This window comes from Rhinoraja longicauda, chromosome 26 (assembly GCF_053455715.1).
Source record: "Rhinoraja longicauda isolate Sanriku21f chromosome 26, sRhiLon1.1, whole genome shotgun sequence".
In the NCBI taxonomy this organism is placed as follows: Eukaryota; Metazoa; Chordata; class Chondrichthyes; order Rajiformes; family Arhynchobatidae; genus Rhinoraja; species Rhinoraja longicauda.
Window position 1 is genome coordinate 28,392,754 of NC_135978.1, and position 72,089 is coordinate 28,464,842.

General features: G+C 47.8%; 1 protein-coding gene across 1 annotated transcript; it reads right to left on the reverse strand.

The window, feature by feature from the left end:
- Window positions 1-17,670: 17,670 nt before the first annotated feature.
- Window positions 17,671-38,629, reverse strand: lyrm9 (LYR motif containing 9). Its single transcript, XM_078422324.1, has 4 exons — window positions 38,589-38,629; window positions 32,098-32,264; window positions 22,379-22,471; window positions 17,671-18,005 (listed from the first exon to the last, which is right to left on the reverse strand). Exons 2-4 carry the CDS (start codon window positions 32,230-32,232, stop codon window positions 17,979-17,981), a joined length of 255 nt encoding a protein of 84 aa, XP_078278450.1. The 5' UTR covers window positions 32,233-32,264; window positions 38,589-38,629; the 3' UTR covers window positions 17,671-17,978.
- Window positions 38,630-72,089: the final 33,460 nt, after the last annotated feature.

Genomic DNA, 72,089 nt, shown 5'->3' on the forward strand with positions numbered 1-72,089 from the left:
CACACACTAACACTATCCTACACCCACTAGGGACAGTTTTTTACATTTGCCCAGCCAATTAACCTACATACCTGCACGTCTTTGGAGTGTGGGAGGAAACCGAAGATCTCGGAGGAAACCCACGCAGGTCACGGGGAGAACGTACAAACTCCGTACAGGCGGCGCCCGTAGTCAGGATCGAACCTGAGTCTCCGGCGCTGCATTCGCTGTAAGGCAGCAACTCTACCGCAGTTCTCGCCTGCTCAGCCTCTTGCTGTAACTCAGGGCCTCCAGTCCAAGCAACATCCTCGTAAATCTTTTCTGCACCCATTCCAGCTTGACAACATCTTTCGGAAAACATGGTGCCCAGGAATGAACACAGTAATCTAAATGCGGCCTCACCGACGTCTTATACAACTGCACGTTAGAGGCAGGAAACATGTTCCCAATGTTGGGGGAGTCCAGAACAAGGGACCACAGTTTAAGAATAAGGGGTAGGCCATTTAGAACAGAGATGAGGAAAAACCTTTTCAGTCAGACAGTTGTGAATCTGTGGAATTCTCTGCCTCAGAAGGCAGTGAAGGCCAATTCTCTGAATGCATTCAAGAGAGAGCTAGATAGAGCTCTTTAAGCATAGTGGAGTCAGGGGGTATGGGGAGAAGGCAGGAACGGGGTATTGATTGAGAATGATCAGCCATGATCACATTGAATGGCGGTGCTGGTTCGAAGGGCCGAATGGCCTCCTCCTGCACCTATTGTCTATTGTCTATTGACATGACCTCCCAACTGCTATGTAGGAAAATAACTGCAGATGCTGGTACAAATTGAAGGTATCACAAAAAGCTGGAGTAACTCAGCGGGTCAGACAGCATCTCAGAAAAGAAGGAATGGGTGAGGTTTCGGATCGAGATCCTTCTTCAGACTGCTCGTCGAAGAGAGGAGGAGAACTTCTTCAAGGTAGACATACCTTGAGGAAAAATCGCAGTGGAGCGGCAAGTTGTGTAGGAAAATAACTGCAGATGCTGGTACAAACCGAAGGTATCACAAAATGCTGGGGTAACTCAGCGGGTCAGGCAGCATCTCAGGAGAGAAGGAATGGGTGACGTTTTGGGTCGAGACCCTTCTTCAGACTGAAGAAGGGTCTCGACCTGAAATGTCACCCATTCCTTCTCCCCTGAGGTGCTGCCTGACCCGCAGAGTTACTCCAGCTTTTTGTGATACCTTCCAACTTCTATACTATATACATGGGACGGATTATGTTATTGTGTCCCAATTCTCTCTATAACCTCATTCTCTCCAGTGTCAAAACATGTTTAGTGAATAACAGGAATCAGAAGGAGATTTAAGCTTTCTCACGGTAATTTTTGGTCATTTATCTCAAGATCTTAAGCAATATTGTGCTGCATCAATGTGAAAGTGAAATGAACAGACATGATCACATGAAAAGTACACAGATATTAAGAGGAATTAACACTAATGAACGTGGGCAGTAGTTTGAGTCGATGAGCATCACTCCATCCGCTTCACCACACACCCACACATGACATCTCACAACATATTGACACACACCAACTTTAGTTTTTAGTTTTAGTTTTAGGGATACAGCACAGAAACAGGCCCTTCAGCCGACTGAGTCCGTGCTGACCATTCGATCCCCTGCACATTAACACTATTCTACACACACTAGAAACAATTTACATTTATACCAAGCCAATTAACCTACAAACCTGTACGTCTTTGGAGTGTGGGAAGAAACCGAAGATCTCGGAGAAAACCCACGCAGGTCACGGGGAGAACGTACAAACTCCGTACAGACAGCACCCGTAGTCAGGATCGAACCCGGGTCACTGGCGCTGTAAGGCAGCAACTCTACCGCTGTGCCACCGTGCTGCCCAGACTGGTATCAACCGCCAAATGATAAATGATAAGCATTCAAGATTCAAGATTCAAGATAGCTTTATTTGTCATCCAATATTGGACGAAATTCAGTCACCCACAGTCCAACAATAAAAGCATTAAATAGGCATTAAAATTACACAACCCCAAAAACACACAAAAAAAGAAACATCCATCAAAGAAACATCCATCACAGTGAGTCTCCTCCAGTCCTCTCCTCACTGTGATGGAAGGCCACAATGTCTTTTTCCTTCTCCTGCCGTCTTCTCCCGCGGCCAGGTTGTTGTGGTTGGAGGCCGCGTCGGACGGTCCGCAGCGGCCCGAGCCTAAGGCGAGTCCCAGCCGCTCCCGCAGCCTCCGAAGACGGCCGGCTCCGCCGATGATAAGTCCGATCCGGGGCGGGTGAACACGCTGCTGCTGCCGCTGTTGCTGCACGTCGGGGCGGTCATGGCTCCCGACATTGAAGCCCCCGCCCATCAGAGAAAAATCCCGCGGCATATTTTAGGCCGCGCCGGACGGTGAAATGTCCGCGGCCCAAGCCCCGCGATCTGGGGCGGGCGAACCCGCTGCCGCTGCCGGAGCTCCCGATGTCGGCATCCACGCGGCCCGAGCCTAAGGCGAGTCGCAGCCGCTCCCGCAGCCTCCGAAGACGGCCGGCTCCGCTGATGGTAAGTCCGGTCCGCGGGCTCTGAGAACCGGAGCCCTGGAGGCCGCCAGCTCCAGGAGTTGGGCCGATGGTAGGCCGCAGCAGGAACGGAGACAAGGCCCAGAACACAAAGGTCGGGTCTCCGTTCGGAAGGGACACCTATTTACAATTTTACAGTTCCCCCCTCCCCCCCACATACACACATAGTACACAAACACAAAAACACGACATCACAACTACAATTAAGACAAAAAAACAACAAAAACACAAAGACAAATGGACCGCAGGTAAGCCGCAGCTGCTATGGCAGCGCCGCCATTTTGCAACCCAGCACAGGATCTTTACAAAAAATATACTGATCCAACTAGTGTTTTAGTTACAGAAACCAAGGTTCATTAAAACACTCAAATTGAGAGAGAGAGAAGAAAAAAAATCACTCTGGAAAAATTTGACATTTACCTGTAAATCATAATATTATCATGGCACTAATAGACAATAGACAATAGGTGCAGGAGGAGGCCATTCGGCCCTTCGAGCCAGCACCGCCATTCAATGTGATCATGGCTGATCATTCTCAATCAGTACCCCGTTCTTGCCTTCTCCCCATAACACCTGGGGCAGAGCAATCTGATTCGGCTCATTGTCTGTTCCTTCTGCATGTCCCTGCAGATTGTTTCTCCAAAAGCTGAAGGGATTTGTGCGGCAATAGTGGCACAGTGGTCGAGCCACTGCCTCACAGTGCGAGACCCCGCTTCCATCCTGACCTCGAGTGCTGTCTGCGTGGAGTTTGCATGTTCTCCCCGTGGGTTTCCTCCAGGCACCCCAGTTTCCTCACACATCCCAAAGACGTGCGGGTCAATTTGCCTCTGTAAATTGCCCTTAGCATGTAGGGAGTGGATGAGACAGTGGGACAAGAGAAGGAGTGTGAACGGGTGATCGATGGTCAGCGTGGACTTAGTGGGACCGAAGGGCGAGTTTCCATGCTCTATCTCTGAACTAATGTTGTAGAGGTTCAACATAACCTTTGGACTGTATCTACGAATACCAAGACCCCATATACTTTATTATCTATATGCTTGCCTCTTGCCAATTTTAAAGATTTATGAACAAATGCACTCAGATCTTTCTGCTCCTGCACAAGAATGTAAACAGCTCCGTTGAGTTTACACTGCCACGCAACATTCGTATTCACACTTCATCTATATTAAATTTCATTTTTTGACCTGTCTGCCCCCTCAACCTCTTGCAGTCTATTACCATTCTCCCCATGTTAAATGCCATTCAAAAAAACCAACCTGCTCACGTGAAGCACGACATGTAACCTCTCCATCAGTGCTGGCCTGATAAATGTTCCACCCAGCGTCAAAAAGCAGCCAACGCACAATCAATTGTGGCTCGGGGAAACCAGGCTGATTTATAGTAACAACCCAGTAACTGCAGGGAGACAAAATGGCGCAGCGGTAGAGTTGCTGCATTACAGTGCCAGAGACCTGGGTTCGATTCTGACCTCGGCAGCCGTCTGTGCAGAGTTTGCAGGTCTCCCTGTGACCGTGTGGGTTTCCTCCGGCCGCTGCGGTTTCCTCCCACATCCCAAAGACGTGCGGGTTTGTAGGTTAATTTGCCTTTGTAAATTGCCTTTTACAATTATCTTATATGTTTCAATAAGATCCCCCCTCATCCTTCTAAATTCCAGTGTATACAAGCCCAATCGCTCCAGCCTTTCAACATACAACAGTCCCGCCATTCCGGGAATTAACCTAGTGAACCTACGCTGCACGCCCTCAATAGGCGTTGAACGGGTGTGAACGGGTGATTGCTGGTCAGCAAGGACACTGTGGGCCAAAGGGCCTTTTTCCATGCTGTATTGTTAAACTTGAACCCAAGCCATGTAGATACAAGGAGCTGCAGAAGCTGGTTCAGAAAAGAAGAGTAACTCAACGGGGCAAGCAGCATCGCTGGACTGTAGCAGGGTCCCGAGATGCTGCCTGACCCATTGAGTTACTCCAGCACTTTGTGTCTTCTTTTGCAGACCCAAGCCATCATCTAGCTGAACCAAGAAGGTTTTAAATTAGGAGCTCAGCAATTCCAACACCATCCCACCCTCCGGCATTCAGACTAACCAAGAGTTGGATCAGGGTCTTTGCTGCCTCTTTAAATGTATCCTCCTCTGTCCACAGGGAGAGTGGGTGTGAGTCTTTACACTTTGTTTTTGAACTTTAGAGATACAGCGTGGAAATAGGCCCTTCAACCCACCGAGTCCGCGCCGTTCAGCGATCGCCCATGCACGCCAGGGACAATTTACAATTTTTACTGAAGCCAATTAACCTACAAACCTGTACGTCTTTGGAGTGTGGGAGGAAACCAGGGCACCCAGAGAAAACCCACACGGTCAAAGGGAGAATGCACAAACTCCATACAGACAGCGTCTGTAGTGGGGATTGAACCCGGGTCTCTGGCGCTGTGAGGCAGCAACTCTACCGCTGCGCCACCATGCCATCCCCTGAGTTCTCGGCTCCAAATTGAGAAGGTTTCTGTCCCCAAACCAGATAGATTGGTTGTCATCGTGATACAGTGGCCAACATGATGTTGGGGACAAACACCCATCATACAGTGCCCTCCATAATGTTTGGGATAAAGACCCATCATTTATTTATTTGCCTCTGTGCTCCACAATTTGAGATTTGTAATAGAAAAAATCCCACGTGGTCAAAGTGCACATTGTCAGATTTTATTAAAGGCCATTTTCATACATTTTGGTTTCACCATGTAGAAATAACAGCAGTGTTTATACATAGTCCCCCCCATTTCAGGGCACCATAATGTTTCGGACACAGCAATGTCATGTAAATGAAAGTAGTCATGTTTAGTATTTTGTTGCATATCCTTTGCATGCAATGACTGCTTGAAGTCTGCGATTCATGGACATCACCAGTTGCTGGGTGTCTTCTCCGGTGATGCTCTGCCAGGCCTGTATTGCAGCCATCTTTGACTTATGCTTGTTTTGGGGGCTAGTCCCCTTCAGTTTTCTCTTCAGCATATAAAAGGCATGCTCAATTGGGTTCAGATCGGGTGATTGACTTGGCCACTCAAGAATTGACCATTTTTTAACTTTGAAAAACTCCTTTGTTTAGCAGTATGTTTGGGATCATTGTCTTGCTGTAGAATGAACTGCCGGCACAATGAGTTTTGAGGCAATTGTTTGAACTTGAGCAGATGGATGTATCTATACACTTCAGAATTCATTTTGCTACCACCATCAGCAATTGTATCATCAATGACGATAAGTGAGCCAGTACCTTCAGCAGCCATACATGCCCAGGCCTTAACATCCCTAGCACTGTGTTTCACAGATGAGGTGGTCTGCTTTGGATCTTGGGCAGTTCCTTCTCTCCTCCATACTTTGCTCTTGCCATCACTCTGATATAAGTTAATCTTCGTCTCATCTGTCTCATCTTTTCCCAGAACTGTGGTTGCTCTTTTAAGTACTTCTTGGCAAACTATAACCTGGCCATCCTATTTTTACAGCTAACCAGTGGTTTGTATCTTGCAGTGTAGCCTTTGTATTTCTGTTCATGAAGTCTTTTGCAGACAGTGGTCATTGACAAATCCACACCTGACTCCTGAAGAGCGTTTCTGATCTGTCGGACAGTGGTTTGGGGATTTTTCTTTATTATAGAGGGAATTCTTCTGTCATCAGCTGTGGAGGTCTTCCTTGGCCTGCCAGTCCCTTTGCGATTGGTAAGCTCACTTTCTCCTTGGTAAGCTCTCTTTCTTCTTAATGATGTTCCAAACAGCTGATTTTGGTAAGCCTAAGGTTTGGCTGATGTTTTATTCTTGTTTCTCAGTCTCATAATGGCTTCTTTGACTTTCATTGGCACAACTTTGGTCCTCATGTTGATAAACAGCAATAATAGTTTCCAAAGGCGATGGAAAGACTGGAGGAAAGACTAGGTGCTGAGAGCTCTCTTATACCTGCATTAAGGACGCAATTAAACACACCTGAGCAATTACAAACATCTGCAAAGCCATGTGTCCCAAACATTATGGTGCCCTGAAATGGGGGGGGGACTATGTATAAACACTGCTGTAATTTCTACATGGTGAAACCAAAATGTATAAAAATGGCCTTTAATAAAATCTGACAATGTGCACTTTAACCACATGTGATTTTTTTTCTATTACAAATCTCAAATTGTGGAGTACAGAGGCAAATAAATAAATGATGGGTCTTTGGCCCAAACATAATGGAGGGCACTGTATATGTGTGTGCTAGCCACATACAGAGAAGACCACTGTAAGTAGCAGTGTTGCACCGTCCCATTATAGCTGTGTGAAATGCCACACGAGCCTTTCAAATGCATACCTGTGGAATCACATTGTCGCTTTTAACAGTTACAGGTAATGAGAGACAATACTTTAATTGGCACCCATTGGCAAGAAGAGATACGATCACGTTACAAAAGCATCGCATAGCAGAACAATTATTTCATTTTTAAGTAAACCATCCGTGGGTAAGGTGAGACACTGTCCATTTGAATAGTCACACAAATTGCCAGTTAATGAAAAGCAAAAGCGGAACACTTCCTGATACTTGTTTTTCCAATTACGCAGATTGCCCTTTAAAAATAGACACAAAGTGCTGGAGTAACTCAGCAGGTCAGCCAGTATCTCTTAAAAGCAGTGGTGCAGTCTGCTTTCATACAATTGGGGAGGGTGAATACTGTGTGGAATAAGTAGGGCTTTCATTTAACCATTTAACAGGTAAGAACCACTGATCCGTAGAGACCAAAAAGAGGGGTGGCACTGCGGCGCTGTGGTCTAGACTTGCTGCCGTATAGCGCCGATCCTGACTACTCAGTGCTGTCTGTACCAAGTTTGTACATTCTCCCTGCGACCGTATGTGTTTGATCTGGGTGCTCCAGTTTCCTCCTAGGTTTGTAGGTTAATTAGACTTTGGTAAAAATTGTAACTTGTCCCTAGTATGTAGGACACTGCTAGTGTACGGGTGATTGCTGGTCGGCGCGGACTCGATGGGCCAAAGGGCCTGTTTCCACGCTGTATTATCTCTAAAGTCGAAAGTCTAGATACATGGATAGGATAGGTTTAAAGGAATATGGCCAAAATGCAGGCAGGTGCGATGAGTGTAGATGGGGCATGTTGGTTGGCATGGGCAAGTTGGGCCCTGTTTCCATGCTGTATGAGTCTGTGACACTAATAATAGACTGTTAAAGAAGAATTAAAAGAATCCAAAGAAGGGACACAAAGTTCTGGATCTCAACGGGCCAGGCAGCATCTCAGGAGAATATGGATAGGCGATGATTCAAGCCGGGACCCTTCTTCAGACCCAGAAAAACAAATTGTCTTGTTAAAGAGAACACATTCATAGTTTATCCTTCACTCTAGCTATCGTACTTGAGTTTGGTTTGATTGTATTTTACTGTATGTATAGAATTATCTGATCTGTTTGGACAGTAGGCAAAACAAAGCTTCTCACAGTACCTATTGATCACCCACTCACTAGTCCTATGTTATCCCACTTTCGCATCCTACACACCTGGAGGAATTTACAGAAGGCAATTGACCTACAAACCTGCACGTCTTTGGAATGTGGGAGGAAACCGGAGCACCCGGAGAAAACCTGCGCTGTTACAGACAGAACATACAAACTCCGTACAGACTAGCACCCAAGGTCAAGATTGAACCCGGGTCCCTGGTGCTGTGAGGCACTGCACCACAAAGTGCAGAAGTAACTCAGCTGGTCAGGCAGCATCTCCGGAGAGCATGGGACCCTGCTTGAGACATTGAACGGGGATGGAGGGGAGGATGGAGGGGGGGGTGGAGGGGGGGTGGAGGGGGGGGGGGGGTGGGGAAGGGGGGGGGGAAGGGGGGGGAGAGAAGCTGGACGAGAGAAAGGGTAGGACAAAGCCTGGCAGGTAATAGGTAAATCCAGGTGAGGAAAGTGATGGCAAATGGTTGGCAAAAGGCCGGAGATGAAAAAACAGAAGGTGTGAGACAAAAGGATTGAAGAGTTGCAAATTGTGAAGCCGGAGCAAGGAATGTAGGTGGAAGGAAAGAATGTAGGTGGAAGGGGAGGGGAGAAATAGGAGAGAATGATGGGGGCTTAGGGAAAGAAGGGCAGAGGGTTGTAGTTAAGTAATATTGGAGAATTTGAGTGTGTTTATGTTTCCTCCATGATGCGGATTGAGTGATAGTCGGCATGACTTTGTAAAGGGATATCCTATTGTCTGTTTGAAGCCATCGCCTATATTATCACTAGTTTGGAAGCCTCTATACACCGATCAGCCAAATTGTGATCTGATGAGCCAAAACATTACGCCCACCTGCCCAATATGCTGTTGGTCCTCCGTGTGCAGCCCCATATGCAGCAGGGTGCGATGCACTGTGTATTGTGACACATTCCTCCCGCGACCACCATTAAAATTTTCTGTGACTTGTGCCACAGTCGACCTTCTGTCGGTTCTGACCAGACGGGATAGCCTTCGTTGCCCTCGCGCATCGATGAGCCTTGGGCGCCCAACACCCTGTCGCCGGTTTGTGGTTTGTCCCTCCTCGGACCACTGTCGGTCGGTACTCACCACTGCTGACCGGGAGCACCCCACAAGCCTTGCCGTTTCAGAGATGCTCTGACCCAGTCGTCTGGCCATAACAATTTGGCCCTTGTCAAAGTCGCTCAGGTCTTCACTCCTGCCCATTTCTCCTGCATCCAACACATCAACTTCAAGAACTGACTGTTCACTTGCTGCCTAATATATCCCACCCCTTGACAGGTGCCATTGTAACAAGATAATCAATGTTATTCACTTTGCCTGTCAGTGGTCATGATGTTTTGGCTGATCGGTGTATAACTCCCATCAATGTTTTCTATCCCTTGGTGCTTCTCAACTCTACCCAGCCACCTACATCTTGAATTACTAAGCCAATATCCGCTCTAATTTTTGGTCAAGTTCTATCTTTAAACCCATTCAGCCCAATTCTCTATTCTGTTGGTGATCCACTCTTGTTAAATCCCAATATCCTGCACTTATTCCACAAAATGTCTGTTTAGTAGCGTGGTACCAAATGTCACTTCTGGAAATCCAAAGTGTTGGAGTGACTCAGCAGGCCAGGCATCATCTGTGGGCGGAACGGATCAGTGGTGGTTCAGGTCAAGACCCTTCTTCCCACGTATTCATCCCCTCCACAGATGCTGCCTGACCTGCTGAGTTACTCCAGCACTTTGTGTGCTACTCAGCATTCCAGCATCTGCAGTTCTTTGTATCTCCATTCTGGAAATCCAAGACTGATGGTTCCATCCTTAAAGAACTCCAGCAAATTTGCCAAACAATGATGTCCCCTCTGTAAAAGTCTGCTCGATTATCTCAAGATATCTTCTAAATGTCCTGTGATTAATGCGTTCCCAATGGCTGATTACTTTTAACTAGCCAACTATCTGACGCTTTCTGTCCCCCTTGTGCTTTGATTAGTGACACACACATTGACATGAAACAGATCGCACGTGTGAACAAGCACAGACACTTGCACTGTCTCGAGGACTCAAATATTGGTGTTAATACTGATGTATACAGAGCCAATGCTGTTCAGACTGAAATATATACATCGCCCTTGCACAGTGAGCTATTTTGGGATGGGCTGTCTTTGAACTTTTGGGTCTACGACTGTTATTTGTAGACACAAATCGCTTCTAATTTTCATGCAAACCCCCTGTCTCTGTCATACAAATGAGAAGACTAACCAGTAGGGTTGAATGTTGAATTTCGACCTGGTATGACCCTAGCAAGTGTGTAATGAGAAACACAGTGGAGGTGAAGTGCAAGGTTTTAATCCAAACTCAGCCACTGTTCACAAGTTATAGGAGTAGGATTAGGCCATTCGGCCCATTGAGTCCACTCTGCCATTCAATCATGGCTGATCTCTGCCTCCTAATCCCATTTTCCTGCCTTCTCCCCACAACCCTCGACACCCGTTCTAATCAAGATTTGTCTATCTCTGCCTTAAAAATATCCACTGACGGCCTCCACAGCCCTCTGTGGCAATGGTCTGCAGATTAACTACCCTCTAGAGGATACTAAAGATGGACTAAAGACTGTGCAGTAACCACAGTAGAGAAGTGCAGAAGGCTTTGTCTCTTCCGTCCGTAGTCGAGTTTTCTTACTCCCCACCTCTGCAATTAGTCTGAAGAAGTGTCCCGATCCGAATCGTCACCTATCCATGTTCTCCAGGGATGCTGCTGGACCCGCTGAGTTACTCCAGCATTCTGTGTCGTTCTCACACTGACCTTCTGTCCTGGGCATTCTCACTGCCAAAGTGAGGCCCCATGCAAACTGAAGGAACAGCATCTCATATTCTGGGCGGCACGGCGGCACAGCGGGTAGAGCTGCTGCCTTACAGCGCCAGAGACCCGGGTTCGATCCTGACTACGGGTGCTGTCTGTGCGGAATTTGTACGTTCTCCCCGTGGCCTGCGTGGGTTTTCGGGAAGCTCCGGTTTCCACCCACACTTCAAAGACGTACAGGTTTGTAGGTTAATTGGTTTGGTATAAATGTAAATTGTCTCTAGTCTGTGTTAGTGATCGCCGATCGGCACGGACTCGGTGGGCTGAAGGGCCTGTTTTTGCGCCATATCTCTACAGTAAACTAAAGTAAAATTCTGCTTGGGTAGCTTACTATCCAACGGTACATATAATTACATCACGTCTACTCCGCCATTCAATCATGGCTGAACTATCTTTCCCTCCTAACCCCATTCTCCTGGCTTCTCCCAATAACCCCTGACACCCTTATTAATCGAGAGATCCCTTATCCGACAGATAATTTCCTTATCTGACACTCTTTTGCCTCCTATTTTGTGGAGCCCACCCCATCACACAAACTAACCTACCTTCAATTGATCGTTTCGCTGAACACCTCCGCTCAGTCCGTCTTAACCAACCTGATCTCCCGGTGGCTCAGCACTTCAACTCCCCCTCCCATTCCCAATCTGACCTTTCTGTCCTGGGCCTCCTCCTTTGTCAGGGTGAGGCCCAGCGTAAATTGGAGGAACAGCACCTCATATTTCCCTTGGGTAGTTTACACCCCAGCGGTATGAACATTGACTTCTCTAACTTCAGATAGTCCCTGCTTTCCCTCTCTATCCCCTCCCCCTTCCCAGTTCTTCCACTAGTCTTCCTGTCTCTGACTACATTCTATCTTTGTCCCGCCCCCTCAGTCTGAAGAAGGGTCTCGACCCGAAACGTCACCCATTCCTTCTCTCCAGAGATACTGCCTGACCCGCTGAGTTACTCCAGCATTTTGTGTCTCCCTTCCATTGAATCCATTTCTACCTCACGCTGCCTCGGCAAGGCCAGCTGCATAATCAAGGACAAGTCGCACCCTGGCCACTCCCTCTTCTCCCCTCTCCCATCGGGCCAAAGGCATAGAAGTGCGAAAACGCACACCTCCAGATTCAGGGACAGTGTCTTCCATCTGTTATCAGGCACCTGAATCATCCTACCACAACCGGACAGCAGTCCTGAGCCACTGTCTACCGTACTTCATTGGTGACCCTCGGACTATCGTTGATCGGACTTTACCTTGCACTAAACATTATTCCCTTATCATGTATCTATTCACTGTAAGTGGCTCGATTGTAATGATATATTGTCTTCCCACTGACTGGTCAGCACGCAACAAAATCTTTTCCCTCTGGCTCAGTACCTACATGGTAATAAAGTAAACTGACCTTTCTACCTCTAACCTTTATCACTATCGCTACCACTGCTAACCTTCCCACCCCCTCTCACCTGTATCCGCATCACTTGCCAAGCTTTGCCCTGCCTGAACCTTTCCATGCCAGCTTGCTCCACCCTACTCCTTTTGACTGAAAGGTTCAATTTCGGTCCCATCCCCTCCACAGATGCCGCCTGACTCACCGAGTTCCAAGGCACTTTGTTATTTGTTCAGTAGAGTTCACGACTTTTCAAGTATACATGGCACACTGTGTTAAAATAGAAATGGTACACAAGATACCTTTTCTGTGACAACAATCAAAGGAACAGCTTAACCATTAACACACCTGCTAAATCATTAACGGAAGATGCTGTATATGCAACATTTGCGTCATTTTCAAGATTTCAAGATCAAGATTAATTTATTGACACATGTATCAATTAAGGCAGAGTGAAATTTGACTGAAACAACTTTGGATGAATTCAGCAGAATGCCGATTTCCTTGTATTAATGTATTCCAGGTTACCAAGAGAAATGACTACATTTTGTTGCGATTTCCAGGAGCCCCTAGCGGAGGTTGCGCAGCAACCCGCCTCCCGGCCCGGGCGGCCACCGTTGGTGGAGCGGGAGCACGTGGCCGCTGGCTGGGTGAGGTCACGTGGGGCGCGGGGCGGTGACGTCACCTTGTTCCGTATTTGGGAGTGAGATAGTTGGCAACCCTATCTCAAGGTGATAAGAGATCTGAAGGGGAAGCTAAGGGGCCCTTGCACCCTGTCATAAAACATGCCTAAAATAGACACAAAGTGCTGGAGTAACTCAGCGGCTGGGGCAGCATCTCTGGAGAAGATGGATAGGCGACATTTTGTGTCGGGACTCTTCTTCCGATTGATTGTAAGGGGGTTGTGGAGATCTGCCTCCTTGACCTCCACCTTCTCCATTCCAAGAATGGGTTCAATTTTGGTCCCAACCCCTCCACAGATGCCACCTGACTCACCGAGTTCCTAGGCACTTTGTTATTTGTTCAGTAGAGTTCACGGCTTTTAAAAGTGTACATGGCACACTGTGTTAAGATAGAAATGGTACACAAGATATCTTTTCTGTGACAACAATCAAAGGAACAGTTTAACCATTAACTCATCTGGGACAACAGAAGCAGATGAAGTGGTAAAGACGTTGTCTGGTATGCCGAAGGTAGACACAAAATGCTGGAGTAACTCAGCGGGACAGGCAGCATCTGTGGAGAGAAGGAATGGGTGACGTTTCGGGTTGAGACCCTTCTCCAGTATGATAAGAAAATAACTGCAGATGCTGGTACAAATCGATTTATTCACAAAATGCTGGAGTAACTCAGCAGGTCAGGCAGCATCTCGGGAGAGAAGGAATGGGTGACGTTTCAGGGTCGAGACCCTTCTTCAGACTTCTTCTCCAGTATGATATGCTTGCCTTCATTGGTCAGGTCATTGAGCGTAAGAGTCCGGAAGCCATGTTGCAGCTTTAGAGAACCTTGGTTAGGCCACATTTGGAGTGTTGTGTGCAGGTCCAATCATCCCCATACAGGAAGAATGTGGAGGAATTTGGAAAGGGTTTTCAGAGGTTTACCAGAATGATGCCCTGATTAGAAACATAGAAAATAGGTGAAGGAGGAGGCCATTCGGCCCTTCGAGCCAGCATCGCCATTCATTGTGATCATGGCTGATCGTCCACAAGCCATAACCCGTGCCTGCCTTCTCCCCATATCCCTTGATTCCACTAGCCCCTAGAGCTCTATCTAACTCTCTCTTAAATACATATAAGGGGGTCCATAATAGGGGGTATTATCCATAATAGGGGGTATTAGCTGCAGGGAGAGGTTGGACAGGTTTGGATTGCTTTCTCTGGATCGTGGGAGATCTGACAGAAGTGTGTAAAATGATGACTAGCACAGATAGGACAGAAAGTCAGACCATTTATTCCCAGGATGGAAATGTCCAAAACTAGAGGGCAAAGCATAAAGGTAAGAGGGGGAAAGCTTAAAGGAGATGTGTGGGGCACGTTTTCTTTCCACAGAGGGTGACGAGTACCTGGAACGTGTTGCTAGGGGTGGCGGTGGAGGCAGATACAACAGTGGCGTTCAAGAGACTGCTGGATATGCTGGGAATGGAGAAGTGGTTCACATCACGGGTGCTCCGGTTTCCTCCCAAACTCCAAAGACGTTCAGGTTTGCAGGTTAATTGGCTTCTATAAATTGTAAATTGTCCCTAGTGTGTCGGATAGTGCTAGTGTACGGGGATCGCTGGTCGGCGCGGACTCGGCCTGTTTCCACGCTCTATCTCCAAAGCCACTAGCCCGATAAGAGCTCCAGAGGCTAGTGGAATCAAGGGATATGGGGAGAAGGCAGGCACAGGTTACTGATTGTAGATGATCAGCCATGATCACAATGAATGGCGGTGCTGGCTCGAAGGGCCAAATGGCCTCCTCCTGCACCTATGTTCTATGTTTCTATGTCTAAAGACCGGCACATAATCCACAGACAATGCGCCACTTCCCATTGCTCTCTGCACTAGTGTCTGCACAAAACATCCTACTCAACACTCATGCGTCTGACCCAGGATAGTAAGGTGTTATCAGAACAGCGTGCAGAGAAAGTCACTCAAATATGACTGCTTTTTTCACCAGTCGGTCAAATCAGCCCAGGTTCGACTTTGTGTTATCTTTATCAACGCCTGGACATTTCCAACATTTTAACATTTACAATGTGGCTGTCCTTCTCTGTCCACTTGGAAGCATCCCAAGGTCATGGGATTCGGAGTGCAGTGTTTGATTTGGGACAAGAAACAGTCCGGCAGTAACTCAGTGGCTCAGGCCCTGTCTGTGGAGGGAATGGACGGGCGACGTTTCTGGTCGGGACCCTGCCTCAGTTTGATTCGGGAGGTTGGCATCAACCATGTGGATCATAAGTTATGGATGTAGAATTATTCCATTTAGCCCATCGAGTCCACTCCGCTGATCTCTGCCTCCTTGCCTTGCCCTTGCACGGTGGCGCAGCGGTAGAGTTGCTGCCTTACAACGAATGCAGCGCCGGAGACTCTGGTTCGATCCTGACTACAGGCGCCGTCTGTACGGAGTTTGTACGTTCTCCCCGTGACCTGCGTGGGTTTTCTCCGAGATCTTCGGTTTTCTCCCACACTCCAAAGACGTACAGGTATGTAGGTTAATTGGCTGGGTAAAATGTAAAAATTGTCCCTAGTGGGTGTAGGATGGTGTTAATGTGCGGGGATCGCTGGGCGGCGCGGACTCGGTGGGCTGTATCTCTAAATCTAAAAATCTAATCCCAATTTCCTGCATTCTCTCCATAACCCGAGACATCCGTTTTAATCAAGAGTTTGTCTATCTGTGCCTTAAAAATATCCACTGACTTGGCCTCCACAGCCCTCTGTGGCAGAGTTCCACACATTAACTACCCTCTGACTAAAGAAGTTCCCCCTCATCTCCTTTCTAAAAGAGCGCCCTTTAATTCTGAGGCTGTGAATTAGGAATATCCAGTGGAAACATCCTTTCCACGTCCACTCTATCGATGCCTTTCATTATTCTGTACGTTTCAATGAGGTCCCCCCCTCAACCTTCTAAACTCGGTGGGTGAACAAAGGCCAGAGATGAAAAGACAATGTGTGAGATAAGGTGTTAAGGAAAGAGTGAAGGGCGAGGCAAGTGGGCGTAAGGAAGCTTGGATGGCGAGAACAATTGAGCCTGTCAAGAGTGAGGTAGCATTGGGCACAGTGTTGTCCACTTTGACTCCTGAGGAGGGGTCCCATTCTCTCTCTCTCTCTCTCTGGTTACCCTATTTCCCTTAATGTGCATGAAATCTCTTGGGATTATTCTTAATGCGACTTGCCAAAGCTATCTCCAGACCCCTTTTGCCCTCCCGATTTCCTTCCTTAGCTGTCTCCTCAGTTCCAGTGAGTAGAGGCCTAGCGCTGTCAAACGCTCACGTGGCCATCTTCTCAACTCCACACAAGGTAGTGAAATGTGAGGCCCTTGATAATGGACACGTTGCCCTGGGAGAAGACGTTCACACCTCCTAGCTGTGGATTGAGCCGTGGTTTTGCAATATCAGTGTCAATGACACGACCCAGTGCCTGTCCCACCGAGTTACTCCAGCATTTTGTGTTTAAGTAGGCTATTTACTTGTTTTTAAGTTCCGTTTTAAATTTTGATTAAAATTTCAAATTTTTCAAATTTTAATGGTCTTCAATAGTTTAGAACTGTTTTCACATGTTAGAAACTAACAGTTAGTACGAGACAATAATTGCAGATGCTGGTACAAATCGAAGGTATTTATTCACAAAATGCTGGAGTAACTCTGCAGGTCAGGCAGCATCTCGGGAGAGAAGGAATGGGCGACGTTTCGGGTCGAGACCCTTCTTCAGACTGAAGAAGGGTCTCGACCCGAAACGTCACCCATTCCTTCTCTCCTGAGATGCTGCCTGACCTGCTGAGTTACTCCAGCATTTTGTGAATAAATGTTAGAAACTAACAGCTCTACTCCCACAGATTTTGAGTGATTCACCAAATATTCTATTCATCGGCAAGTGCACAGAGGAGACTGTACAGACTGGACAGACTGGGTGCATCACAGACCGCTTTGGAAATTGAAACGTTCAAGAACAAAGAAAGTGGCGGACATTGCCCCGGTCCATCGTGGATACTGGTCTTCCCACCACCGATGGCATCCATAGGAAGTGCTGCCTCAAGAAGACAGCTAATATCCATCAGACACCCGCACCGCTCTGGACACGCTCTCTTCTCGTTGTTACTGCTGGGAAGAAGTTTACAAGAGCCTGTGAATTTTCACCTCCAAGAACAGTTTCTTCCCCTGAATCATTAGGTTCTTGAATCACTCTGCACAACCTTTACCACAATCCTATCCCAGCATTGAACCACTATGGACTTCTGCAGTATTATGGTTGCTCCATGTATTTTGGTCTTCAACCCAAATCAAGATGCCTCATTCAAGCTAGTACATTTTCCCGCATTTGACCCACATCCCTCTCAACCTTTCCGATCAATGTACCTTTCCAAGTGTCTTTTAAATGTTGTTATGCAATGTTCCAACGTTTTTATCAATGCCCCGACTATTGAACTATAATCAAAACCCTGACTGATGAAGGCAAAGTACCAAAAGCCTTCCTTGTTAGGCCCAGGATTTATCTACCTTCTTCTTCTTCTTGCGTCTTAAGTCTTCTTAAGCCTTTGGACATATCATTTTCTAGTTTACTTAGAAAAACAGATAATTTAATGTACATTTATTGTTGTTGTTGTTGTTGTTGAATCTAATGTGCCTGTATAACAAGTAAGGATTTCATAGTTCTGGTTCATTTCTGGTCACATGCCAAATAATCACTCTTGACTCTTTGGCTCCCAAATGAGAACTGCATTTTGGTGGGAAAATGGTTATCATCAGTGATAAAACCACACGTTTAATAACAAATGAAATATAAATACTCTAAACTCAAAAATAAAAGTTCATAAGACATGCCTCACAGACATCCGAAAAATTCTGCATTCCAAGGACACACCAACTATCCTTTGCTTTTTCACGTTTGCCTCTCTTTACAGTGGCCGAACAGGGCATAAATGTCCCATGCTAAGTAAATCATTAAGGGTTTAGGCACTGTTTTCTCTTAACTTTCCAGCTTTGGTACCAGCCAATGTCTTGACTATCTTCATTATTTTGCTTGTAGTGAGCGTCTTCACTATTTCTGCGGTTCCATATTTTTATACTGTAAAAATACAATGGACAAAATTAACCAATGGATTTGAAGCAAGCATGGACAACCTCTTCGGAGACACAAGAGACGGCAGATGCTAGACTCTGGAGTAAAAAAAATAATTTGCTGATGGAACTCAGCACCTCAAGCTGAGGCAAAGGGACAGTCGACAATTTGACTTGAGACTCTGCCATCAGGACAAATTAGTTTAGGATACAGCATAGAAACAGACCCTTAGGCCCACCGAGACCCCGCTGACCATCGATCACCCTTTCACACTAGTTCTATGTTTAGATTTTTTAGATTTAGAGATACAGCGCGGAAACAGGCCCTTCGGCCCACCGAGTCCGCGCCGCCCAGCGATCCCCGCACATTAACACCATCCTACACCCACTAAGGACAATTTTTACATATTACCCAGTCAATTAACCTACATACCTGTACGTCTTTGGAGTGTGGGAGGAAACCGAAGAACTCGGAGAAAACCCACGCAGGTCACGGGGAGAACGTACAAACTCCGTACAGTACAGCGCCCGTAGTCAGGATCAAACCTGTCTCCGGCGCTGCATTCGCTGTAAGGCAGCAACTCTACCGCTGCGCCACCGTGCCTCCCTGTTATCCCATTTCGCATCCACTCCCTACACACTAGGGGGAATTTAAAGCAGCCAATTAACCTACAAACCCTTCTTCGCTTGGTCCATGTAGAATCACTAAAATGATCGGCATATAATCCACCTACACTACTTCTCATTCCTCTCCATGCTGTGACCTGGACAAGAAATCCTTATCAACGTTCACATAGACACAAATGCTGGAGTAACTCAGCGGGATAGACAGCGTCTCTGCAAAGAAGGAATGGGTGAGGTTTTGGGTCGAGATCCTTCTTCAGACTGATCAGTCCGAAGAAAGGTCTCGTCCCGAAACATCATCCAGCCCTTCTCTGCAGAGAAGGTTCGGTTTAAACCAGCATCTGCAGTTCCTTCCTACACTTATCAACGTTCATATCTGTGACCTGGAACAGTTAGGGCTCGTCAGAGTCTTGTGCAGAGAAAGCCATTCACAGTGGGTTTTTTCACCAGTAGGTCAAATCAGCCCAGGTTTTACATTCTCTCACCTTTATCAATGCTGACTGTACTGGGTCCAAACTTGTTAACTTCTGCAATAACTTTTCTCTGTTCTCTTGTAAACCCACCCTGCGGCTTAGAGTGCAGTGTTTGATCTGGGACAAATTCACAGCAAAAGCCTGGCGATAATAAATGTTTAAGTTGAATCAAAGGCCATTTTATTGAGGTGAAAGTCCACCATCTTTGTGACAGGATGACTTTAGGTCAAACACAGCGATGAAGTTATGAATTTATCAGGAACAACTCCAGCGAGCCGAATAAATCGTGCTCAAAAAGCAATGTACAAGGAGTGGAAAGAAACACATTGGGATTTTGGGCAGTAACATCACGGAGTCCCGAGTAAGAGTGCAAAGTTGCAGCGATTCCATCTGAGAGGAATATACTCTCCACTTGATTCAACGGAGTTTAATTTTGTATAGAAATACAGAGTGGAAACAGGCCCTTCGGCCCACCGAGTCCGCACCGACCTGCGATCCCCGCGCACCAACACCATTCCTCGCACACGAGGGACAATTTACATTTATACCAAAGCCAATTAACCTGAAAACCTGCAGGTGTTTGGAGTTTGGGAGGAAACCGAAGATCTCGGAGAAAACCCACGCAGGTCACGGGGAGAAAGTACAAACTCCGTACAGACAGCACCCCTAGTCAGCATCGAACCCGGGTCTCTGGCGCTGTCAGGAAGCAACTCTACCTCTGCCCCAGTGAGACAAAGATACTTCCGCAATCTAGAAATCAGGTTATCTATTTGTTTTTAAGTTCTAGTTTTCAAATTTAGTTCTTTTTTGTTTTGGACGAACTGCCTTCCCCCCCAAAAAAATAGTCTTCAAAGAACAGCACATTTTTTTGTCTTTGTTTCTAAATACTTTTAATTTCCTGTTGAAAGGTGGTAGCTGGTAGAGCTTCTGCCTCACAACAGCAGAGACCCAGTGGATGCGGAAGTGGGATAACACTGAACTAGTGTGAATGTGTGATTGATGGTCGGCGTGGACTCGGAGAGCCAAAGTGCCTGTTTCCATGTTGTATTTTCCAATCCATCAATTAATTACTTTAAAAGAAAGGTAACTTTACCCGTTTACCTGTAAAATATGTAGAGAGATGCAAAAAAGCTGGGGGGTGGTGAAAATTCAACCGGATACACAATAATATAAAGATAGATGTAATGAAAGCATATTGGTGAGAAGAGTTTGTGTCAATATCGAACAATTCAAGCTCAATCTACATTTCAATCCTTTGCTAATATTTTTTACCTTAAAAAACATAGCATTATGCATTTTCACTCACCTTCCTCAAATAAAGTCCCCAACATTTACGGGAAATTGGACTCTAGAACAGCGTAATAAATTTTAAAAGGAGTTCTGAAGAAAATACTTCCGTCACAATCATACAATGAAATGCATTGTTTCACCCCCAGTTCTGTCTAAATTTAAAGTGCCTTTCTTTCCTTATTTGATCTAAACACTGATTATAAACAAAGGCCTTATGACAACCACCCTTAAGGCCATTAGACACCCAGCATTGTCCTATCCAATCTGAACTGGCACAGTCTTTTACACAGGCAGGGGAATCAAGAACCAGAGGACATGGGTTTAAGGTGAGAGGGGAAAGATTTAATAGGAACACAAGGGGCAACCTTCTCCACACGGATTGGTGGGTGCATGGAACGAGCTGCAAGAGGAGGTAGCTGAGGCAGATACTATAAGAACATTTAAAAGATGTTAGGACAGATACACATATAGGAAAGGTTGAGAGGGATATGGGCCAAACACAGGCAGGTGAGACTAGCCTGTTTAGTTTAGAGATACAGCGCGGAAACAGGCCCTTCAGCCCACCGAGTCCGCACCGACCAGTGTTCCCCGCACAATAACACTATCACTAACACTAGGAACAATTTACAATTTTACCACGCCAATTAACCTACAAACCTGTATGTCTTTGGAGTGTGGGAGGAAACCAGAGATCCCGGAGAAAACACACGCGGTCATGGGGATAACGTACAAACTCCGTACCGACAGCACCAGTAGTCAGGATCAAACTGGGCCTCTGGCGCTGTAAGGCAGCAACTCTACCGCTGCGCCACAGTGCCGCCCCTTAGATGGGACATCTTGGTCGGAATGGACAAGTTGGGCTGTTTCCTTGCTGTGTGACTCTGGAACACAGAAACAAGGCACTGGCTGGTACTGACCAAACAAATGTGCCAAAAACTATTGATCAAAATTCTTTACTAATTTTGGTAATAAAATGTCCTTGCAGTTAACGTCAGTTGATATAAAACTAAAAGCTTGAAAAGGACGCGTAACAGAGTGGTGGCACTTCAAGTGCTTGAGTCACAGATTTATGTAGCAGCTATTACATTCAATTAGACCTTGATGGGCAATATATGCTGGTAAATGTGCTCGTAAATGCTGATAAAAATGAAACAATGGCACCATTGATGAGTCACACAGTGAAGCTATTTAATGATGCACTTCCTTATTTCACCTGCATATATATGCTTGATCTGAAACTTCCACTTTCAGGATCCATGAAAGGCCAGATTTAACGCTTTTGATTTTGTGACATGCTGGGTGATGGGAGGGGAGTTGGAAAGCAGGCCCAGAGAAGGGAGTCAAGGAACAACACCAGTTCGGTATTTTGAAATCTGAAGCAGTTCTGCCAGTCTGGAGAAGGGTCTCGACCTGAAACGTCAACTACCCATGTTGGTCAGAGATGCTGCCTGACCCGCTGAGTTACTCCAGCTCTTTATGTCCTTTTGGACAAAGCAGCATCTGCCGTCCCTTGTTTCTAATACTAGTTTTGATGGGACACGAGTTTAGTTTAGATTAAGAAGAGTCCAGACCTGAAACGTCACCTATCCATGTACTTCAGAGATGCTGCCTGATCTGCTGAGTTACTCCAGTTTTTTGTGTCTATCATTAGTTTAGTTTAGTTTAGAGATACAGTGGGGAAACAGGCCCTTCGGCCCACCGAGTCCACGTCGACCTAAGATCACCCCTACACTAGTTCTAACCTACATACAAGGGACAATTTACAGAGGCCAATTAATCACCAGACTTGCACGTCTTTGGAGCGTGGGAGGAAATGGAAGTACCTGGAGAAAGCCCACGCGGACACAGAGAGAAACGTACAAATTCCGTACAGACAGCATCCGTAGTCAGGATTGATCCCGGGTCTCTGGCAGCAACTCTACCTCTGCGCCACCGTGCCGCCCGAGTTGGGATTCAGGACTCTCGACGGCAAAAATAATCCATGGACACTTACTTTGGAGAGAATCCAATCTGCATCATCGATTGCTCTTTTGATAATCTGTTCAATTCTCTTTGGATCATCGTCATCCGAATGAATCTTAAAATTCTGCAAGGTACAAAAGTTATCCTTCATTCATACTGTTTACAGAACAATTTTCAGCACTCACGTGCACCGGTTACATAAATGCTGTGATTACAGGGCTCGGCCAGAGGCTGAGGATTCAGCGGTGAGTGAGTGGCCTGAAACCCGATGAAGTCTCTCCACCATCTATACCACACTGGCCAGGGGAGGGATGGAATACTCTTCAATTGTATGGATGGGCAAAGCTCCCCAACAACACTCTCTGCTCAATGCAATCCAGGACAATGCAGCCTGCTTAATTGGTGCATCCTCCAGCAGGGTGGCACAGCTGGTAGAGCCGCCGCCTCACAGCGCCAGAGACCTGGGTTCGATCCTGACCTCGGGTGCTGCTTGTGTGGAGCTTCCACGTTTTTCTTGCAACCGTGCAGGTTTGCGGGTTAATTAGCCTCTGTAAATCGCCCTAACGCGCAGGGAGTGGATGAGAAAGTGGGATAACATGGAACTGGTGTGAGTGGGTGATTGATGATGGTCAGCGTGGACTCGGTGGGCCAAAAGGCCTGTTTCCATGCTGTCTGTATCTTCAAACTAAACTGAAACTAAACAAAGCAGTACACATAGTTGATTTAGTTTAGTTTAGTGATACAGTGCGGAAACAGGCCCTTTAGCTCGAGTCTGCCCCACCAGCGATCCCCGCGCATTAACACTATTCCACATGCACTATGGACAATTTACATTTATAACCAAGCTAATTTACCGACAAACCTGTACATCTTTGGGGTGTGGGAGGAAACCAAAGATCTCAGAGAAAATCCACGCGGTCATGTGGAGAACGTACAAACTCCGTACAGACAGCACCCAGAGCCGGGATCGAACCTGGGTCCCCGGCACTGCAAGGGCTGTAAGGCAGCAACTCTGCCGCTGCACCACCGTGCTGTCCTGTGTGTATCCAGTCTACAAAATGTACTGCAAAAGCTCTTCTCAAACCCAGGACCTCTGTTACCAAGAGGATAGGATCTGTAGGTGTGGGGGAACACCATCAATTGTATATATCCGCCAAATCACCAACCAAGCCAGCTTAGAAATAAGTCATCATTTCAACAATGCTGCTGGGTCTGAAGGGAGACACTAAACGCTGGAGTAACTCAGCGGGTCAGGCAGCATCTCGGGAGAGAAGGAATGCGTGACATTTCGGGTCGAGACCCTTCTTCAGACTGCTGGGTCTAACTCTTAGAATTCTCTATCCAACTGCACTGAGGAAGCATCGTCACCAGAATTACCACAGTGTGGACGCAAGGAACTGCAGATGCTGGTTTACAAAGAGCAAAGACACAAAGTGCTGGAGTAACTCAGCGGGTCAGGCAGCATCTTTGCAGAACATGGATAGGCGACTTTTCAGATCCGGTCCCTTCTTCAAACGGGAAAGGGATCCTGATCTGGAACGTCGCCTATCCATGTTCTGCAGAAATGCTGCCTTACCTGCTGAGTTACCCCAGCACTTTGCGTCTTTAGAAAGTAATCAAGCATGGGCGATAAATCCTCAGCTAACCAGAGATACTCAGATCCAACGATGTTTTAAGAAGTGAGGGTAACCGACAAACAATAACTCAGATTCTTCAGATACTAAACAGAAAGCAATGGACTATTCTGAACATTTTTCAACCAAGCTGTTATGACTGATGTCAACTCTCAAGTTCCACAGATCTAAAATGGACAAGTGCTATTATTGGTACATGTAACTTCAGAAGGGAACAGAGCTATTCTCCATGGCTCAGTTGTAATCATGCTTTGTCTTTCCGCTGACTGATTAGCACACAACAAATGCTCTTCACTGCAGCATGACAATAAACGAAACTCAAACTATTTTGAAACTAAAAGCTGATATTAAATTTACAGTTCCAGAGATACAAGATTTACCGGTAAATTATAATCCATTGTTAATTTATTTATTGTTAAAACACTGAGTTGTCTGCTGGAATTGTTTAGGTACAGGGCTCAGGGAGGGGCAGGGACTCTTGCAATCCAACGACTGAACTTGTGGGAAGGAAACAAACACTCAACCATTCAATTTTCCCCTTCATCTGCTCGGGAATGTTGTAAAACAAAACAATTCTCTGAGTGCTGAGGCTACTTGGAGCCACCACCTGGCTCGGAATTTTGCGTCATTGCGCAAAGATCGCGGGAGGCTCGATGCTACGATTGTTTTCATCAACTTCCTTCTGTGAAATGATGAGTTGATAGCTTTTGTCTATAAAAAGTACTGGAAAACAAATTTGAAGGTTGATCTAAGCCAGAATGTTAACTTGCACAATCTGCATTGGGTGGCACAAATTGATTGAATCTTGCTCGAATCTTGCAAGTCAAGTCAATTTTAATTGCATAGCACATTTAAAAACAACCCACGTTGACCAAAGTGCTGTACATCAGTTCAGGTACTAAGAAACGAACATACAATGGCACACAAACATAACAGCACATACATAAACAGTTCACAGCGCCCCCTCAGAGTGCCTCAAACGCTAGGGAGTAGAAATAGGTTTTGAGCCTGGACTTAAAGGAGTCGATGGAGCGGGCCGTTCTGATAGGGAGAGGGATGCTGTCCCACAGTCTAGGAGCTGCAACCGCAAAAGCGCAGTCACCCCTGAGCTTAAGCCTAGACCGCGGGATAGTCAGCAGCCCCAAGTCGGCCGACCTGAGGGACCTGGAGATAGAGTGGTGGGTTAGAAGATTTTTGATATGGGGGGGGGAGTGGGGGGGCAAGCCTGTTTAGGGCTTTGTATGTGAATAGGAGGAGCTTGATGTTGATTCTGTACCGTACTGGGAGCCAGTGGAGAGAGGCCAGAATCGGGGTGATGTGGTCCCTTTTACGGGTACCCGTCAGGAGTCTCGCTGCGACGTTTTGGACCAATTGCAGGCAGGGTAGGGATGATTGGCTGATCCCAGTGTATAGGGAGTTGCAGTAGTCTAGGCGGGAGGAAATGAATGCGTGGATGATTATTTCAATGTCGTCAAATTGGAGGAATGGTTTGATTTTAGCAGTGGTACGAAGCTGGAAGAAGCTGGCTTTTACCACAGCGTTGACTTGCTTGTCAAACTTTAATGCAGAGTCAAATATCACGCCAAGGTTTTTGACATGTGGTTTGATTAGGGAGGACAGGCTTCCAAGGCTGCCTGTTATCATTTTGATGGAGTCGGGGGGGGGGGGCCTTTGAATGATTTGGCCGAGGGGGAGCAAGTACAGAGAGAAGAGAATGGGGCGTAGGATGGAGCCTTGTGGAACCCCGCAGGAGAGGCTAGCTGGGAAAGGGGAATAATTGCCTATGATGATGGAGAAACTCCTATTTTTGAGGTAGGAAACAAACCAGCTCAGGGCAGTGCCAGCAACGCCAACCCCTTTCCAGAGACAGTCAATAAGGATGGTGTGGTCCACTGTATCGAACGCTGCGCTGAGGTCGAGAAGGAGCAAGATTGCACAGTCGCCGGTGTCGATGGCGAGAAGCAGGTCGTTGTGTACCTTCAACAAGGCAGACTCTGTGCTGTGGTGGGCCCTGAAACCTGACTGGAAACTTTCCAGGATGGTATTTTGGTGTAGGTAAGGCAGTAGTTGATTTAGAATGACCTTTTCAAGGACTTTTGACAGGAATGGCAGCATGGAAACAGGCCCTTCGGCCCACTGAGTCCATGACGACCATCCATCACCCGTTCATACTAGTTCTATGTTATCCCACTTTCGCATCCACTCCCTACACACCAGGGGCAATTTACAGAGGCCGATTACCTTACAAACCCGCACGGCCTTGGGATGTGGGCAGGAACCAGAGCACCCGGAGGAAACCCACGCGGTCACAGAGAGAACGTGCAAACTTGCACAGACAGCACCCGAGGTCAGGATCGAACCCGGGCCTCTGGCGCTGTGAGGCAGCAGCTCTACTGGTTGTGCTGCCCTTCTGTGTACAGAAGGCAGAGTCAAAACATAGTGTGTGGTAAAGTATAAACATCTGCTGCAATAAATCCTTCCAAATGTTTGAGTGTAAACATTTCTATCTATTCAAACAATTACTTATTACAACAAAACCATACATTCTGCAAGGATACCACTGACGAAGTTAGAACAATCACTAATGCCATTTCTGGATAAAGCCCACTGTGTAAATACAGTGAACCTTGTTCAAGTTAATAGATCAAGATGTCAACAATTAGTTTTCCTTTACTGCCTAGTAAATAAATTCTGAGAAAAGCATATTTACAAACTCTGGTAATCTGAGTTATCAATGACAATCACCTCAGTAGTTTGCGTAGTTATGGTAATTGGTTATGGATATGAAGGGCAAGATCCAGTCTTGATATCTTCTCAGCGATTGTCTGAATCCAAAGCCGTTTAGGATGTGTATAAACTAATGGGAGCACTGATTTTAGGTAGTGGCATTCCATCTGAAAATTAAACTTGGACTTTTCGACTTCCCCATTATAAGTATTTTGCTTTCCTCCAGCTTCTTCAGTCTCTCGGATCATTACTGTACCGACTCCAAACCCACAACTCCGCTGTTACCTCTGGTCTCATGTTTACTATAGTTTAGTTTAGAGATACAGCGTGGAAACAGGCCCTTCGGCCCACTGAGTCCGCGCCGACCAGCGATCCCCGCACATTAACACTATCCTACACATACTAGGGACAATTTACATTTATACCAAGCCAATTAACCTACAAACGTGGACGCCTTTGGAGTGTGGGAGGAAACCGAAGATCTCAGTGTTCTTTGGTCTTACCAATGTTTGAATTTAAAGTAGGAGCTTTAATGGGATTCAGACTATTTGGAAGTTCCTGCTAACAAGGACCACATTTAACAGGATCCAGCATCGGATGCTAATAAGATTTAACTCAAAATCTAATATTAAGGTAGACACAAAATGCTGGAGCAAGTCAACGGGTCAGGCCCTTCAGTCCACCGAGTCCGTGCCAACCAATGATCACCCACACACCAATTAACATTATGGACAATCTACAGTAGCCAATTAACCTACAAACATGCACATTTTTGGAATGTGGGAGGAAACCCAGGCGGTTCCGGGAAGAATTTAAAATTTTGAGAGGGACGGACAGAGTTGACGTGGGTAGGCTTTTCCCTTTGAGAGTGGGGAAGATTCCAACAAGGGGACATAGCTTCAGAATTGAGGGACAAAGGTTTAGGGGTAACATGAGGGGGAACTTCTTTACTCAGAGGGTTGTGGCTGTATGGAATGGGCTTCCGGTGGAAGTGGTGGAGGCTGGCTCGATTTTATTATTTAAGAGTAAATTGGATAGGTATATGGATAGGAGGGGATTGGAGGGTTATGGTCTGAGTGCAGGTAGATGAGACTAGGTCAGGGAGAATGGTCGGCGTGGACTGGTAGGGCCGGACAGGCCTGTTTCCATGCTGTAGTTGTTATATATGTTATATATGTTATATATGAATGCTGTGTAAATACCGTGAACCTTGTTCAAGTTAATAGATCAATATCTCAGCAATTTGTGTTTGTCTACTGCCTGGTAAATTAATTCCGAGGAAAGCATTTTTACAAACTCTGGTAATCTGATTTATCAAAGACGGTCACCTCAGATCGCACACGAGGTCAGGATGGAACCCGGGTCTCTGGCGCTGTGAGGCAGCGGCACTACCTGCTACGCCTCCATGCCGTCCCTAGGGGATCAGAATTTAGGGGACAATTAGGGTGTTGGAATCTGAACTACACGCCCTGCATCTTCCATGATGTGAAAGGCCTCCAGGTGCTTTGGAGGAAGAACAATTGTTTCCGGTTGCATTTGAAAGGGAATGACAATGCAGCTATATCAGCAACAATTTTACTTGAATGGGTGCCAACATTTGGAGGTGCATGGAAAGCATCCCACCCTGAGAGCTACTCAGTTATCAGGCATTTGACTGGAAACTATTACTTCATGAACTTCCTCCTCCTCCTTCTTGGGCAATTGCTCTCAACTGAGTTGCTGAAGATAGACACAATATGTTGGAGTAACTCAGCGGGACAGGCAGCATCTCTGGAGAGAAGGAATGGGTGATGTTTCGGGTCGAGACCCTTTGTGGTCTGAAGAAGGGTCTCGACCCAAAATGTCACCCATTCCTTTTCTCCGGAGATGTTGCCTGACCCGCTGAGTTACTCCAGCACTTTGTGTCTGCCTGCAGTCAATGACGACTTGCTTCCATTCCAGTTCTATGGCCTCTCTGGTGACTGATGTGACCAGGGTGGGAATGACTACCTCTGTCATCAACGGGCAGGAGCTGTCTGATGGGCTGTGTGGGTGGGTAGCTCAGGAGATGCGAGGCTTTTTAATTCAAGTTACAACGCTGTCATTCGTTTCTTTAATAAGTGAGCACTTTTACATGTGTTAAAATTACCCAAACATTGAGTTTGAGTTTGGTTTCTTGTCACGTGTACCGAGGTACAGTGAAAAGCTTTTGTTGCGTGCTATCCCGTCAGCGGAAAGACTGTACAGGATTACAATCGAGCTGTCCATAGTATATAGATACATGATGAAGGGAATAACGTGATGTTCAGAGTAGTAAACAATGGTTATTTTAAACATTCATATATATATATATATATATATTTTAAACATTCATATATATATATACACGGAAGATTTAGTGATATTGGAAACGTGTTTTGGTGAGGCAGGTTTCTAGTGCACTGTGTTTGCACAGCCGGTGTTTGGCAGCGCTGGCAAAATCGCCATGTCCCATTAGACCCAATGTTTCATTGGAATACGGGACTGGGCAGCGGCGGAAGCCTTGGTCGGCGGCAGGAGCCTCGTGGACAGCGTGAGCCTCGTGGACAGCGTGAGCCTCGTGGACAGCGTGAGCCTCGACGGCTCGTATAGCCAGGATTACTCTGCAGTCTTGTGGATTTTGGTCTCTTTTTGGAGCTGAATAGTATCGGTGAAGCCCAAATTAAACACGATTGATCAAATACCATTTTGTGCAGGTCCACCACCAATTTCCCGGCAACTGGTGATCTGGCACCTCATAAAAATCCGGACAAAATTAGGAGAGCACATTTAAAATTTCCCCTAACAGAAGTCCGTCCCCCCCGAAAATGTGTCGCCGAGGCCGGGTGAAGCGGCCGATCTCAACCTCATCGGGACTTCCGCAGCGTCGGCGGGTGGAATTTGCCCTCTGCGGCCGGGTCTCTGGAACTCCGGCCTGGGAGGAGCTGGCAGATCCGTTCCCATAGCCAATTTCCGAGGCCGACTTTGCGTGCCGGTATCTCAGCCCCTCGGTGGCCGAGATGGACGGTCCGGGCATCGACCCTGCAAAATAGATAATCCAGAAAGGCTCCAGGGCCAAGGGTTCCATCGGTGGTGGACCTGTACTACACACAGGGCGGCACGGTGGCGCAGCGGTAGAGTTGATAAATTATAGCGCTTGCAGCGACAGAGACACGAGTTCGATCCCGACTACGGGTGCTGTCCGTACGGAGTTTGTACGTTCTCCCCGTGACCACATGGGTTTTCTCCGAGATATTCGGTTTACACCCACACTCCAAAGACATACAGGCATGTCAATTAATTGGCTTGGTGTATGTGTAAATTGAACCTAGTGTGTGTAGGATAATGTTAATGTGCGGGAATCGCTGCTCTGCGCGGACTTGGTGGGCCGAAGGACCTGTTTCTGGGCTGTATCTCTAAACTAAACTAAACTTCTTATTGTTGAAAGCATGTTGGGTGTAACTCATTGGTGTGATCTCGAGTCATAGAATCATACCGCATGGAAACAGGCCCTTCAGCCCAACTCGGCCTTGCTTCGTCCGTCCGTCTAGGCTAGTTCCCATTTGCCTATGTCCCTCAAAATCTTTCATATCCATGTACTTGTGCCTGTCCATGTGTCTTTTAAATATAGTACCTTCCTCAACGACCTCCTCTGTTTCTTACCACGGCACCCTGTGAGTGAACAAGTTGCCCCTCAGGTTCGTATTATCTTGGCCCACTCGCCTTAAACATATCTCTTCTTGTTTTTGATTCTCTACGCTGGGTAACACACTCTGTGCATCCACCCTATCTGTTCCCCTCATGATTTTACAATTTCCCTCATGAATCATGCCTCTCATGATTTTATGATTCACCTCGTGATTTTATAATTCCTCTCGTGAATAATTCCCCTCGTGATTTGTTACTGGATATGCCTGGTGCCGACTACACCCAATAAGCTTTTCCCAGTTGCACATCTACCCGTACTTCAGTCGCACAACCCGTGTCGGGGCTTGAAACATAGAAAATAGGTGCAGGAGTAGGCCATTCGGCCCTTCGAGCCTGCAGAAAGAGGGGTCTGTTAGACTTTAGAGATGCTGTGCGGAAACAGGCCCTTCGGCCCACCGAGTCCGCGCCAACCAACGAACACCCCGTTAGCTACCACTATCCTACATACCAGGGACAATTTTTTACCACTGTGCCGAAGCCAATTAACCTACAAACCTGTACGTCTTTGGAGTGTGGGGGGAAACAGGAGCCCCCAGAGAAAACCCACGCGGTCACGGGGAGAAAGTACAAACTCCGTACAGACAGCACCCATAGTCAGGATCGAGCCTGGGTCTCTGGCGCTGTAAGGCACCAACTCCACTGCTGCACCACTGTGCTGCACCACTCTTATGGAGGATTGGAAGAGAAAAGAGTGCAGGATGTGTAGGTGTTGATACTCAGAGATTCAGAGACAAGAAGACTAAGATATTCAGAGATAAGAAGCAGAGTGTCAATGGGAAGGTCAGTATGGTTGTTGGGGCAAGGGCATCTGTTGGTGTGAGTCTGAAGAAAGGTCCTGACCCAAAATCTCACCTGAGGACATAGGTTTAAGGAGAGGGGGGAAAGATTTAATAGGAACCCGAGGGGTAACTATTTTACACAATTGTGGTGGGGATGTAGAACAGGCTGCCAGAGGAGGTAGTTGAGGCAGGTATCATCACTGACAGCGCCAGAGACCAGAGTTCGATCCTGACTGCGGGTGCTGTCTGCACAGAGTTTGTACGTTTTCCTCGTGACCGCTCGGATTTTCCCTGGGAGCTCCCAGTTTCCTCCCACACTACAAAGACGTACAGGTTTGTAGGTTAATTGGCTTGGTATAAATGTAAATTGTCCCTGGTATGGGAGTCAGAGAGTTGTGAATCTGTGGAATTCTCTGCCTCAGAAGGCAGTGGAGGCCAATTCTCTGAATGCATTCAAGAGAGAGCTAGATAGAGCTCTTAATGATAGCGGAGTCAGGGGGTATGGGGAGAAGGCAGGAACGGGGTACAGATTGAGAATGATCAGCCATGATCACATTGAATGGCGGTGCTGGCTCGAAGGGCCGAATAGCCTCCTCTTGCACCTATTCTCTGTTGTCTATGTGCAGGATAGCGTTAATGTTCGGGGATCGCTGGTCAGTGCGGACTCGGTTGGCTGAAGGGCCTGTTTCCGCGCTGTATCACTGAACTAATCCACCCCCAATTTGGTTCGTTATTTGCACTATAAGATTATACAAACTTATTTCCCCTTTCCAATATTACAATGTTCATTTTCAGAATTAAAAATCATGGATGGAGAAAAAGGAGGTAAGTTCAACTTCAAAAGTGCCATGATAAGGACATGCTTCAACATATTTGAATAGTTTGTTTCACAACATTGAACACACCTGTCTAATTGCATGCTTGTAATGCTGTTGTATGGTTTGTGTTGGAAGTAGCCTGCAACATCGAAAGAGGTACCGATACAACTGGAGGGGTGTCCGTACCAACTCAGCACCGGGCAAGGGCGGCATCTTCCACATTTACTACTTCCTTCCTCAGCCGATGGCCCGACCTGAAATGCACATTTTGACGAGTTAATGAGAAGGGCACTACGGTAGAGTTGCTGCCTCACAGCGCCAGAGACCCGGGTTCTATCCTGACCACAGGTGCTGTCTGTACAGAGTTTGTACGTTCTCCCCGTGACCAACGTGGGTTTTCTCCGGGTGCCCCGGTTTCCTCCCACACTCCAAAGAAGTACAGGTTTGTAGGCTAATTGGCTTGGTAAAATTGTAAGTTGTCCCTAGTATGTGTAAGACAGTGTTAGTGTGCGGGGATCGCTGGTCGGCGTGGTCTCGGTGGCCCAAAGGGCCTGTTTCTGTGCTGTATCTCTAAACTAAAAACTAAAATAAACTTAGGAATTGGAAGGCACTGAACCGAACATCCTGCATCAAGTTTTTACATCATTGTTCTTGCAAAGAACTAATTGCACGGTTATTTTTAAAGCCAAACTTCTTAACGTTCATATACAAATGCTCTCCTTCGACAAACACATCAAACACATCACCAAGACAGCCTTCTTCCACCTCAAAAACATCGCCCGTCTCCGTCCATCCCTCTCCTCCACAGCTGCAGAAACCCTCATCCACGCCTTCATCACCTCCCGTCTGGACTACTGCAACACCCTCCTCTATGGTTCACCCTCAAAAATCATCAACAAACTCCAACACATCCAGAACTCCGCTGCCCGTCTACTCACCCACTCCCCGATCCGTGACCATATCACCCCCGTCCTTTACAAGCTCCACTGGCTCCCCATCCCCCAGAGAATCCAGTACAAAGTCCTCCTCATGACCTACAAAGCCCTCCATAACCTGGCCCCATCCTACCTGACTGACCTCCTCCACAGACACACTCCAACCCTTAACCTCCGCTCTGCTGCTGCTAACCTCCTGTCCCCCCCCCATCCGGACCAAACTCAGATCCTGGGGGGACAGGGCTTTCTCCATCGCTGCTCCCACACTCTGGAACTCACTACCCTAAACCGTCAGAGACTCCTCCTCACTCACCACATTCAAAACATCACTGAAGTCTCACCTGTTCAGCACTGCCTTCAACCACTGACCGTCACCTCACCTTCTTTTTCCTTTTCTCTTCGTTTACTTATTTATCTATTTATTTTCTTTTATGTTTTAGTAAACCTTGTAAAGCGTCTTTGAGTGTTTAGAAAAGCGCTATATAAATGTAATGCATTATTATTATTATTATTATTATTATTATTATTATTATTATTATTATTATATACATTCATGAAATAACTTAATTCCTGCAACACCCAACTCATGAATGCCAGCAGGGTCCCAACCCGAAACGCCACTGATCCATTTTCTCCAGAGATGTTGCCTGACCTGTTGAGTTACTCCAGCATTTTGTGTCTATCTTTAGTATAAACAAGCATCTCTGTACACAGTGGCACAATGGTAGAGCTGCTGCCTTACAGCACAAGAGACTCTGGCTCAATGCTGACCATGGGTGCTGTCTGTACGGAGTTTATATGTTCTCCCTGTGACAGAGTGAGTTTTCTCCAAACATGTGCAGATTTGTAGGCTAATTGGCTTCTGTAAATTGTCCTAGAATGTGGGATAAAGCTGGACAGCATGGTCTTGGTGGGCGGAAGGGCCTGTTTCCACACTGTATTTCTAAACACATCATAAATGTCAGTTCCTTTTGCTATTTCTGTGCTCCCTGACCCATTACATTCAGTTGACTGAATAAGCACTGAAATCACCCATCAGATGACCATTCTTACAACACACATAAACATCTTTTCACTTTCAGTAAGGAAATGATGCATCATTTGCACTTTTAATTCTAAATGAACGCTAGAGCAAAAGTCTTTCGATTGGGAAGAAAGATTTTAAACTGAGTTCTGATGAAAGAACATTGAACGGGAAACGTAACCATTTCTCTCATCTCACACTGCTACTTCCCTGGTCAGAGGGCTACTTACTGCAGTTTCTGCTCCATTTCAGCATCCACGTTTTCAATTACGATTGAAGTCAAAAAGTTTAATTTAGTTTGGAGATAAAAGGATGGAAACGGGCCCCTTGGTGTGCCGACTCCACCGATTACTAGGTCTGTGTTATCGCACTTTCACATCCACTCCCTACACACGAGGGGCAATTTTGGAGAGGCCAATTAACTGACCAACCAACCTGCACGTCTTTGGGATGTGGGAGGGAAAGGGAGAACCTGGAGGAAACTCACACAGTCACAGAAAGAATGTGCAAACTCCAGAGAGGCAGCACCAAGGCTAGGATTAAACCCAGATCAAACTCTGGCGCAGTGAGGCAGCAATTCTAACAGCTGCACCAATGTGTTAGAAATACATTGCTGCCCCCCCCCCCCACCCACAAAATCAAGAACGTACATTTGAGTGTAGCTTCAGAGGGGCTACTTCTCAACTTTTCTAGTCAAGTCAAGTCAAGTCAAATTTATTTATAAAAGCACATTTAAAAACAACCCACGTTGACCAAAGTGCTGTTCATCAGAGCAGGTACTAAACACACAACAAGAAACAGACATCACAGCACACAGGCACAAAGAAAAACTGTTCAAAGGGAGCAGCACAAAACAAAAATCAGCCCCATCAGCAGGCTTCAAAACGCTAAAGAATAGAAGTATGTTTTGAGCCTGGACTTAAAGGAGCCACTGGAGGGGGCAGTTCTGATGGGGAGTGGGATGCTGTTCCACAGTCTAGGAGCTGCAACCGCAAAAGCGCGTTCACCCCTGAGCTTAAGCCTAGACCGCGGGACAGCCAGTACGAAGGGATATAGATCACGCGCAGGCAGGTGAGCTTAATTTAACTTGGCACAGACAATGTGGGATGATGGGCCTGTTCCTGTGTTGTGCCATTCCATGATTGTGGATGATCAGCCATGATCACAATGAATGGCAGTGCTGGCTTGAAGGGCCAAATGGCCTCCTCCTGCACCTATTTTCTACGTCTATGTTCTCACAAACTTGTGCTCCAATTTTTTTAATGTTGGATTTCCAATCCATGCTCTTTTCCCTTTTTGCTGGAACAATGGGACGTGTTCCTTTTAAAAAATCAATAGATTTTTCAATATTAAGGGGATTAAGGAATATGACATTAGCGCAGCAAAATAACACTGAAGCATAACCTCATGGAATGGCCAAGCAGGAAGGCGGTCAAATGGCCTTCTGCTTTTGTGCTCTTGATTTCTAAATATGATGGTGCATGTTGACACATGCCGTGTTCTGATGATTGCGAACAAAAATAGAGCCAATATGTTTAGTTTTGTTTGGTTTTGAGGTGCAGCGTAGAAACAGGCCCTTCGGCCCATCGAGTCTGCGCCGACCACTAGTTCTATCCCAGGGACAATTTGCAGAGGCTAATTAGCCTACAAAGCTGCATGTCTTTGGGATGTGAGATGAAAACGGAGCACCCGGAGGAAACCCACGCGGTCACGGGGAGAATGTACAAACTCCGCATAGACAAGCACCCACAGTCAGGATCGAACCTGGGTCTCTGGCGCTGTAAGGCAGCAACTCCACCACTGCACCCACAAACTACTACGAAAGTACAGGAGGGCCAGAAGTCCCAGGTTTCAGTTGGGATATTAAGTCAAAGCTATTTGCTCTCCTGGTATTATTTTAAAGAGCTGAGGGTATTTTTTTTTTCTCCGAACCTGTATCACTGCGAGTTTAACATGTTAATGCATCAAAGATCTTGCTGCACATAACTGGACTGTAGATTTCCTGCATTTACTTTATTTCTTTGCAGTAACTTATGCAGTAAATTTCCAGTAACTTTACTTCAAAAACAGACGCAACTAAATTTAAGGCAGCTCTTCTTCTCCAAGAAGCCCTTCTTGCTTAAGTCCACACTCCGCCACCTCCAGTTTAAATTCCATTTGGAATATTTTGGAGGACCAAGAACCAGGGAAAGGTCAGGGAATCAAGAACCAGTGGAAACCTGAGGGGCAACTTTTTCACTCAGAGGGTGGTTGGTATATGGAACGAACAAGCAGAGAAGGTAGTTAAGACAGGTACTATAATAATATTTAAAATATATTTGTAAAGAGACAAGGATAGGAAAGGATTAGGATATGGGCCAAACATAGGCAAATGGGACTAACTGGGATGGGCATCTTGGTTGGCATGGACGAGTTGAATCGAAGGGCCTGTTTCTGTCTTGTGCATCTCTTTGACTCAGACCTCAGTGCTCATGGAGAACTTGTAGCTCTACTCTTTTATATTTCCTTTCAAGAGGAGACCACTGGGCCCCATTGAGTCCATGCTAAATCTGAGAGCATCCTCATCAGTCACATTGTGTAGGAGGGGACGCCAGATTCTGGTTTACACCCAAGATAGACACAAAATGACGGAGTAACTCAGTAGATCGGGCAGCATTTCTGGAGAAATTGAATAGGTGACTTTTTGTGTCGAGGCTCTTCTTCAGACCAGTCTAAAGAACAGTCTTGCCCCGAAACATCACCTATTCCTTTCTCCAAACGTGCTGCCTGTCCCATTACTCCAGCATTTTGTGTCATCTATCATCAATCACATTCCCCTACTCATTTCCCTGGTGCCTGATTCTCTCCCACGTGTTCATCACCTTACCCCAGGTTCATCTACCTCCACTACCTTCCATTGACATCAAGAGCAATTCACAGTAGCCAGCTAGTCAACCAAGCAGCACATTATATGGGATGCAAGAGCAAAGTGACAACACACTTAGACAGAGTGGTTAAGAAAACATATGGTGAGCTTGCCTTCATTGGTCAGGATATTGAGTACAAGAGTCGGCAAATCATAATGCACTTTTGTATTACTTTGCTTAGGCCACATTTGGAGTATTGCATGCAGTTCTGGTCACCCCATTACAGGAAGAATATGGAGGCTTTGGAGAGGGTACAGAAAACTTTTACCAGAATGCTGTCTTGATTACAGAACATTAGCTATAAGAAGAGTTGGACAGACTTGCATTATTTTCTATGGAGCATCAGAGGTTGCGGGGAGAACTGAGAGGGGCATATAAAATTATGAGAGACGTGGATAGTGTAGACAGTTACAACTTTTTTCCCCACAGGGTGGAAATATTAAATACTAGAGGGCATAGCTTTAAGGTGAGAGGGGCAAACTTTAAAGGCAATGTGCAGGGCGTTTTATTTCACAGAGGGTGTTGGGTGCTTGGAACCCACTGCCATGGGTGGTGGTAGAGCCAAATACGATAGTGACATTTAAAAGACTTTTGGATAGGCATATGGATACGTATGGAATTGATAGAGATCATGTACAGGTAGGTAAGAGGACGCAAAGTGCTGGAGTAACTCAGCAAGTCAGGCAGCAACTCTGGAGAACATGGACAGGTGACGTTTAGGGTCGGGACCCTTCTTCAGTCTGAGTTCTTGACTTCTTCAAGGACATTCAGTTCTAGAGTCTGTAGAAGGGTCCCAACCCGAGACATCTCCAGAGATGGTGCCTGACCTGCTGAGTTACTCCAGCACTTTGTGCCTTTGTTGTGTGAACCAGCATCTGCTGATCCTTGATTGTTTCTGCAGACAGACAAGAGTTGGTCTTGGCATGATGTTCACACAGACACTGTGGGCCGAAGGGCCTGTCCCTGTGCTGTTCCTGTGCTCCATGTGTGGTGCAGGTTGCCCTTGTACTGGGGCAGCGGCCTGCTCCGCCAGGGCAGGCCTCCCTCGGCCTCGGGCAGAGCCAGAGCTAGAGCCGGGGGAGTGGTGCAGCAAGTCCCGGGGACTCCTGCACCAGCCACCCACACGGAGCCAGCAGCACCGAGACTCCTCCACCGTGGGGACGGGGACCCTCCTCCACCGTGGGGACGGGGACCCTCCTCCACCGTGGGGACGGGGACCCTCCTCCACCGTGGGGACGGGGACCCTCCTCCACCGTGGGGACGGGGACCCTCCTCCACCGTGGGGACGGGGACCCTCCTCCACCGTGGGGACGGGGACCCTCCTCCACCGTGGGGACGGGGACGGGGACGGGGACCCTCCTCCACCGTGGGGACGGGGACCCTCCTCCACCGTGGGGACGGGGACCCTCCTCCACCGTGGGGACGGGGACGGGGACCCTCCTCCACCGTGGGGCCTAACAACTCCTCCACCGTGGGGCCTAACAACTCCTCCACCGTGGGGCCAGAAGGGGGTCGTCTCCACCTTGGGGCCCAGAGGCTCTCCTCCGCCGTGGGGCCTAACAACTCCTCCACCGTGGGGACCAGAGGCTCTCCTCCACCGTGGGCCCTAACAACTCCTCCACCGTGGGGCCTGAGGCTCTGTTGCACCACTGGGCCTAAGACCCCGGCCCCGACCCCGACCTCCCTGTCCCTGGTCGCCCGGCTTCCCCTCACCTTCCTGCGGCTGCGGCGCCCGGGTGGGGCGGGGGGCGGGGCGGGGGGCGGGACGGGGGGGGGGGGGGGGGGCGGAGTGGGGGCGGGGCGGGGGCGGGGCGGAGTGGGGGCGGGGCGGGGCGGAGTGGGGGGCGGGGCGGGGCGGAGTGGGGGGCGGGGCGGGGGGCGGGAGGGGGAGCGGCTCCGGCGCGGCTGCTGCACATTTAAAGGGGCCGCTCACCCCTTCCAGCTGCATGTACAGCAACAGCTGACCCTCACCAGTAGTGGGGCCCAGCAAACATCATCCACCCTCAATTTTCAAAAGAGCACAATATTTTAAATGCTGCTAAGGTGCTGGAGTAACTCAGCGGGACAGGCAGCTTCTCTGGAGAACATGGAGAGGCGATGATTCAAATCAGTCTGAGTGAAGAAGGGTCCCGACCCAAAACCTCACCAATCCATCTGCTCCAGTGATGCTGCCTGACCTGCTGAGTCACTCCAGCATTTTTACATTCTTTTAAAAAATAAACCAGCATCTGCAGTTCCTTGTTTCCCTATTTAATTGACAATAGGTGCAGGAGGAGGCCATTCGGCCCTTCGAGCCAGCACCACCATTCAATGCGATCATGGCTGATCATTCTCAATCAGTACCCCGTTCCTGCCTTCTCCCCATACCCCTGACTCCGCTATCCTGAAGAGCTCTATCTAGCGCGCTCTCTCTTAAAATGGGACTGGTTCAATTTTTGCAAATTGGGAGATGAGAAATTGTTTAGATTCCATGGTCCATTCCTGTGATAGAGTCATAGAGTGATACAGTGTGGAAACAGGCCCTTTGGCCTAACTTGCCCACACCGGCCAACATGTCCCAGCGACACTAGTGCACATATGTGTGTGTATACGTATATACATACATATATGTATGTATTCCATATATGCTGAAGATTTTGGGATTAAATTCAATTAAAATATTGAATTTAACAATTTAAGATAGCCACTCAAACATTTTCTCTAAACAAATGTGGCTGTAACTTTTAGTCTCAATTTGCTTCTCTTTTCCTGTCACTTTTAATGCTCAGTTTAGTTTATTGTCCCGTGTACCGAGGTACAATGAAAAGCTTTTGTTGCGTTTAGGGTTGCCAACTATCTCACTCCAAAATAAGGGACAAGGTGACGTCACCGCCCCGTGTCCCACGTGACCTCACTCAGCCAGCGGCCACGTGCACCTGCTCCACCAATGGTGGCCGCCCAGGCTGGGAGGCGGGTTGCTACGCAACCTCCGTTAGGTGGCGCCCGGGCCTCTGGACCTACAGCGGCCCCCGGGCCTACAGTGTCTGGATCTACACTGTCTGGACCTACAGCGTCCGGGCCTACAGCGTCCGGACCTACAACGTCCGGGCCTACAGCGCCCACCGAGCCTAATACGGTACATGGGCAGTCCCGTACGGGACAAGCCAATTTAGACCGAAATTCAGGATGTCCCGGCTAATACGGAATAGTTGGCAACCCTAGTTGCGTTCTAACCAGTCAGCGGAAAGACAATACATGATGGCAATCGAGCCATTTACAGTGTTCAGATACACGATAAAGGGAATAACCTTTAGTGAAGATAAAGCCAGTAAAGTCCGGTCAAAGAAAGTTCGAGAGTCTCCAATGAGATAGATAGTAGTTCAGGACTGCTCTCTTGTTGTGGTGGGAAGCTGGTAAGAAACTGTTCCTGAATCTGGAGGTGTGCGTTTTCACCCTTCTATGCATTTTGCCGGATGGGAGAAGGGAGAAGAGGGAGTGGCCAGGGTGCGACTCGTCCTTGATTATGCTGCTGGCCTTGCCGAGGCCGCGTGAGGTGTAAAATGAGTCAACGGAAGGGAGGTCGGTTTGTGTGATGGTCTGATAAATTTGGTCCATGGCCTATTTCAGGCATTTAGTCATAGAGTCATACAGCACGGAAACCAGCCCTTTAGCCCATCTTGCCCATGCCAACCAAGATGCCCCTCTATGCTACACCCACCCATCCACGTTTGACCCATATCTCTTTAAATCTTTCCTATCCACGTATCTATTCAATTATCTTTTAAATACTGTTATTGTGCCTGCCTCAAATACTTCCACTGGAAACTCATTCCAGATACCCATCACCCACATTGTGAAAATGTTGCCCCTCAGGTTCCTATGAAGACTTTCCCCTCTCATGGTTCTTCTCCACCACTCTTGCTTTCACAGTGGCATGGAGGTAGAGAAGAGTGGTACAGCAGTAGAGCTGCTACCTCACTGGGCCGGAGACCCCAGTTCAATCCTGACTACGGGTGCTCTCCGTGTGAAGTTTGTACGTTCTCCCTGTGACTGTGTGGGTTTGCTCCGGGTGCACCAGTTTTCTCCCACACTCCAAAGACGTGCAGGTTTGCCGCCTAATTGGCTTTTATAAATTGTCCCTGGTGAGTAGGGTTGCCAATTTCCTCACTCCCAAATACGGGACAAGGTGACATCACCACCCCGCACCCCATATGGCTGGGTGAGGTCACGTGGGGCACGGGGTGATGATGTCACCCTTTGTCCCTTATTTGGGAGTGAGAAAGTTGGCAACCCTACTAATGCAGGACAAGGGCGGTCCCGTACGGGACAAACTAATTTAGCCCAAAATATGGGATGTCCCGGCTAATACGGGACAGTTGGCAACCCTACTGATGTGTAGGATAGAACTAGGGTACTGGTGATTATTGGTCGGCATGGATTCGGTGGGCCGAAGGTCCTGTTTCCACGCTGTATCTCTAAACTAAACTAAACTAAACTTAAAACTGAACTAAACTAAACTGAACTCATCTGAACTAAACTGAACTAAACTTCGGACTTTTCCATTCACTTGGCACAGTTTCTCTTCCGAATGACGTTGCCTGGCCAGCTGAGTGCCTTCAGCAGTTTCTGTTTTTGAAGCACATTGTTTATCTCATCTGCTTCTTCAGTGCAGCACTAAGGATGTGTTGTGACATGTACAGGACTCTCTCATTCCTGATGAGAAGACAAGGAGATCACTATTAGCCTTCTGAGGGGTGTTTAAAGTTGGCACCCCACAATTCGGATGACGAGCAAGGGGACTTTTCCAGTGTTCCGGCAAACCTTATCCCTCGGTACACATTACATCTTGGCCATTTAAGCCTCTGCTGTTTGGCTGGGCTAGTTGTTCAGAAAAAGACATGGAGAGGCAAGGTAGCATGAAAGACAACAGGTAAAGCATCAATTTCCTTCAATGTGCTTAGAAGTGGCAATATCTGGTTATGTGCACTTAAAATAAAACACAGAGCAGCCTTGTGCGGTAGCTTAGATTGGCAATCACGCAAAAACCTGTAAAGCCCTATCTTGAAATTGAAAAATGTACAGAATGGAAACATGCCCTTCGACCCACCGAGTCCACGCCGACCATCGATCACCCATTCACACTAGTTCTATGTTATTCCACTGTCACATCCACTCCCTACACATGAGTGGGGATTTACAGAGGCCGATTAACCCACAAAACCTACGTTCTACCCAATGGAACATTGAAGTTCTGCCCAAACGTTTCCATTTGGGAGAGACTCCATTGAAAGTGTAGATAGATTCCTTTACACCATTTACTGTCGTTGTGGTGGAAAAGCATAGGTCAGGCATTAAGAGCTATTCATGCCAACAAAAGCAGTACCTCAGTACCCATGACAATAATAAACTAAACTCAACTAAAACAAAATGATCTACGTTATCGGCATTCAAGAGAGAGCCTAGATAGAGCTGTTAAGGATTGCGGAGTCAGGGGCTATGGGAAGAAGGCAGGAACGGGGTACTGATTGAGAATGATCAGCCATGATCACATTGAATGGTGGTGCTAGCTTGAAGGGCCGAATGGCCTACTCCTGCACCTATTGTCTATTGTCTATTGTTATGTGTTGGAAGGAACTGCAGATGCTGGTTTAAACTGAAGATAAACACGAAATGCTGGAGTAACTCAGCCGGACAGACTGATGAAGGGTCTCGACCCGAAACATCACCCAGTCCTTCTCTCCAGAGATGCTACCTGTCCCGCTGAGTTACTCCAGCTTTTTGTGTCTATCTTCAAACTTTTATTTAAAATACACTAATAAAGCATGATTTATAAAGCATGATTCATTCCACGAAATGTCAGTTTGAAGATGCAGACTCATGCTGCAGTGGGGGTGCGATTTCTGATAATGGTGACTATTTCCTGATAGCTCTGACAAATGTTTACTATTCAGTCGTCAGCCCCAGCAGGATGGCATAGGCAATTCTACCCAAGCCTGGCCCAGCCGTTATCTGCCATCCATATCAGTAAACAGGTCTTGGAACTAAGGTTAATTCCTCTCCTTAAATACCTGGCTCAAGGCGATTTGAGTTCCAGTCATTAATCTTTGGAACTCATTGCCACAGAGTGCTGTGGAGGCCAAGTCGGTGAATATTATTAAGGTAGAGAATGAAAAATTCTTGATTAGAACGGGTGTCAAGGGTTATGGGGAGAAGGCAGGAAAATGGGATTTGGAGGCAGAGATCAGCCATGATTGAATGGCAGAGTAGACTCAACGGGCTGAATGGCCTAATTCTACACCTATCACTTAGGACCTTAAAACTTTCCTATCCCTGTACTTTTAAAGTGTCTTCATCTGGCAGTGCCATTTATGCACCACACTCTGTGTGAACAATTTGCCCCTAAGGTCTCTTTTAAATCTTTCCATTCTCACATCAAACCCATACCCTCCAGCGTTAGACTCCCCTGCCTTGGGTGAAAAGTGCAGCTACTCACCTTATCTATGCCCCTCATGATTTTGTAAACCTCTGCCATGTCACCCCTCAGCCTCCTACGCTTTAGAGAACGGAATCCTAGCCTATCCTCCCTTTAGTTTAAGTATGCACCGTGTTCAGCACAGACATCGTGGGCCGAAGGGCCAGCATCTGTGCTGTACCGTTCTATATTCTATATTAATCCAAAACAGCACCCTCAGTCCAAGTTGGGTGCAAAAGATACAACGGCATAATTTTGAAGAAGAACAGAAAACTCGTATCTGTTAGAAACAAGGAACTGCAGATGCTGGTTTATGAAAGAAGACACAAAGTAACTCAGCGGGTCAGGCAGCATCACTGGAGAACATGGATAGCTGATATTTCGGGTCGTGACCCTTCTTCAGGCTGGTTGTGGTTTTTTTTCATGGACCAGTTCCTTTTTTCTACATTTTGACCGCGCCAGTGTGAAATCTCCTCAAGGTATGCCTACTTTGAAGAGGTTCCACCTCCTCCCATCAGTCTGAAGAAGGGTCACGGCCTTAAACATCACCTATCCACGTTCTCCAGAGATGCTGCCTGACGCACTGAGTTACTCCAGCACTCTGTGAAACGTCACCTATCCACATTCTCCAGAGATGCTGCCTGACCCACTGAGTTACTCCAGCATTCTGTGAAATGTCACCTATCCACATTCTCCAAAGATGCTGCCTGACCCGCTGAGTTACTCCAGCACTCTGTGAAACGTCACCTATCCACGTACTCCAGAGATGCTGCCTGACCCGCTGAGTTACTCCAGCACTCTGTGAAACTTCACCTATCCACGTTCTCCAGAGATGCTGCCTGACCCATTGAGTTACTCCAGCACTCTGTGCAACGTAACCTATCCACGTTCTCCAGAGATGCTGCCCGACCCGCTGAGTTACTCCAGTACTTTATGTCACTTACCATTATTACACACAGCAAAAGTCTGGAGATAATAAATATTTAAGTTGAATCAAAGGCCATTTTATTGAGGGGGAAAGCCCACCATCTTTGTGACAGGATCATTTTAGTTCAAACACAGCAATGAAGTTATGAATGGTCAGGAACAACTCCAGCGAGCTGTATAAATTGTGCTCAAAAAGCAAGGTACACAGAGTGGAAAGAAACACATCGGAATTTTGGGCAGTAACATCACAGAGTCCAGAGAAAGAGTGCAAAGTTGCAGCGATTCCATATAAGATGAATATACTCTCCACTTGATTCAACAGAGTTCAGTTTAGTATAGGGATACAGAGTGGAAACAGGCCCTTCGGCCCACCGAGTCCGCACCGACCCTCACACATTAATGTAGTATAAGAAAATAACTGCAGATGCTGGTACAAATCGAAGGTATTTATTCACAAAATGCTGGAGTAACTCAGCAGGTCAGGCAGCATCTCGGGAGAGAAGGAATGGGTGATTTTTCAGGTCGAGTCCCTTCTTCAGTCTGAAGAAGGGTCTCGACCCGAAACATCACCCATTCCTTCTCTCCCGAGATGCTGCCTGACCTGCTGAGTTACTCCAGCATTTTGTGAATAAATACCCACACATTAACACTATCCGACACACACAAGAGGCAATTTACATTTACGCCAAGCCAATTAACCTACAAACCTGTATGTCTTTGGAGTAACTGGGAGGAAACCGGAGATCTTGGAGAAAACCCATGGAGAGAACGTACAAACTCCGTACAGACAAGCACCCACAGTCAGGATTGAACCTGCGTGTCTGGCGCTGTGAGGAAGCAACTTTACCGCTGTGCCACCGTGCCTCTGGCAAATCAAAATTGTTTTTAAAAAGTGATTATCTGGTTCTTACAGACTTCTCAAATTTGATTTTCTGTGCCAATTGGCATTTCTAGTATCACAGCAATGACTATTTCTCAGAAGTATTTATGTAAGATGCTTTAAGATGTCCAGCCAATTTGAAGATTGCTATGGAAATGGTAACGTTTCTTTGCTACTTTCTATTACCAGCCAGGTGTCCTACTGATCCGTGAACATCTATAAACCTTTGGCATTCAGCTCTTTATTCTGAATCAATATTCATAAATTATTTAAATAGAACGTACAACAGTACAGCACGAGAACTGGCCCTTCGGCCCACAATGTCTGTGCCGAACATGATGCCAAGACCAACTCTTACCTACCTGCACATGATCCATTCCCTGAATATACGAGCGCCTATTCAAAACTCTCTTAAATGCCATTATTGTATCTGTCTGCACCACCACCCCAGGCAGTGTGTTCCAGGCACCCTCTGTGTAAAAAAACATCTCCTTTAAACTTTCCCACTCTCACCTCAAAGCTATGCCCCCTAGTATTTGACATTTCCATCCTGGGGAATAAATTCTGGCTTTCTGCCCTATCTCTGATGTTCCAAATTAAATATATCGATTGATATGGCCGTAACAATTTGTTATTGTTGACAGTATCTTGGTGTGCACTGATGGTTGAGTAATATTTTTCTTGGATCCGAGTGTCAACCTGTAGTCTTCAAACCTCTCAAGCCTTTCCAAACATTGTACCTTAACTTATAAAGTAACCAAGCAGCGGAAAATCTGTAGCGTTCCTTCAAGGCAGCTTTTTAAATGGGACGCAAGAGACACTGAAATAAACCACACAAAATGCTGTAGGAACTCAGCGTGCCAGGCAGCATCTGTGGATGGAATGATCAGTCTGTGAGCCTGAAGAAGGGTCTCGACCCAAAACATCACCCATTCCTTTTCTCCAGAGATGCTGCCTGGCCCGCTGAGTTACTCCAGGATTTTGTGTCTATCTTCAGCTCAAACGTTGACCTTAACAAAGTGCTTTGATTGACTGGTAACAGCCCATATCTATGCTAGTCTGGAATCCAAACATGGGTTTTTATCATTTGTTTTTACATTTGAGGGAAAGATGACGTTTTGGGTCGGAACCCTTCTTCAGACCGATGGAGATTAAAGAGGAATAAAGGGGATTGTATATTCCTGCTCTTGGATACTCTTTAGAGAAATCTTTCAAGATTTTGTTGCCTTGTGGCATTGTAAAAGATAACATCCAATATGTTCACAAAATCCCTTAATCGTTTTACTGGCAGTTTCTTGCCCAAAGGGAGTTGACAAGTACGACAAATATGACTCTTTGACTCTCGTCCCAATCCACTTACTTTCCTTCCATGGAAGAAACAAGTGTAACCCAGAAAACATTTGTGACGTGGAAATGTCTTAGAATGGATATAATGGCATAAAAGTTTTTCTTCCGCGGGGGTAGAAGTATAATTTAGTTTAAAGGTACAGCGCAGAAACAGGCCCTTCGGCCCATCGAGTCCGCTCTGACCAGTGATCAGCCCATACACTAGCACCATCCTGCACTTTAGGGGGAATTTACAATTTTTTACCAAGGCCCATTTACCTACAAACCTGCACATTTTTTGAGTAAGGAAGGAAACTGGAGCACCCGAGGAAAATCCACGCTGTCACAGGGAGAAAGTAAAAACTCGGTAGAGACAGCACCCCTGGTCAGGATCAAACCCAGATCTCTGGTGTTGTGAGGCAACAACTCTACCGCTGCGCCACCGTGCCGCACAAAGCAAGGAATCAAGAACCAGAGGACATTGGCTTAAGGTGAGAGGTGAAAGATGAAATAGGAACCTGAGGGGCAACCTTTCCCACACAGAAGGTGGTGGGTATATGGAACGAGCTGCAAGAGGTGGTAGTTGAAGCAGTTTTCTACGACAACATTTAAAAGCTATTTGGACAGGTACATGGATAGGAAAGGTTTAGAGAGATGTGGACCAAACACTGGCGCTGGTGTCGATGGGGCTTCTTGGTCAGCATGGGCAAGTTGGGCTGAAGGGCCTGTTTCTGTGCCATGTGACTCTCTTAGTGCAACCATGACAGTTCATTTCCCATTGAAGATAGACACAAAAAGCTGGAGTAACTCAGCGGGACAGGCAGCACCTCTGCAGAGAAGGAATGGGTGACGTTTCGTGTCGAGACCTTTCATCATTTAGTTCGTGTTTTGTGGTGTCCAAGACTCTGATGGTCGCTGGGAAGAAGCTGTTCTTGAACCTGATTTTCATGCTGTTCGGACTCCTGATACATTCTTCCCGATGGTAGGCGTGAAATGAGACCATGCCCAGGGTGGAGTGGGTTTCCTTTCACGGGAAAATAAGCCACGCAGACGCAAAAGATCTTTCCCTATCGTGTTGAAGAAATTAAGAAGACTTATCTTTATTCCAGCCAATATTTATCCCAACATCAACATTGCTAAAGAAACAGATAATCTGGTTATTATCGTAAATGTCAAGAAGAGAAAAGAAAATAGTGGGCTCCATGCCATAACTAACTTTATCTCTTTAATTACACCACAGGTATTTTTTTATCCTCTTCACGCTAGGAAGGTGTCAACACCTATGGTTTGACTGGGACTCAGTCTATCCAAATAATACTATGCAAATATTATGCACTTTCACAAAGGCAGATATAATTTCCTTTGTATTAAAGTCAGAAGCAGGTTCATTGCCAATTTTTAAAATGGAACCATTGAACTGTTAATCCAGATCTATTATTACCACGGCTGCCTTCAGAATGAGCTCACCTCTCCACCCACCCCGTCTATATTCCAAATTCGTGGACTGGGTAGGATTTCTCTCATGATACTAGAAACCGGAAACCCTGGATGAACAAGGAGGTACAGAACCTGCTGAGGGCACGCAACAATGCCTTTAAATCTGGTGACACTTCAGCATACAGTGTTGCCAGATCACACCTAAGCAAAGGTATTAAAAGGGCCAAAGACACCCATAGGCAACGGGTGGAAGACCACTTCAACACCACGGACACCAGAAGCATGTGGCAGGGTGTCAGGGACATCACTGGCTACAAGAGCAGCCCTGCCTGCCCCCACAGCGATATGGCATTGACCAACGAGCTTAACACCTTCTTTGCCCGCTTTGAAACTGGCAAAACCACCTTGAGTGAAAGAACCCCAGCCGAGGCGGTGGGACAGGTCTTGCAACTGAGCACACAGGAGGTACAACGCGCTCTGCAAAGGGTCAACCCACGCAAGGCTGCAGGACCGGATGGTGTTCAAGGAAGGGTACTGAAGGACTGTGCTGAACAGCTGGCTGAGGTATTCACCAGGATCTTTAACCTGTCATTATCTCTGGCTACGGTCCCCAAGTGCCTGAAGTCGGCTATCATAGTTCCGGTGCCGAAAAAAGCAAAGATCTCCAACCTGAACGACTACCGCCCGGTTGCCCTAACGCCGATTGTCATGAAGTGCTTTGAGAGGCTAGTCCTCTCACACATCAAATCCAGCATCCCTGACTCACTGGACCCACATCAATTTGCATACAGGGCAAATAGATCTACAGAGGACGCCATCTCTCTGGCTCTTCACACTGTCCTGACTCACCTAGAGAGACAGGGCACGTACGTGAGGATGCTATTCATAGACTATAGCTCCGCCTTCAACACGGTCATCCCCACCAAGCTCATCATCAAACTCCACCAGCTAGGCCTTAGCTCGTCATTATGTGACTGGATCCTGGACTTCCTGCTGGAACGACCGCAGGCAGTGAGAATGGGCCCGCACCTGTCCTCCACTATCACCCTGAGTACCGGCACACCACAGGGCTGTGTTCTGAGCCCCATGCTCTACTCCCTCTTCACACACGACTGTGTTCCTGCATTCGACACCAACACCATTGTCAAGTTTGCAGATGACACAACGGTGATCGGGCTGATCACCAACGGGGATGAAACAAACTATAGAGCGGAGGTGCAGAACCTGGCGGACTGGTGCTCGGATAACAACCTGTCCCTAAATACCACCAAGACCAAGGAGCTGATCATCAACTTCCGTAGGTCACATAACGGGGAATATGCCCCGATCTCTATCAATGGGGTCAGTGTGGAGAGAGTGTCCAGCTTCAAGTTTCTGGGCACTCACATTTCGGAGGACCTAACATGGTCCAATAACACTGCTGCGCTGGTCAAGAAGGCACAACAAAGACTGTTCTACTTAAGAACACTGAAAAAGTCTGGTCTACCCCAACAGCTGCTGACGACCTTCTACCGCTGCACCATAGAGAGCATCCTAACGCATGGAATCCCTGTGTGGTACCTCAGCTGCACGGAGGCAGAAAGGAAAGCTCTACAGCGGGTAGTCCATAGAGCTCAGAGGGCCATCGGAACACAGCTACCAGACTTGGAGGGCATCTACAACACACGATGCCTCAGAAAAGCCACCAGCATCCACAAAGACTCTTCACACCCCTGCAACAGTCTGTTCGAACTCCTTCCATCGGGCAGACGATACAAGGCCTTCTATGCCCGCACCTCCAGACTCAGGAACAGCTTCATCCCCAGGGCCATAGGTGCTATGAACCGGTCCTGCTGAGCCGGATGGCCACAACGCATAGATCAACTTGCACTTTACCCTGTCCAAAACTGTTATAACTGTTCGTTTCGTTGGGTTGCTGCTGTCTAAATTACCTAAATTAGTGCATCGTATGGGAGGCGCATTCCCAATCTCGTTGTACCCCTGGGTACAATGACAATAAAGATATATTGTATTGTATTGTATTGTATTGTATAAACAAAGGCAAGTTTTTTTTTCCACAATTTCTGCCCTCCCACTGAATTACATTCAACAAGCATTCGATCGTATTTATAGACACAAAATGCTGGAGTAACTCAGCGGGTCAGGCAGCATCTCGGGAGAGAAGGAATGGGTGATGTTTCGGGTCGAGACCCTTCTTCAGACCGAAGAAGCAACATGGACCCCAAGCGTCACCCATTCCTTCTCTCCCGAGATGCTGCCTGACCCGCTGAGTTACTCCAGCATTTTGGGTCTACCTTCGATTTAAACCAGCATCTGCAGTTTTCGTTCCTACAGATCATATTTATAGTTCAGTTTAGTTAATTTTAGAGATACAGCGCAGAAACAGGCCCTTTGGCCCATCGAGTCCACACCGACCAGCAATCTCTGCACACTAACACTATCCTACACACACTCGGGTTTGTTCGTCCATCCAAGCATCTAATCTATCTATCTATCTCATCAGTAAGTCGTGAATCTGTAACCACCTCCTGTCCTAAAACCTCCTTAACCAAACCCCACAATGGAACTTCAATGCTCCACCTATTTTGGCCTCTTGATCTTGCCCCACGTGTTCGCTAGCTGCACCCCATGCTTTTTTCCCCAACTCTTTCCTGCTTCAACATGCTCCTTAAACCCCCAATGTTCTATCCTTGCTGCAGTAACAAAGAACTGCAGATGCTGGTTTCCACTGAAAATAGACACAAAGTGCTGGAGTAACTCAACGTGTCAGACAGCATAACTGGAACACATGGAAAGGTGAAATTTCAGCTCGGGACCCTTCTTGAGTCCGAATCAGTCAGAATCTGCCTGAAGTAGGGTCCCGACCCGAAATGCCACCTATTCACGCGTTCCCAGAGATGCTGGCTGACCCGCCGAGTTACTCCAGCATTTTGCATCTTGTTTTGTAAACTAGCATCTGCACTTCCTAGTTACCTCTCTTTTGGATCTTGAGGGAAACCGGAGCTGCTGGAGGAAACCCACGTGGTCACAGGGAGAACATGCAAAACTCCACATAGACAGCACCCAAGGTCAGGATCGATCCAGGGTCTTTGGCGCTGTGAGGCAGCAGCTCTACCAGCTGCCCCATTGTGTTCTGCCCACCTAATGTCGACCTTCCTGATCAGCGTGACTCAGTTTAACAAGGCAGTGTTGATTTCTATTACGTTAACCGTGATGAAATACTTGAAACCTGAATAGTGTTGGAAAGGTGCAAATTTATCTACTGATAAAGCAGGGTTAGTGGATCATAATGCCAACTTATTGCACAAACACGACTGATATCAGCATGCTGCGATGGATTACAATTTATCAACCAATGTTCGCTCAGCAATATTGTCTATCTTTTATTTAATGAATGGACATAATTTCCCAGCACCAGATAAAGAACCGTTGTCTGTAACCTGCAACTTAAGATCTAGCTTAATCTCTAAACTGAAAGCAAATCACCCTGTAAAACGGTGTGTGTTCATGTTGAAAGCCGCAAAACTGTCCCATTGCAGGGAGTTCTGAATTAGTCAGCTCTGTGTACACATTACACAATATTTCAGAAATCTTGTGGTTAGACGAGGAACACAACTCCCAGTTACAATAAATTGAGAGCAGCAGACAAATGAGCGAGTCCAATGATCGAATCAGGGCGGCACAGTGGTACGGCTGCTGGAACCGCTGTCTCACAGCGCCAAAGATTGTTGTTTGGTGGATTTAACAGCTATTAAAAAAAAGCACTCAGCTTAATTAGTCTCAACTATTTTTTAATCAAACCCTTCAAACGTGGATAGGTGACATTTCAAGTCGGGACCCTTCTTGAGTCTGAATCAGTCTGAATCTGTCTGAAGAAGGGTCCCGACCCGAAATGTCACCTATTCACGCGTTCCCAGACATACTGTCTGACCCGCCGAGTTACTCCAGCATTTTGTATCTTGTTTTGTAAACTAGCATCTGCACTTCCTAGTAGTCTCTCTTTTTTGATTTTTTTTTTTAAATCAAAAATAATTGAATCAATTATTAAAAATAATATTTACAGTACAATATAAAACGAAACAAAACCCACCACCATAATACACGTCAAACAAATATACTAAATGAACCACTATACAACTATATTACAATCCACATCGAGGATGACTTCCACCCCACGTGGTGCCCAGCGGTCCCAGAAATCACCCAGGACACCCGTGGGCAGCGCGTAGTCCCTCTCTAACACCACCCGGGCGTGGACGTAACCCCGGAAAAGGGGCAGGCAGCCGGCTCGAGCAGAGCCCTCTTCCGCCTGGCACCGTGACTCACGGATGGCCAGCTTGGCCAGGCCAGTGACCTCTCTTTTGGATCTTGGGGGAAACCGGAGCTGCTGGAGGAAGCCCACCTGGTCACTGAGAGAACATGCAAAACTCCACATAGACGGCACCCAAGGTCAGGATCGATCCAGGGTCTTTGGCGCTGTGAGGCAGCAGCTCTACCAGCTGCCCCACTGTGTTCTGCCCACCTAATGTCGACCTTCCTGATCAGCGTGACTCAGTTTAACAAGGCAGTGTTGATTTCTATTATGTTAACTGTGATGAAATACTTGAAACCTGAATAGTGTTGGAAAAAGGCACAAATTTATCAACTGATAAAGTAGGGAGTTAGTGGATCATAATGCCAATTTATTGCACACACACCACTGATATCAGCATGCTGCGATGGATTACAATTTATCGACCAACGTTTGCTCAGAAATATTGTCTATCTTTTATTTAATGAATGGTGTAGCCACCATAGGGATTGGTCCTGAGAGTCGAACCCTCGGATTGGCCAGCAAGGTCACGTGGTGGTTTTGAATATTGCTACCGCAATAAACTTCTTTAACAAAGTACAAGCCTTCAGACTCGCCATATTGGTGACCCCGACGTGATCTAGCCGATCATCTACCATGGAGGGACAAGATGCCCCAGCTCCGGTTCTAACGCCCGGCATACCGCAGCTAAACGCGGTCAGCGTTCATCTTCCTCCATTTTGGGCGCATCAACCACACCTTTGCCCATGCTGAAGCTCAGTTCCACCTGAGAAACATCTCGGTGGATGAGACGAAGTATTATTACCTGGTCAGTGCCCTACCGCAGTTCATCACCTCCCCTCCTGCAGATGGCAAGTACGAGGCGCTGAAGGTAATCATGCTTCGAACCTTTGGATTTAGTAGGCATGATCGAGCCGAGAGGCTTATGCATCTACCAGATCTCGGAGATCGGCTGCCGTCCGTCCTCATGGCTGAAATGTTGGCGCTGGCAGGTGAGCACAAGGATTGCCTCATGTTCGAGCAGGCATTCCGGGAGCAACTTCCAGAAAACGTCAGGCTTATACACACGGATTGTTCTTTTAAGGACCCCGTGGCATACGCGGAGAAAGCCGATGCGCTCATGGCGTCGAAATCGCGAAAGTACACTTCGATCAACAGAGTCTCGGCACCATCGGGCAGCCCGCCGCGACACCAAGATGGCGCCGCGACTCCCGCCATTTCTCCGAAACCCCGCCAAAAGGATCCGCACAAGCGCGGCTGGTGTTATTATCATCTGCGATGGGGTGGAGAAGCCCGCAACTGCCGCTCACCTTGCACTTTCTCGGGAAATGCCTCGGCCGATCGTACATAGAGGCAGTTGCGATTGGCCAGAACCGACGCCTCTACGTCCGAGATCGATTCACAGACACAGAGTTCTTAGTCGATACGGGAGCCATAGTCAGCATCGTGCCGCCGACCGACCTCGTAGCCCGATCGGGTAAGAGAGGGCCTACCCTCATCGCGGTCAACGGTAGCACCATCCGCACGTATGGTACGCGGGCAATGTCTCTGTCTTTTGGTACCTGCACGTACGAATGGTCGTTTATCGTCGCGGAAGTCGGTCACGCGATCCTGGGCGCAGATTTCCTCTGGGCCTTTTCGCTAGTTCCCGATGTCCGAGGTAAAGGCCTTCGACCCTCCGCTAGCAGCGATGAGCCCGCTGCTCCACTGCCGGCCACCCCGCCCAGCCCGACTGTCCAGGACATTGTCGCGGCCTCCGACCCGTATGCTGCAGTCCTGGCTGAGTTTCCAGAGCTGCTCATTCAGCGTTTTGACGCTCCCTCTGCAAAGCACGGCGTCCATTATATTTCCACCGAGGGGCCCCCGTTTTCGCTCGGGCCCGGAGATTGCCGCCGGACAAACTAATGGTGGCGCGTGAAGAATTCCAGAAGATGGAACAAATGGGCATTGTCCGTCGGCCTCTCCGTTGCATATGGTCTCCAAAGCATCTGGGGGGTAGAGACCATGTGGAGATTACTGGCGTCTTAACGCCGTCACCACGGCAGACCGCTACCCCATACCGCACATCCAGGACTTCTCGTCCAGGCTGGAAGGTGCCATGGTATTCTCCAAAATTGATTTGGTGCGGGGGTACCACCAGATTCCTGTGCATCCGGAGGACGTACCAAAGACTGCCACGATCACTCCGTTCGGGTTGTTCGAATGGTTGCGTATGCCTTTCGGTTTGAAGATCGCGGCACAGGCTTTCCAGTGGCTTATGGACCATGTCGGTCGGGAATTGTCTTTTGTTTTCATTTATTTGGAAGATATCCTGGTCGCCAGTCGCTCGGAGCAGGAACATCTGGTCCATTTACGGACTGTGTTCCGGCGGCTTCAAGATCACGCGCTAATCATTCATCCCTCAAAGTGTCAATTTGGTCTCTCCTCTATTGATTTCCTAGGTCACCGGATCACCTCGGCCGGTGCCACTCCTTTGCCGGAAAAAGTGGAGGCAGTTCGTGCCTTTCCGCGGCCCACCACGGTAAAGGGGTTGCAGGAGTTGGTGGGGATGGTGAATTTCTACCATAGGTTCGTGCCGGCAGCAGCACGGGTCATGCGTCCGCTCTTCCAGTGCCTCGCGGGCAAACCTGTCGAGTTGGAGTGGTCCACTGCGGCCGAGATGGCCTTTGAGGCAGCTAAAGTGGCTTGCGGGCCTGCGGGTACAAAAGTCTGGTGTGATATTTCCCTCCCCCGCCCCAGGCCGGTGGTGCCGGCCGCCCTTCAGCGCCGGGTGTTTGATGCCATTCATGGGCTGGCGCACCCGTCCATCCGCTCCACCTCCGCCTTAGTAGCCGCTAGATTTGTGTGTCATGGTCTGCGGAAGTAGGTAGCCACCTGGGCCCGATCCTGTGTTCCCTGCCAGACCTCTAAAGTTCACCGGCATGTCCAACCTCCGGTACAGGAGTTTGAGGTCCCTGCGGTCCGTTTTTTCCATATTCACGTTGATTTAGTTGGGCCCTTGCCTTCCTCCAGGGGCTACACTCACCTACTCACGGTGGTTGACCGATTTACCCGTTGGCCGGAGGCTTTCCCGTTGTCCGACACCTCCGCTGCCTCTTGTGCCCGGGCCCTGGCCCTCCATTGGGTGGCCCGCTTCGGTGTTCCGTCCGTCATTACCACCGACCGGGGGTCCCAGTTCACCTCTACCCTTTGGGCTACGCTAGCGGAGCTGTACGGTTCCAGGTTGCAGCAGACCACGGCGTACCACCCACAGGCTAATGGGCTTGTGGAGAAGTTTCACCAACAGCTTAAGTCTGCCCTCAGTGCGCGGCTGGACGGCCCTGATTGGGTGGATCAGCTGCCCTGGGTCCTTTTGGGCATCCGTACTGCTCCTAAGCAGGATCTCGGAACTTCGTCTGCGGAACTGGTATATGGCTCGCCACTCAGAGTGCCCGGGGATTTCCTTCCGGAGTCCTCTGGTCAGCAGCCCTCGGTTCCGTCGGTTTTAGCATCACTCCGGGCGCGAGTGGGTTCCCTGGCTCCGGTTCCTACTTCACGTCACGGGTGTTCCATGGTGCATGAACCGCCTGCCTTGAAGGACTGTGAATTTGTGTTTCTGCGTAGGGATGCCCATCGTTCCCCATTGCAGAGGGTCTATGAAGGACCGTTCCGCGTGTTGCGTAAAGGGACGGTCACTTTCACCTTGGATGTTGGGGGCAGGAGTGAGCTCGTCTCGGTGTCCAGGCTCAAACCTGCATACTTGGATCAGGACCGCCCTGTCCTGGTCGGTCAACCGCCTCGGCGGGGCCGTCCTCCTGCAGTTCCACCCGATCTGGGACCCCCTGCTCCTGTGGTTCCGGCAGCCCCTCTCCTTACTCGTTCTGGTCGCGAAATCCGGTTCCCTGCTAGGTTCCGTACCTCGGGTTCTGGGGGGGGTCATATATATACAGCCGGAAACTGGCCTTTTCGGCCCACCAAGTCCGTGCCGCCCAGCGATCCCCGTAACATTAACACTATCCTACACCCACTAGGGACAATTTTTACATTTACCCAGCCAATTAACCTACATACCTGTACGTCTTTGGAGTGTGGGAGGAAACCGAAGATCTCGGAGAAAACCCACGCAGGTCACGGGGAGAACGTACAAACTCCTTACAGTGCAGCACCCGTAGTCAGGATCGAACCTGAGTCTCCGGCGCTGCATTCGCTGTAAAGCAGCAACTCTACCGCTGCGCTACCGTGCCGTCATGTAGCAACCATAGGGATTGGTCCTGAGAGTCGAACCCTCGGATTGGCCAGCAAGGACACGTGGTGGTTTTGGCGCCCAAAACCAGTCAGTGGGAAGAGAACTTCGATGTGAATAGTTCGAGTTAATGGTCGTCTGTGATCTCGGTTGTTATCCTTTGTAATTGAATATTGCTACTGCAATAAACTTCTTTAACAAAGTACAAGCCTTCAGACTCGCCATAATGGACATGATCTCCCAGCACCAGACAAAGAACCATTGTCTGTAACCTGCAACTTAAGATCTAGCTTAATCTCTAAACTGAAAGCAAATCACCCTGTAAAATGGTGTGTGTTCATGTTGAAAGCCTACATGTGTTCAGCAGCAAAACTGTCCCATTGCAGGGAGTTCTGAATTAGTCAGCTCTGTGTACACAATACACAGTATTTCAGAAATGTTGTGGTTAGACAAGGAACACAACTCCCAGCTACAATAAATTGAGAGCAGCAGACAAATGAGCAAGTCCAATGATCGAGTCAGGGTCGGCACAGTGGTACGGCTGCTAGAACCACTGCCTCACAGCTTAATCTGCCTCTGTAAATTGTTCCCACTGTGTAGGGAGTGGATGAGAAAGTTGGATAACGTGGAACTGGTGTGAATGGGTGATCGATGGTTGCCCGTTTGACTTCTTTCTGCTTGTTTTAAATTCCTCAAAGCCCCCCCTCAGATTTAATCTTTCTATACCTTTTTCTCTTTGACCAAATGTACAACCTCTTTGGTCATCCAAGGTTCCCTTACCTTTCCATCCTGAACCATCCTCCTGACTGCAATATGCCAGTCCTGAACTCTGATCAACTGGCCTATAAACGACTCCCAGTGTCAGATGTGGATTTATCTAAAAACACCTGCTCCCAATTTTACTCTCCCCAGCTTTAATTTAGTTTACTTGGAGATGCAGCGCGGAAACAGGCCCGCCGGCCCACTGAGTCTGTGCTGAGCAGCGATCCCCACACACTAACACTATCCTACACACACTAGGGACAATTTACAATTATACTAAGCCAATTAGCCTACAAACCTGTATGTCTTCATGTGGGAGGAAACCAGAGATCCCGGAGAAAACCCAAGCAGGTCACGGGGAGAATGTACAAACTCTGTATGGACAAGCACCCATAGTCAGGATCGAACCCGGGTCCCTGGGGCTGTAAGGCAGCAACTCTACCGCTGCACCACTGTGCCACACGTAAAAGGCCAAGGTTACCCAAGGTTCCCTTACCTAGCTGTCCTAAACCTTGCTCCTTACTGGAACATACCAGAACGTTGATCGACTGGCCTATAAACGATTCCCAGAAGGTAGATGTGGAGTTACCTGATAAGCTGATAACAACTGCTCCCAATTGACCCTGAAGAAGGGTCGCGACCCATCCCTTCTCTCCAGAGATACTGCCTGTCCTGCTGAGTTTTGTGTCAATCTTTGATTTAAACCAGCATCTGCAGTTCCTTCCTACCCAATTTACTCTCCCTAGCTCCTGCCTAATCATTGGCCTCTTTAAATGACCTGACGTATAGGTAAATGCTAGAATCTAGGAAGCTCTTGGGAGCCTGGGGGGAATAAAATGGGGTTGGTGCAGGGTTATTGTGAGTGGATGCTTCATGGATGAGGCAGATTTGGTGGATTGAAAGCTATGTTTTTGTGCTGATTACCCTTGTATCAAAAGTCAACATTTGGCATCATTTTACTAAGTTAAATATGCTGGGTAAATATGTTGTTGATAAGGCCACGAAACTTCAGGCAAGCCAGAATATCAACGTTATTTGGTCCTGAACTTCAGGAATAAATATTGACCTGGTCCTATAATAAATATTTGAAAAAATTTGTACCTTCTGACTGACCTGATGATTAATTGCCTTATCAATGAAGCCAGTTTGCATTAAGGCAATCTATTTAATCTAGCAGAATACAAATTTTGACTTCAGATATATGTAATTAGAAAATATTTGACAACATGCCACGCAAAGTCACATTGGGATTCGGTGAGCAAAATTTGGGAATAGAAATAGGTTTTAGGGAGCAACTTAAAACAGGTCAAAGTAGTTAAGAGGCAGGGAGGCGATTCCAGTTGGGGACACAGTCTGAAGGAGTTGTCTCGACCCGAAACGTCACCCATTCCTTCTCTTCAGAGATGCTGCCTGACCCGCTGAGTTACTCCAGCATTTTGTGATACCTTCTATTTGTACCAGCATCTGCAGTTATTTTCCTGCATTAGTTGGGGACAGAGTCACATGTGGAAAAGAGATGAAATAGCAAACTAATACATTCAATATTTTGTGGTGTAAATCTTCCAATCTTCTAACATGATGTATAACAACGGAAGGACATTAACCTGATAGGGCAGAACGGTGGCACAGCTGGTAGTGCTTCTGCCTCACAGCGCCAGAGACCCGGGTTCGATCCTGACCTCAGGTGCTGACTGCGTGAAGTTTGCACGTTCTCCCTGTGACCACGTGGGTTTCTTTCGGGTGCTCAGGTTTCCTGCCACGTCCCAAAGACGTATAGGTTTGTAGGTTAGCGGAGCAACAGTCTGAAGAAAGGTCTCGAACCGAAACGTCGCCCATTCCTTCTCTCCTGAGATGCTGCCTGACCTGCTGAGTTACTCTAGCATTTTGTGAATAAATAGTTTTGTAGGTTAATCAGCCTCTGTAAATTGCCCCTAACTTGAAGGGAATGGATGCGAAAGTGGGATAACGTAGAACTAGTGTGAATGGGTGACTGACGGTCGGCATGGACCCGGGTGGGCCGAAGGGCCTGTTTCCATGCTGTATCTCTAAACTAAACTAAACTGAAATATTTACTCTAATTCTTTCCCCACAGGCAATGGCGAACAGGATTTTCTGTTTTAATTTCATCCCATCCAGCTTAAGAAGGGCCTGTTTCCATGCTGTGTCTCTAAACTAAACATGCCACGCATTGGGCATAATCCAGAGGCTCAAAAGACTGCATGGACTCAGTGGGCCGAATGGCCTGTTTCCCTGCTGTGTCTTTACACTAAGATAACGAGAAAGGCTTAGAGTCAACCACATTGCTGTGCATCTGGGCATTTAGCTAAACACTACTGGAAATCAATTAATGAGATGGGTCTTTGCAACAATCCAATAATTTCATGGTCAATATTCGTAACACTAGTATAAGAAAATAACTGCAGATGCTGGAACAAATCGAAGGTGTTTATTCACAAAATGCTGGAGTAACTCAGCAGGTCAGGCAGCATCTCAGGAGAGAATGGGTGACGTTTCGAGTCGAGACCCTTCTTCAGACTGATGTCAGGGGGGCGGGACAAAGGAAGGATATAGGTGGAGACAGGAAGATCTGGGAAGGGGGAGGGAGATCTGGGAAGGGGGAGGGGAAGAGAGGGACAGAGGAACCATCTAAAGTTGGAGAAGTCGATGTTCAAACCACTGGGCTGCAAACTGCCCAGGCGAAATATGAGGTGCTGTTCCTCCAATTTCCGGTGGGCCTCACTATGGCACTGGAGGAGGCCCATGACAGAAAGGTCAGACTGGGAATGGGAGGGGGAGTTGAAGTGCTCGGCCACCGGGAGACCAGTTTGGCCAACGCGGACCGAGCGCAGGTGTTGAGCGAAGCGATCGCCGAGCCTGCGCTTGGATTCGCCGATGTAAATAAGTTGACATCTGGAGCAGCGGATGCAATAGATGAGGTTGGAGGAGGTGCAGGTGAACCTTTGTCTCACCTGGAAATCCACGACCTCGAGGGATAGCCACCACGACGCTATGGTACCCTTTCTATTAAAAGAACAAAATGATATTTCCGAGAAGAGGATAATTCAACTGAAGTGTGCACGCAAGACTGGGGGACTCCGTGTGTTCTGCAATAGATAACAAACGGCCAACACACTAAAAATATCATTTTGAGAATAATGCTGCAGAAATACGGTGTGAAAACAGGCCCCATCACCCCACTGAACTCACACCGGCCAATGGTGACCTGTACACTAGTAATATCCTGCACCCTTTACAGGCAATTTGCAGAGGCCAATTAACCCGCAAACCAGTGCGTCTTTGGAGTGTGGGTGGAGACCGGAGCACCCGGAGGAAACCCACGCGGTCACGGGGAGAACGCACAAACTCAGCACAGACAGCGCCCGTGGTCAGAATCGAACCCGAGGCAGCAACTCTACCGCTGCGCCACCGTGCCGCCTGTAGATAGATGCATGACAACAGATCAAGTGTGATAGCATTGTACATGGGCAATCATGCAGGGATATTGGGAAAATGTATTGTCAATGGGAAGATTTGACCACACATGTAATAAAGCACCCATCTGAAGCCCCTCAAAATAGGGATCAACACAGTGGTACAGCTGGTAGAACCGCTGCCTCACAGCACCAGAGACTCAGTTCGATCCTGACCTCGGGTGCTGTCTGTGCGGAGTTTGCACGTTCTTCCTGTGACCGCGTGGGTTTCCTCCGGGTGTTCCGGCTTCCTCCCACATCAGAAAGACCTGTGGGATGGTAGATTAATTGTCCGTTGTAAAATAAATTGCTCCTCATGTGTTGGGAATGGATGTGAGCGTGGGATAGCATAGAACAAGTGTGATCGGGTGAATGATGGGCGGTGTGGACTCGGTGGGCCGAAGGGCCTGTTTCCATGCTGTATCGTTAAACTAAACTAAACTTTGCTTGGCCTTGAGTTTATGGAACAGATTCATGTTATCAGTTTTGCATCATTGGTTCCCACAAGCCTGCTCTTCCCTTGCTAACTCAAACTTTATTTTGAATAAGAAACACAAACAAAACAAAAACCGTAAAGGCCTACACCACAAACTAGATTGGCCGTGCTGAATAGGGTTGCCAACTTCCTCACTCCCAAATACGGGACAAAAGGTGACATCACCGCCCCGTGCCCCACGTGACCTCACCCAGCCAGCGGCCACGTGCTCCCGCTCCACCAATGGTGGCCGCCCGTCTCTTTTCAACTTTGTCCTCCTCACTTTAAAGCAATGCCCTCTAGTCTTTGACATTTGCACCCTGGGGGAGAAATAGGTTCTGACTGTCTACGCGAGCTATGCCTCTTATAATTTTATATAATTCTACCGGGTCTCCCCTCGTACAAGTTTGTGCAGCCTCTCCTTGTGGCTAATACCCCCAAAATCCAGGCAACAATCGGGCGGCACAGCGATAGAGTTGCTGCCTCACAGCGACAGAGACCCGGGTTCAATCCTGACTACGGGTGCTGCCTGTACGGAGTTTGTACGTTCTCCGTGGGTTTTCTCCGAGATCTTCGTTTTCCTCCCACACTCCAAAGACGTACAGGTTTGTAGGTTAATTGGCTCCGGTGTAAAATGTAAAATTTTCCCTTGTGTGCGTTGGGTAGTGTTAATGTGTGGGGATCGCTGGGCGGCACGGACTCGGTGGGCCGAAAGGCCTGTTTCCGTGCTGTATCTCTAAACTAAACTAAACTAAACTAAACTATTCGGAACAATAAAGTAAAATACAGTGGAGAGGATATTCATTGTGGAGTCCCAAGAACAATACAGACAATATAGTGTGGTCATGTGTCATGGTTCACTTGTAAAGTTCAGTTCTGTTAAGGTTGGTGCAGCAAATGTGTCTCAAGATGGATTCCTGCCCAGTGTGTTTCAAGCTATTACACAGGGGCCATTGTTTGGTAAAGATACCACAGTACTTGTTAAAATGTTGCAGGTGATGATGCATGCGATTGTTTTCGGCAGCAGTCCCAGGTTTTCACAACCTTTTCTCTACAACAATGGCGGTCTTGTTCTCAGTGGAGCTTCTTGCTCTCTGCAGAGTAGGAATTTTGATATTTGGTTTCAGTTCTAGCTTTAGAGAGAGCGCATGGAAACAGGCCCTTCGGCCCACCGAGTCCACGCTGACCACCGGTCACCTGTTCACTCTAGTTCCATGTTATGCCCCTTTTACATGCACACCCAGAGTCTCATCAAGAATTAGGTCAACATCATGAACCTGAAAGTAAGGGTGCCACGTTGAATGCCATGAGAGCAGTGCTGAACTACCATCTACCTCATTGGTGACCCTCGGAATATCTTTGATTGGGCTTTATTGGCTTTACCTTGCACTAAACGTTATTCCCTTATCATTGGGAACATGTTGGGAACACAACAAGATGCATGAAACATGAAATTAAAGTGACGTGGAAGGGCTTGGAGGATGTGCAAAGATTGTGGGGTGGGGGGGGGGGGGGGGGGAAGGGAGTCAGCCTCATGTAAGCCTGCTTCTTGAAGTTACGTTGTGACCTCCTCATCAAAGCTCCCCAGCCCCAGCCACACACTTGGCTGAACTTAATTATTACCAAAGGACCAGTTGTGGGCGGGGACGTGGCGATGGGCAGGTCACCCCCATGTTATTTAGATGATCCAAATTTTGGGCCTGCCATTTCGCTGACATGTTCTGGACATCTTGATGCCAGCGTCTGACTAATTCCCACCACATGCTGCAGACGTGCTGTCGGGTTGTGACTCTGTGAGCCCTTTGTTCAGCAGTCTGTTCCATGCAGCCAGGCACACAATGAAACTTAGTCCAGATGGATGAGGTGGAAGTCCCTGACCACCACCCTCTGCGTGGTATTGGTACGTGTACCGAGGCGGAGTAAGAGCTTTGTTTTGCGAAGCTATCAAAACAGATGGGGCAGCACGGTGGCGCAGCGGTAGGGATGCCGCCTTAGAGCGGCAGAGACCCAGGTTCGATCCTGACTACGGGTGCTGTCCGTACGGAGTTTGTACGTTCTCCCCGTGACTACGTGGGTTTTCCCCGAGTCCTCTGGTTTCCTCCCCCCCCCCCCCCCCCCCCCCCTCCACCCTCCAAAGGTGTACAGGTTTGTAGGATAATTGGCTTCGGTAAAGATTGTAAATCGTCCCTAGTGTGTAGGATAGTGCTAGTGTTCGGGGATCGCTGGTCAGCCGTGAGTCCGTTTCCACCCTGTATCTCTAAACTCTAAACTGTGATCAGATATACTGTACATAAATACAATCAAGTCAAACTCAAGTACAATAGATCGAGCAACGGGAAAGGTACAGAGTGAAGAATATAGTTCTCAACACCGTAGCGCACCAGTCCGTAGACTAAGTCCAATGTCCGCAATGTTTCTGCGAGTTTCTGCCTACTAAAATGGCGCCGTGACGTACTACGGTTTTTAGGGTCGAGTGGTCTATCTTGTTCCTCTAGTATCTTTGCTTTCAAGCTTCTGTACTTTCTGCCTGACGGGAGCAGGGAGAGAGGATGGAATGACCGAGGCAGGACAAGTCTTTGATTATGTTGGCTGCTTTTCCGAGACAGCGTGACCTGCAGATGGAGTCACTGAATTATGGTGCCAACACTTTGGGATTGTCCTGGGGAAATCAGAGAAAATGCCCAGAAGAGAAACTTGAGGAAAGTTGTTTCCACATTTCTGGGAATTTTTTTTCATTTATTAATTTAAAAATAATGATTATTTTTTGGGAGCAAAAGAGGCTTTGGCCATTAGTCAGTATTATTATGTTTAAAGACTGGAGCGACTGAGCTTGTGTACATTGTGACTTAGAAGGATGAGAGGGGATCTTATGGAAACATATAAGATTATTAAGGGATTGGACACGCTAGAGGCAGGAAACATGTTCCCAATGTTGGGGGAGAGCAACGGTGGGCCGAAGGGCCTGTATCCGCGTTGTAGTTCTAAATCTAAAAAAAAAAGTTACTCAGAAAATACATTTCTTAATACATGACTTAAATACCATTGCAGTATATGCATCCACGCCAGGCTAAATATTATGGTATGCAGTCCTAGCCTGCAGATGGAACTAGGTAGCAGATTGAGAATACCTCTTGTCAGATCGTATCATGGTTCACACCGTTACCACGAGCCACACCTGGTGTAAGGCCGACCCCTTACGCTGACTGAGAGCTGAATGGCATTTACAGGCCCTCTCACCCACATTCACCTGTAGGATGAGAGGAGATCTTATCGAAACGTATAAGATTATTAAGGGGTTGGACACGTTAGAGGCAGGAAACATGTTCCCAATGTTGGGGGAGTCCAGAACAAGGGGCCACAGTTTAAGAATAAGGGGTAGGCCATTTAGAACGGAGATGAGGAAAAACTTTTTCAGTCAGAGAGTGGTGAATCTGTGGAATTCTCTGCCTCAGAAGGCAGTGGAGGTCAATTCTCTGAATGCATTCAAGAGAGAGCTAGATAGAGCTCTTAAGGATAGCGGAGTCAGGGGGTATGGGGAGAAAGCAGGAACGGGGTACTGATTGAGAATGATCAGCCATGATCACATTGAATGGCGGTGCTGGCTCGAAGGGCCGAATGGCCTCCTCCTACACCTATTGTCTATTGTCTATTGTAACACAGACCGACCTGCATGCTTTGCTTCAGAGCAGCGTTTCTCAACCGGTCTTCCCCGGAACCCTAGGGTTCTGCTGGAGGTTACTAGGGGTTCCGAGAGATATCGTGATAAACTCTCCTCCGGGCCTCTCTCGACAGCTCAGCAGCAACTCTGACTGAAAAAGTTTTTCCTCATCTCCGTTCTAAATGGCCTACCCCTTATTCTTAAACTGTGGCCCCTTGTTCTGGACTCCCCCAACATTGGGAACATGTTTCCTGCCTCTAACGTGTCCAACCCCTTAATAATCTTACACGTTTCGATAAGATCTCCTCTCATCCTACAGGTGAATGTGGGTGAGAGGGCCTGTAAACGCCATTCAGCTCTCAGTCAACGTAAGGGGTCGGCCTTACACCAGGTGTGGCTCGTGGTAACAGTGTGAACCATGATACGATCTGACAAGAGGTATTCTCTAGTCCCATCTGCAGGCTAGGACTGCATACCATAATATTTAGCCTGGCGTGGATGCATATACTGCAATGGTATTTAAGTCATGTATTAAGAAATGTATTTTCTGAGTAACTTTTTTTTTTAGATTTAGAACTACAACGCGGATACAGGCCCTTCGGCCCACCGTTGCTCTCCCCCAACATTGGGAACATGTTTCCTGCCTCTAGCGTGTCCAATCCCTTAATAATCTTATATGTTTCCATAAGATCCCCTCTCATCCTTCTAAGTTACAATGTACACAAGCCCAGTCGCTCCAGTCTTTAAACATAATAATACTGACTAATGGCCAAAGCCTCTTTTGCTCCCAAAAAAATCATCATTATTTTCAAATTAATAAATGAAAAAAAATTCCCAGAAATGTGGAAACAACTTTCCTCAAGTTTCTCTTCTGGGCATTTTCTCTGATTTCCCCAGGACAATCCCAAAGTGTTGGCACCATAATTCAGTGACTCCATCTGCAGGTCACGCTGTCTCGGAAAAGCAGCCAACATAATCAAAGACTTGTCCTGCCTCGGTCATTCCATCCTCTCCCTGCTCCCGTCAGGCAGAAAGTACAGAAGCTTGAAAGCAAAGATACTAGAGGAACAAGATAGACCACTTGACCCTAAAAACCGTAGTACGTCACGGCGCCATTTTAGTAGGCAGAAACTCGCAGAAACATTTAAAAAGAAAAATAACAAAAATCTGTGAATTGATAGATGAGACATATTCTGCATTTTAATGGTATCATCACACATACTGTTCCCCCAAAACACTGATTACACTGCGAGAGGCATAACGGACGGCGGGTTTTGCTTACTAAAATGGCTCCTTTGCGTACTACACTTCAGTATAGGCGATTTCAACGGAGTGGTCCATCTTGTTCCTCTGGTATCTTTGCTTGAAAGCACGCACCACCAGACTCAGGGACAGCTTCTTTCCCTCTGTTATCAGGCTTTTGAACGGTCCTCCCATAATCTAGGTACTGCCCGATTCAGCTCTACACCATTGCGGACATTGGACTTAGTCTACGGACTGGTGCGCTAAGATGTTGAGAACTATATTCTGCACTCTGTACCTTTCCCATTGCTCTATCAATTGTACTTGAGTTTGACTTGATTGTATTTATGTACAGTATATCTGATCTTAGTTTAGAGTTTAGAGATACAGCGTGGAAACGGACTCACGGCTGACCAGCGATCCCCGAACACTAGCACTATCCTACACACTAGATTTACAATCTTTACCGAAGCCAATTATCCTACAAACCTGTACACCTTTGGAGGGTGGAGGAGGGGGGGGGGGGAGGAAACCAGAGGACTCAGGGAAAACCCACGTAGTCACGGGGAGAACGTACAAACTCCGTACGGACAGCACCCGTAGTCAGGATCGAACCTGGGTCTCTGCCGCTCTAAGGCGGCATCCCTACCGCTGCGCCACCGTGCTGCCCCATCTGTTTTGATAGCTTTGCAAAACAAAGCTCTTACTCCGCCTCGGTACACGTACCAATACCACGCAGAGGGTGGTGGTCGGGGACTTCCACCTCATCCATCTGGACTGAGTTTCATTGTGTGTCTGGCTGCATGGAACAGACTGCTGAACAAAGGGCTCACAGAGTCACAACCCGACAGCACGTCTGCAGCATGTGGTGGGAATTAGTCAGACGCTGGCATCAAGAAGTCCAGAACATGTCAGCGAAATGGTAGGCCCAAAATTTGGATCATCTAAATAACATGGGGGTGACCTGCCCATCGCCACGTCCCCGCCCACAACTGGTCCTTTGGTAATAATTAAGTTCAGCCAAGTGTGCGACTGGGGCTGGGGAGCTTTGATGAGAAGGTCATAACATAACTTCAAGAAGCAGGCTTACATGAGGCTGACTCCCTCCCCCCCCCCCCCCCCCCTCAATCTTTGCACATCCCCCCAGCCCTTCCACTTGTCACTTTAATTTCATGTTTCATGCATCTTGTTGTGTTTTGTGACTGTTGGCAGATCCATTTCCCTACCGGGATAAACAAAGTTCTCTCGTATCGTTTCGTTTATCATCTACCGTGCTTCTGGATACAAGGCAGAAACATTTCTGTGGGTGAAGGGCGGATGGAGAGCTTATTCGCAAAATAAACAGCGGGGGGGTAAACTCAGTTGCCAATTTAAATATGTTATCAATAAACTTTTTGCTGGCCGAGGATATGAAACAATGTTGAATCTCGATGAATGAAAAACAATATTCAATGGGCATTTGGACGGGTACATGGATGGGAAAGGTTTAGAGGGAACACAATGTGCTGGAGTAACATAGCGGGTCAGGCGGCATCTCTGGAGGACATGGACTGGTGACGTTTCGGGTCAGGACCTTTCTTCAGACTGATTGGAATTGGGGTATGGAAGCTGAAAGAGAGGTGGTAAGAGGGGAGAAAACTGCCACAACCACTCTTTCAGCTTTCTCACCCCAATGTCCGTCACCCATCCCTTCTTTCCAGAGATACTGCCTGAGCCGCTGAGTTACTCCAGCATTTTGTGTCCACCTGTTTTCTCACTTCCTCACCCACTCCATGCACACTTGCGGCAATTTACGGAGGGCAATGAACCCTCGCAAACCCGCACGTCTCTGAGGTGTGGGATGACACCAACGCACCTGGAGAAAAACCCATGCGGTCTCAGGGGAAACGTGCAGACTCCACACGGACAGCTCCCGAGGTCAGGATCGAACCTGGTTCCCTGGCGCTGTGAGGCAGCGGCTCTACCAGCCGTGCCACTGTGCCGGACTTGGAAAATGCCATTGATTTGCTGCCTTTTGGCTGAACAAATGTCTTATCTTGGTGCTGAATAGAAACTTTTGCCATGGGACCCTGATTACACCCCCGATTCGAAGCATCAGGTGGTACAGCGGTACAGTTGCTGCCTCACAACGCCAGAGATCTGGGCTCGATCCTCACTACGGGTGCTGTCTGTTCTCCCCGTGACATGCGTGGGTTTTCTCCGATACCCTTAGTTTCCTCCCACACTCCAAAGATGTAGAAACATAGAAAATAGGTGCAGGAGGAGGCCATTTGGCCCTTCGAGCCAGCACCGCCATTCATTGTGATCATGGCTGATCATCCACAATCAGTAACCCGTGCCTGCCTTCTCCCCATATCCTTTGATTCCGCGAGCCCCTAGAGCTCTATCAGGTTTGCAGGTTAATTGGCTTGGTGTATGTGTAAATTGTCCCCAGTGTGTGTAGGATAGTGTTAGTGTGCGGGGATCGCTGGTCGGCGTGGCCCCGGTGGGCCGAGGGGCCTGTTTCTGCGCTGTACCTCTAAAGTAAACTAAACTAAACTAAAAAATCATCCCTGCATCTATCTTGCCAAGTTTCTTAAGCAGATCATATGGTTCAACGAGATCACTTTTCACTGTAATAAACTCCGTTTCTACTCGTGGGCAGATCAGGTTCATCATACCCCCTCCAGCGTGTGTCTATCATCCCTTTAGCCGAAAGAGCAGATTTGTATGCAACATTCCAGGTGTGGCCTCAACTGAGCCGAACATAATAACAACAAGACGTCTATTTCACAAAATGCTGGAGTAACTCAGTGGGTCAGGCAGCATCTCAGGAGAGAAGGAATGGGTGACGTTTCGGGTCGAGACCCTTCTTCAGACTGATGTCAGGGGGGCGGGACAAAGGAAGGATATAGGTGGAGACAGGAAGATAGAGGGAGAATTGGGAAGGGGGAGGGGAAGAGAGGGACAGAGGAACTATCTAAAGTTGGAGAAGTCAATGTTCATACCGCTGGGCTGCAAGCTGCCCAAGCGAAATATGAGGTGCTGTTCCTCCAATTTCCGGTGGGCCTCACTATGGCACTGGAGGAGGCCCATGACAGAAAGGTCAGACTGGGAATGGGAGGGGGAGTTGAAGTGCTCAGCCACTGGGAGATCAGGTTGGTTAAGGCGGACTGAGCGAAGGTGTTGAGCGAAACGATCGCCGAGCATTCGTTTTGTTTCGCCGATGTAAAGAGGTTGACATCTAGAGCAGCGGATGCAATAGATGAGGTTGGAGGAGGTGCAGGTGAACCTCTGTCTCACCTGGAAAGACTGTTTGGGTCTTTGGATGGAGTTGAGGGGGGAGGTAAAGGGACAGGTGTTGCATCTCCTGCGGTTGCAGGGGAAAGTGCCCGGGGATGGGGTGGTTTGGGTAGGAAGGGACGAGTGGACCAGGGAGTTACGGAAGGAATGGTCTCTGTGGAACGCAGAAAGGGGAGGAGATGGGAAGATGTGGCCAGTAGTGGGGTCCCGTTGTAGGTGATAGAAATGTTGGAAATTTTGTTGAACAACAAATCGTCCTCCAACATTTCCTTTACCTACAACCTTCCCCCTCAACTCCATCCAAGGACCCAAACAGTCTTGGGTCTGACTTTTCTGTCATGGGCCTCCTCCAGTGCCATAGTGAGGCCCACTGGAAATTGGAGGAACAGCACCTCATATTTCGCTTGGGCAGCTTGCAGCCCAGCGGTATGAACATTGACTTCTCCAACTTTAGATAGTTCCTCTGTCCTTCTCTTCCCCTCCTCCTTCCCAGATCTCCCTCTATCTTCCTGTCTCCACCTATATCCTTCCTTTGTCCCACCCCCCTGACATCAGTCCGAAGAAGGGTCTCGACCCAAAATGTCACCCATTCCTTCTCTCCTGAGATGCTGCCTGACCTGCTGAGTTACTCCAGCATTTTGTGAAATAAATACCTTCGATTTGTACCAGCATCTGCAGTTATTTTCGTACACAACAAGACGTCACTCATCTTGAATTCAAACATACAGTTTGCCTTCCTTATTGCCTCATTGCCTGCAGTAATTTCCAACAGACGTTTTTAGTAGCAACTGAAAATGATCGTGTTCCCTCTGATCATTTTCAGCTTCATCGCAGTGGCTCAGCGGGCAGAGCCACTGCCTCACATCCCTGGTTCGATCCTGACCTCGGGTGCTGTCTGTGTGCAGTTTACACGTTCCCCCAGTGACCGCCTGGGTTTCTTCCGGGTGCTCCGGTTTCCTCCCATGTCCCACAGTCTTGTGGGTTTGTAGGATAATTGACCTCCGTAAAATCGCCCCTAGTTTGTCGGGACTGGATGAGAAAGTGGGATAACGTAGAACTAGCGTGAACTAGTGTGGTCGGCGTGGACTCGGTAGGACGAAGGGCACATTTCCTTGCTGTATCTCTAAACTAAACCTACCTAAATGTCTTGGTTTGTGTTGTCCACTGGTTCTTGAACCACAGAAAAAGGGTCTGTTTGGTGTGAGTTTTGGGTTTGGGTTTGAGTTTGAGTTTAGTTTACTGTCAACTGTGCCAAGCTACAGTGAACAGCTTTTGTTGCGTGCTAACCAGTTAGCGGAAAGACAATACCTGATCACAATCGAGCCATTCACAGTGTACAGATGCACAATAAAGGGAGCAAGGTGAATAGCGTTTGATGCAAGATTATGTCTAGTAAAGTCTGATCAAACATAGAGTAAGGGTCTCCAATGAGGTAGATGGTAGGTGAGGACTGCTCAATAGTTGTTGGTAGGATGTTCAGTTTAGTTTAGAGATACAGCGTGGATACAGGCCCTTCGGCCCACCGAGTCCGTGCTGACCAGCAATCCCCGTATATGAACACTATCCTACACACACCGGGGACAATTTACCAAGCCAATTAACCTACAAGCTTGTACGTCTTTGGAGTGTGGGGTGAAACCGGAGCGCCCGGAGAAACCCCACGCAGGTCACGGGGAGAGCGTGCAAACTCCGTACAGAGAGCACCCGTCTTCTGGCGCTGTGAGGCAGCAACTCTACCACTGCGCCACCTTGCCACCGTGCCACCGTGCCACCGTACCACCGTGCCACCCTGCCACCGTGCCACCATGCCACCCTGCCACCGCGCCACCGTGCCACCCAACCAAGAATGGTTCAGAGAGGGCGGGAAGGAGGAGGACATACGGTGGAGGGAGCCAATCAGGAGATGTGGTGGTGAAGTGTGGTGATTAATGGGGTGATTGAAGTCTTGACCGAAGACCACGAACAGCATTCGGTGAATGGACTTGGGTCAAGGGACAGATTTGGTGAGAAAATGAGCCGAAGATAAGTTTACAGCATTTTTAATGGCAGGCTGATTTGGTTGAGCAGGGTAAATGGACACAAATGCTGGAGTAACTCAGTGGGTCAGGCAGCACCTCTGGAGAGGAGGTGTAGGTGACGTTTCGTGGTAAAAAGACCTTCGTCAGACTGAGAGTCAAGGAAGAGGTGTGAAGAAGGGTCCTGTCCTGAAACGTCACCTGCTCCTTCTCTCCAGAGATGCTGCCTGACCCGCTGAGTGACTCCAACATTTTGTGTCTCTCTTTGGTGCAAAACATCATCTGCAGTTCCTTTCGACACATTCTGGTTGAATATAGATGTGGTTTTCCTGAACTCAGCTGCATTGAAGTCTAGTCACTCCAGCAATGGGGCCGACAGGCTGCAGGCCCATTTCTTTGCCAGATCAGAAGGAGATTTATACCTTGTTCTTGGCGAGGAGCCTAGACACCTGTTCCAATGTTCCAGCCAGCTACTGGCAGCCAACACTGCACTTGCCACATTCAACATTTCAACACCAATCATTACCGGTGTGTAAAGTGAGGGATGGTGGTGGAGTTGCTTCCTTACAGCACTTGCAGTGCCAGTAGACCCGGGTTCGATCCCGACTACGGGCGCGGTCTGTACTGAGTTTGTACATTCTCCGGGACCTTTGGTTTCCTCCCACACTCCAAAGACGTACAGGTTTGTAGGTTAATTGACTTGGTTTAAATGTAAATTGTGCGTGTGTGGGATAGTGTCAATGTGCGGGGATCGC

Bases quoted from the DNA above. Each gene is read 5' to 3' on its own strand.
- lyrm9 (XM_078422324.1), bottom strand. From the start codon at position 32,232: ATGTGGAAGATGCCGCCCTTGCCCGGTGCTGAGTTGGTACGGACACCC. The intron at 22,472-32,097 runs GTGTGTTCAATG...TGTACCTTGCAG, and splicing joins ACAAGCATGCAATTAGACAG to AATTTTAAGATTCATTCGGA. The intron at 18,006-22,378 runs GTAAGTGTCCAT...GTATTTTTACAG, and splicing joins CAGATTGGATTCTCTCCAAA to TATAAAAATATGGAACCGCA.